This window comes from Tachypleus tridentatus, chromosome 4 (genome assembly GCF_004210375.1).
Source record: "Tachypleus tridentatus isolate NWPU-2018 chromosome 4, ASM421037v1, whole genome shotgun sequence".
Classification (NCBI taxonomy): Eukaryota; Metazoa; Arthropoda; class Merostomata; order Xiphosura; family Limulidae; genus Tachypleus; species Tachypleus tridentatus.
The window spans coordinates 116,159,962-116,232,050 of record NC_134828.1 but is presented as its reverse complement, the minus strand read 5'-3'; the positions used below and the strand labels follow the sequence as shown (position 1 = coordinate 116,232,050).

Sequence of the window (72,089 nt, the reverse complement as noted above, 5' to 3'; positions counted from 1 at the left end):
CGTTAGAATACAAGGGTTGTCTAGACAAACAATTAGATCTAGATTTCAGGTCTAACGTACCGGCATAGACAGGTGGTTAGAGTACTTAACCTGTAATCTGAAGAAAACGAGTCGAAACCCTGTTACAACAAGCATGCTCGCGTTTCTAGTCGGAGAGGGGGGGGGCGTTATAATGTGACTCAATCCCAGTACTCGTCGGTAAAATAGTAGCCCAAACGTTGGCGGTGGCTGCCTTCCCTCTATTCTTAAACTACTAAATTAGGGACGGCTAGCTCAGATAGGCTTTGTGTAGCTTTGCGCGAAATTTCAAAAACAAACGATATAGATCTCACACTAATAGATGTGGTAAACGTTATCCAACAACCTAACAAACAAGTTGACTTCCTTTAGATAAAGAAAAATATTACCCATCAGCACACATGAAATACTGCTAAGTAAGTAAAGGTGATTATATAGAACACATCTGGGTCCAGTTTAACAATTTTTGTGCCACTTCTTTACTTTCGACTACATTACCGAAATGAACGAATCTGATACTGTACACCCAGCCTATTACAAGACATCTAAACTTTTTACACCTTCAATATGAGGCAATGAACCCTAAGTAACTGAAAACATCTAGGTATTCTGTGTGTGGAATGTCCATAACTGTGTCTCTGTGAACGGCAGCTAAGTCTGTGGTTATTGTTGCAAGATTGAAATAGGTGTTCGTCATAGACATTCCAAATTACTAACATTTTACCTTATGTAAACCATCAGTCAAAACTGTAAACAGAAGGTTTTCCTGTATGCAATAAACGTTACAGAAACTCGTCATATTTACACACAAAATGTCAGATAGTAAAACTAGCTCCGCTTTCAGTTACCTCTACAAGTGTCACTGTGACTTCTGAGACATCAACATGGGAGTCACTGTGACTGAAGCGAAGCTGTTATTGGTGTGAATATCGTACAAATGGTATTATTACAGTAGCTTATAGTAAACACCCACTTCAACGAAACTATATCGAAATAAAAGTGGAATATATCCCTTAAAGAATAAAGTATATCAGTGATATTGTGTTAATTGGTTTGGTGTAGCTTGAACTTTGCTCAAAGTCACACGAGAGTTATCTCCGCTAGCCGTTCCTAATTTAGCAGTGAAAGACTGCGAACTCTTCAGCTGGTCTTTTAGTCATGAAAAGTGGGATTGACCGTCACTTTATAAGGCCTAAATGTCTTAGTGACATCAAAATACCAAATAATGTTACTACTGTACCACTGGAACCTTATATTCAAGATGTTGATTTGGTTATTCAACATTATTTTAATATAACATTCTGAACCCTGTCCATCCTACTAAAAAATATAAAATGTATTAAATCATCATACACGAACAATTTTAATATTTCAGTAAATATAGAAATGTTTTCTTGATCAGTTTCTGTTAAATAATAATTTAGTATTGAATGAATCAGGTAGGATAGAACATGTTATGAAGATTTTAAAAACTTGTTTGTTAGAATCTTTTAAACAAGCCTATCTAATAATAGTAGAACTATACAAATATACGATAAAATGTAAATTAGTTAGTACTTTGTATTTTCAGTACATGGTTGTATTGAAATTAACAAATGTAAAGACATTCATCTTGTTGGTCAAGAACAATTGTAATGAAAATATGTCTGACAAACTCTCTGTTCACTGTTTAAAGAATTCAGACTTTAGTTGTTGTTTTTTATAATTTTATTTATACAGCATACCTACAGTTTTGATAAAATTTTATTGTAAAAACATATACATGATTTCAATTATTCGTATCAATAAATAATCTGAACATGTGGATATAATATCTTTGAATCTCTTCTGAGTAAAATGTTTCAACTATATCCTTTCCATAACTGATTTTTTGGACTACATAGAATCAGATATTACTGTTATATCATTTAAATGTGTTATTATATATGTAATCTGCCTTTACAGGTTAAACATACTGATAAGTTATGATGGTAAGTGTTTTGTGTAAAGAAAGCCAAATAATTCTACTTTTGAACTTACAAACAGAAGGACCAATAGATAAGTTTATCTACAATTATTTATATATACACTAGATCATACACAGAAAATTTGAATACAATTTTGGTAATGTCGATTTTCAGCTTTGCTTTACGTCTGTAATGTCTATATTTTTAAAATAAAAAATTATAGTGCGTTGATTGTGAATTTATGAACATTTAATATTTTCATACACCGTAAATATATTTCAGATAGATACAACTTCTCATAAGATGGCTTTACTGTTTAGTTTCTGCCGACACTAGTTCCACCTACCCAAGGTTTCAACAGGAACGTGACTACTTCTAGTGTCGCAGCTGCTTCCAAGAAAAGAAGCACCAGAAGTGTGAGTCGAGGTATCAGTGTAAGAAATTATTACGATATCTTACCTAAACTCACATTGACTTGGTTGAGGAAACAGTGTATAATTTACTTAGATGAGCACCCTTCGGAAAGTGTCCATATTCATCTCTATGGAGTGTGACATCTCAACTTAGAGGAAAACACATGTGAGAGAACGCTCATAACCAGGTACAGTTTTCGCCCATTTTGACAGCATGTTTCACTAAACTGGGTGTTAAAAAGAGAATGACATCCTTAATTGTAGATATGATGGTTGGTCCACCTTTCCCATGATAATGTGTGATATCCTAACCAACACAGTACATCTAGACTAGTCTGTCTCCTTTCTATACCAGACCACCTGGGAATCAACCTTTTGAAGAAGATATGACAGAGGTTTCTTAACCAACTAATATTATTTGGTTGTTCCAGTACTTTTTTAAAACCAGTTTTACCCCAAAATAACCAGCAGGAGATTGTACCCGGCAGTTATAACGTTCTCTAGTATACCACAAATGAAAAATGATACATGGAAATGAAAAGTAAATAAGCTATATGTATAGTTAGTCCAAAAGACACATTTGAAACCGGAGAGTGGTGGTAGTGGGATGATAATTTGACACCGAGTCTGATGAATGAGTGATATTTAAGGGGAAGTACTAAAAGGGGTATTTTCTGAAAAAGGATAAGAACTGGAAATTAAGTTTGAGCTGGACATAAAGGTGTTATTAAAAACGAAAAGAAAAAAATTCGGACCGATTGAGAAATGTGTTGAAAAATACTCCCAGGTGAAAAGGGTATGAAAAGTAATATAAAATTTAAGATTTGTGTTTAAATGGAGTGAATTTTGAAACTACAGTTACTTAATAACTGTACAAAATAAACAGTAACAAGCAGCATGAAAAACGTTAAAGTAAAAACAGGAAGGAAAAATTTTAACATATCGTAAAACTATTGTGTCAAATGTAGAGATGAAAAATGGAACCCTCATTCTACAGGGTGGCCCGTAAGTCCCTACCCATCCATATGTTATTATGTTATATTCAATTACGTATGTATGATAAACTTGTTTGTTTTTTAAAAGAAATATGGCCGATGTAAGCCCATTTACACTTGAAGAGCGCATTGTGACAAGTACGTGGGTACATGAGGGCAAGAATACTGGTGACACCCAGGATACAATAACTGTGAAACTTAGAAAAGGATTCAATAAGGATCCACCAACATGAAAAACGATGTCAAACTGGGAGCGCAAATTGTTTGAAACTGGCAACATTAAGGATGCACCTCGTTCAGGAAGACCAGTTAAACGTAGAGAGTCATGTGCTGCTGTGGAAGAGTCACCATTAAAGTCGACTAGGAAAAGATCAGCTGAACTTGGTATCCCGCGAGCAACCATGCAGACCTTTATGAAAAAGGACATGGGAGTTAAAGCATGGCCACCCATATTTCTGAATGAACTAAGTGATGCTGATAGAGAAAATAGGAAACTGACGTGTGATGAGTTACTGCGAATCTTCAGTTCGATCCCTTTTCGAGGAAAGGTGATGTTTACGGACGAGTGCCCAGAAGTAAACATTTCGTGCAAAGGAGAACCCTCATTATTATGAAGAAATTGAATACAACATTCCACATGTCAGGACGTGGGCAGCACTTAATGCGCGTCATGTTATTGGACCATACTTCATTGACGGGCCAGTAAACCATACCTCATATCTAAACTGTTAAGAATAGTGAGATAAATGCTGCCACCTGTAGTTAGGAATATTTTTTTCTCTGTACATCTGCACTCAATGAATAAACACGTGTCAACAGGTTATGGGCCCAGGAATGCTCTAATAGTGCTTAAACAGATGAAACTGTTTAAAATTGTTAGTACAAATAATCCAGGATAAACTGAGGATTACTGTAGAACAGTTTTGGATGACAATTTTTTGTTGAATGGCACTGGATTTACATGGATACTTTATCACAAGTGCTGGGTGATTCGTTTCCTTTGTCTGGAAGCCATTGTGAAATACCAAGATAAACTGTAAAATATTGATTGACATTCTATTTTCTCAAGTCATATAAAGAGAGAAATAGATCTAAATCAAAGAAAGCAATATTACAGTTATGGTTGAAATAGTTTGACAATGGAAGATAAAATATCAATTTATAAGTTGGGGGAAAATAATTGAGCCACATGGAAATTTCGAATGGAATATTTATTGAGAGAAAAAGGCCTATGTGGCCATGTGACTGAAACAGATGTATTGGCAAAGATAGCCAATGATGAAACAAGGGCAGATTTCAACAGGAAAAGGGAAAGAACATTTTCAACAAATGTTCTGAATATTCAAGGTGCACAACTCTATCTTGTCACCTCATGCACAACTCCTAAGGAAGCATGGAATGTACTGCGTGCTCACTTTGATAGGAACACACTAGCCAATAAACTATTCCTGAAAAAAGATGTACTTTGATGTGAGATGACGGTCCAGGAACATTTGAAACACATGAAGGAGTTAATGGCTCAGCTTGCTGCGGTTGGGGCGGAACTAGCAGAAGAAAATCAGATTGTTACCTAACTTGGTAGTCTGCCAGCTAGCTATGATACAATTGTAACACTCCTGAAAAACAAAACTGATGATATTTCATTAGAATTTGTGAAACAAGCACTGATTAATAAAGAACAATAGAAAAAAAGACCACATCAAATGAAACATCATCAACTGCATTAGCCACTCGTAGCAACTTCAAACCACATGGAACACAAGAAACAAAGAAAAGGGGTAACAGCTTCAAGTGTTACAAGTGTAGCAGACAGGGACATATAAAACGCAATTGTCCAACACTGAAGGAAATACTCCACAAAGTTAACAATGTGGATATTAATGTGGCGGAAGCTTATACTGATGGAAACAATGGTGTTGCCTTTGTAACAAACCAGGATAAAGGAATAGAAGATGGGGAATGGTTGGTGGATTCTTGTGCGTCTAGGCATATGACACACCAGAGGAACATATTATCAAATTATCACAAGTTTAGCACACCTCAGCAAGTTAGGATTCGTGATGGAAGAACTGTTGAAGCTCTTTGAGTTGGAAACTGTAAACTAGAAATGACATTTAAAGTCAGTAATTCAAATCATGTCACAATGCAGAGTGTCCTTCATATACCAAAATTAGCTAACAATCTATTTTCAGTAGGAGTTGCTATTGAAAAAGGAAATATTGTGCAGTTTGGAGTTAATCGCTGTTACATCCGAGGTAAATCAGGACAACTCCATGACATGGGTGCAAGAAAGGATGAGGGTCTATACCAACTGAACTGTAAGATCAGTGATATTTAGAATGCCACAGTAGCCTCAAACAGTAGCATGAATGGCTTGGATATATGGCATCAACGACTAGGGCATGTCAGTGTTTCACAGATACAGAAGCTTGTCAGGAGTGGAAATGTAAGTGGAATGAAATTCCTGAAGTCTGATGAAGCCAGTTTCTGTGAGGGATGCACTGAAGGTAAAATGCACAGGAAGCCATTTAAGACAGTGGGAGAAATCAGATCAAAGGGAAGACTGCAACTGGCACACAGTGATGTCTGTGGTTCTATGCAAGCTCCAACTATTGGAGGTAGCAAGTACTTTGTTACATTTATTGATGATTACTCAAGATGCTGCAGAGTGTATTTCTTGAAACAGACGTCAGAAGTCTTTGAGAAATTCAAGGAATTTGAGAAGTTGTACACAAATGAATCTGGAGAGCACATAAAAATCCTGCACACAAACAATGGCGGAAAATTAGTTGCAGCAATATTTGAAGTTAAGAGGCATTCATCATGAGATGTAAGTAGCATATTGTCCAGAACAAAATGTTGTTGCTGAGAGAAGAACAGAACTCTTGTGGAATCAGCAAGAAGCATGTTGTCACATGCTAAGTTACCAAAAATGTACTGGGCGGAAGCTGTAGATACTGCAGCGTATGTGGGTAACAGAGTATCCACATCGGCAATAAAAGATGGTAGTACACCATATGAGAGATGGTATGGGAAGAAACCAGATGTAGAACACATGAAAGTGTTTGAATGTCTTGCATATGCACATGTGCCAGATGCGTCAAGACAGAAATTAGATATGAAGTCTATGAAGGTACGTTTCATTGGATATGATAACTGCACCAAGGGATATCGACTGTATGATGAAAAATCCATGAAGATTTTCATACGGCGAGATGTTATCTGTAACGAAACATAATTTGGTCAAGAGCCTGTGACAAATGACTATATCTCATCAAGTGAACAGGTAGTGAACCAAGAAACAGAAGTTAAAGCCAAAGATAAAGCTGAACGACCAGCAAGAAACAGGAAACCCCATCTGCTATGGATATGATGAGTATGCTGATAGGTTGTAAGTGGGTATTCAAAGTTAAGTATGGAAATACTGGAAATGTAGAGAGGTTCAAGAGTAGGCTGGTGGCCAAAGGTTACTCGCAGAATTATGGTCTTGATTACGAGGAAACCTTCTCCCCATTGGTGCACTGTGTATCAATTCGCTCCTTGATTGCATTTGCTGTGCTGAACAACTTGAAAAATCACCAGATGGATGCCATAACTTCATTTCTGAATGGAAATCTGGATGTAGAGATATACATGGAACAACCGAAAGGCTATAGAGATATACATGGAACAACCGGAAGGCTATAGAGATATACATGAAACAACCGGAAGGCTATAGAGATATACATGGAACAACCGAAAGGCTACGCTGTTCTAGGGAAGGAAAATCTTGTGTGTAAACTGAAAATATCACTGTATGGATTAAACCAGTCAGTACGCTGTTGGAACAAATCATTTCATGAACAGATGATGAAACTGGAATTTGTTCAAAGTTCAGCAGATCCATGTGTTTACATACAGAAGGGTGAAAATCTAGCAACAGTTGCAGTGTATGTGAATGATATTATTTTGGTTGCTGATAGTGATGATGAAATAATCACTATAAAGGAAGCACTGAAGGAAAATTTCCGCATGAAACACCTGGGAAAGCTCCATTATATCCTTGGACTTAGTGTTGTTCAGAAAGAAAAGAATGGCTGTATATGGTTAAATCATTGACAATAATTGTAAGTTTGTGTAAAACTTAAATTTAAATGGGAGTGTTAAGAATATTGAGACAAGTGCTGCCACCTGTAGTTAGGAATATGTTTTTTTCTGTACATGTGCACTAAATCAATAAACACGTATCAACATAAACATGTTACAACAATATTTTATACCGAAACTCGATAAACTTGGAATCAGAGAGGAGGTTTGCTTTTTCAACAAGATGGAGCTCTGGTTCATTATGCCCTCACTGTGTGAGATTATCCTAATGACACATTTCCAGACAAATGGTAGGTCGTAGTTCTGTAACATCTCAGACACCCTTGAAATGGCCCGCAAGAAGTCCGGACTTCACAACATGTGATAACTCTCTTTGGGGATACATAAAGGACATTGTGTCTAAACAACGTTATAATAGTTATGATGAGTTGAAGGCAGCTGTTACCACGGCATTTTTAACAATAACCCCTACTATGTTGAGGAAAATGTCTCACAGAACATGGCGTCGCATGATATTATACATCGAGAATGAGGAACAGCACACAGATATATTGAATACATACGTTATATGGATGGGTAGGGACTTACGGGCCACCCTGTATTATCTCCTACTGGTTAGTTCAGAAAACATCTGGTTTTAGAAAAAGTTAACATTTTCTTACATGAAAATGTGTTTCCATTAGATACTTACCATTTCACACAGAGATTATATCTTCTGTGATCATCTGCCTTGAGTATCTGCATGACACTAGTTTTTAGGCAACTTCAACCTAAACTCACGTGATTCTTATTAATGGATAATGCTGTTATTGTTTACTAGCTTCCTCTATACTGCTCCACTCATGAAATGTCATTATTGAAGAGGAAATAAGTCGTAATTACCCAAATGAACACATACGCATCAGAAAACTTGTGATTGAAGCGACTATTTGATAGGCAGATCATGATACAGATGATCTGTTTTCAAGTTCATCGCTTCATATACACAAGAATCTATACAGCAAATCCATTGAATAGATGCCGAATCATGACGGTTGAGTTCTGTTTTAAAACAGAATCAAAGATCGGATACCTGCTCTATGATTGATGTAAAACATTACCATAAAATTATGATAATGGATCATAACCAAACAATTTACAAGCAGTGGTAAGGAATACAAACATGTCCAATGAACAGAACAGAAGTTGGGCACATTGATGTGGAGGAATTGCTTATGCTGGTACATGTTTAAGGTGAGATTGTTGTTCAATGATGTATCCGAACCAGTAAACATTAACATTTCCAAAGAAGTGTGGGTTTGGTACGATTCAAAGTGAGGGAACCAAAACAGTGGTAGTGGATTATCTAGCTACAACATGAGTTTCTCGAGCACAGTAGGGAACAGGGAAAATGATTTGGTGAAGAGGATAAAGTATTGGGTGGAAGTGAGTAAGGATTTGAACATTTTGTCAATTCTCCCAAAATGGGTTTCCACCATCAAAATAATGAAGATATGACTGGAGGACTCTTTCCATGAGTATGAAAACAGAAGACTATCTTGCATGTAATAACGAACCTATAGACCAAGTCATTGGAGATGTGGAGCAAACGCTTTGACCACCTAAACTGAAATTATAGAAGACAATGTAGTGTTTGAAACAATAAAATATAGCACCATTAGATGGAGAAAAGGAAGCATCTACAGAACTCTGCGATGTCAATAGGAAGAAAGACATTTGTAATATAGACCTGAATATGGAGTAATGGTCCAATGAACTGAAGATAACTTTTCTAAATGAAAACGTTGGACAGATAAATAACTAAATCCCCTCCATCTCTTTTTAGGGACACCAAGTAAAACCTTGTAAGAGGGTTGGTAAATTTCTTTACACCCAAAGAGGACAGAACCGATTCTAAAGAGGATGAAACTGAACAGGTTGAGAACTGATAGGAAGGTAGAAAAGAACTGGAGAGAAATCCTATGTGTAAGAATGGTTGTAATCCATCCGTTCTTTGACTTGTGGGACCAGAGGAGGAAACATTGTATAGAACAAGCCACAGCAGAAAATATGATGGAACAAGAATCATTCCAAAGGAAACAGCATCTCGATGAAGTACTTCTAACATGAGACGAAGATGTAAAGTGCAAGGAGGCAAACAAAGAAGGTTCAGGAAAAGACAGGGTAATTGTGTACTGGATAGTTGAACTCAACTAAATGGGTTAGCTTTTCAAAAATTAAAAATGTATACCACAGTTTTGGAATCTAGATAGTGCATGTAAAAATAACCATAATTCTTAATATAGGAATCAGTAAGATTATGAGGACCAGACATATGGTCCTGGAAATGTAGTTGGTCTGAAAAGAAATCAGTATGTATTCAAATGTAAGTGAATGATGAGAAACAAGTAGTGCATCAGGATTAGATTTATACAAACGGGATTGTGAAAGAGGGAAAAGACCTGGAATGGAATATACATGAGAGATTAAGCCCACATAAGGAGAAGATGATCGAATAATGTCCTCAATGGGAAGTTCACAAAGCCTTAGAAGTAGATGAACGTAAACAAACAAGCTGACCTCCTGCTTAGTTTCCAATTGAAACCGAAGGGATGAAAGAGAGTCAAATAGATATGAATGAAGTTGCAGGCTACATAATGGTGTTCACTAATATATGAAAAGTGGCTGTCACGTCATCAACACGTAACTTTCACCTCCTCGCCACTGTTGAAATTTCACTTATGTGAAGAAATTCTTGTCTCACAAATAGTAATATTGACTTCTAAGTTACTAAATGAAAAAACTGTGATTCGAAAAACAAAACAAATCTCTGTTATTAAAATCTAGTAAATTTACAAAACAATTTTTAACTACTATAGAGAGAACTAGAAAATAGGAAGTTGGTGTTTCTATGATTGTTGGAAGACATATGCTGAATTATAAGAAATCTCATAAGTTAAGATGGCAACTGCCTGAAGAGCAAATCTCTAAGACAAACGAACAGAAAAGACATCTTAACTGTGTTAAAAGGTTTATCTTGTTTCAGAAGGAGTTGTAACAAGCAAAGAACATACCAGTCGGCTGAGAAACTCCATTCATACCATCTCATGCAGGCTGGTTCTTTGGAGATCTGATATGGAAAGAGGGTGGACCCGTTTAGATGTATTGTGTTGGTAAGAATGGTCCCCACCCTATCCTGGGAAAGAAGGTGGACACGTTTAGATGTATTGTGTTCGCAAGGATGTTCCCCACTCTATCATGGGAAAGAAGGTGGACCCGTTTAGATGTATTGTGTTCGCAAGGATGTTCCCCACTCTATCATGGGAAAGAAGGTGGACCCGTTTAGATGTATTGTGTCGGCAAAGATGTTCCCCACCCTATCATAGGAAAGAAGGTGGACCCGTTTCGATGTACTATGTTGGCAAGGATATTCCCCACTCTATCATAGGAAAGAAGGTGGACCCGTTTAGATGTATTGCGTTGTCAAGGATGCTCCCCACCCTATCCTGGGACTAAAGGTGGACTAAATTATATGTATTGTGTTTTTTAACATGTCCCTCTCCACACCATGGGAAAGAAGGTGGGCCAGCCAGGATATATACAGTTAAAATGTTATTTTTACACCCAACGTAGTGACCCGTGCTTTCAAGACGGGAAGTGAGTGTACCTAGTTTGTGCGTTATCTCACTCGTGTGTTCCTCTAAGAAGAGAAGTCACACTCCAACGATATCTTGTGGACACTTTATATCAAGTACAAAATATCTCAATAAAAATATTAATAAATAATTTGTTGAAAAGTATATTGTGAAATAAACATTGTTGTAAGTATAACATCAAATAAAATTAAATTATATTATGTGTGTGTTATTTCTGTAGTAAAGCCATATCTGGCTATCTGTTGTGTTAACTGAGAATAATTTAAACCCTGATTTTAACGTTGTAACTCTGTACAATAAGTGTTGCACCATATGGGGACTGAATTATATTAAAAGATATAAAGCATGGTACTTGTTATATAATGGTAACCAAATCCTAGGATTAAATGTGTTCAAATTATTTGTATGTTACTGGAACCTAAAGTTGGTAAACATCTCAGATAGAATACCAAACAGAATTTTTCAAACAATCCGTGTTAAAGTTCTCTTTATCTCTTTGTGTGTAGTGTTTCAACAAATGACTTTAAAGTCCTTAAATATAAAATTAATTATTCATTAGACAAACTTCAATATAAATTTGAATGACTGGTATATTTTGCTGTTATTAATCAAATATTTTAAGCCTATATTCCTTACCTACTTTCTTACCATAGAGAAACATTCATATCTCATAACGTGAAAAGTTTAAGTTAATGTTACAATTTAAATTATTTATATTATTATTTATGTTTCACTCAGACACAAACCTATTTATTCCAACAACTACAAGAAGTAATGACTGAGTGTTTCAGTCATGTTAAGATCCACTGAATAATAACACCGTTGTGTCACATGTTGATATGTTTTATGGCTGTGTTATTTGGTATAAACAGAGGTCAGTTACCTCTTTCTTTCTTTGTGAACCTGACGATGACCGAAGAAGGTCGAAACGTTGTTCGCTCCTCTACGTAAATATTTTCTCAACCCAAACGAGCCGTTTTTTATATGTTTTCTACAAGTGGGTTTTCTCGACATCATTGAACAAAAATAGACAAAATATATATATGCAAGTCAACAAAATCTTAATCAAATTTATTTGAAGGAAGTGTCCAATTTCAACTGTTTAGTTTTCTAATGGACTTTCTCATGTGGTTAAAAGAGAACGTCAATTCTACGACCTTTTCATGAAGTTCACTTTCCCCCCTTCATTTTTGCATACAAGTTGATAGAGTTAATATAACTTAACACTTGCGATGAAGTAGGAATTTCTAGTTCCTCACTATCTTTTCCATTTTGTTCATCTCCTGAATCTCTCATACTGTTACCATCTTGAGATTCTATTATAGATTATAAATCAGTTTCATCAGTTTCTGTTAAAACATTCCTTTCAACGTTCACAAAACTTTCCACATTCACAAAATCATCTACATCAATCAGAGTTTGGATTTCACTAGAATCGTCATAACAAACAACTTTTAAAAAATCAGGACATTAAATAAATATTCCCTAAATTTTAAAATTAGGGAAGATAAGAAATTATTTTTTCGTGAGAATTATGTAAATAGTAGGATTTTCCCCTTAAAAGATAAATATATTTCTACAAATCATGAATCTTATTTAACTGCAAAATTAATGTTTTTCATATTTACCTATTATTCATGGTTTTTATAGTTTTCCATCAGTAATTCGAGGGTCAAGGATTCGAATCCCCGTCACATCGACCATGCTCGCCCTTTTACCCGTAGGAGCGTTATAATATGACAGCCAATCCCACTATTCGTTGATAAAAGAGTAGCTCATGAGTTGGCGGTGGGTGATGATGACTAGTTGCCTTCCTCTAGTCTTACACTGGTAAATTAGGGACGGCTAGCGCATGTATCCCTTGTGTAAATTTGACTAAAATTCAAAAACAAATGATCATAAATGAAGGAAGAGGTCAAAGAGCACCCGACCCTCCAGGTTACATGTGATTACCCAAATCCCGATAGAGAGCGACCAAAAGTACAGTCAATCGTTCTTTCGAATAGCAACCTATGGAATAATGACGGCAGAAAAAATAACAGAATATATTTAACTAATACTCACTGTTAATGTCCGAGAATTATTAATTAAATAAGAAATTAGAATTTAATCAAAAACAGTTTTTCTTCCTTACTCAGGTACTAATTCTACTTGTTCATAGATGAGGTAGACGGAATATAGCTTTCCGTCCGCGTTACTCAGGATCAGCCGTATAGAGGGCGTTTTATAAGAGAAATCTCAATATAATGCTGTAATATTTTGATATTTCCGGCTTCGACAGGTTTCCGTCATGCGTAGTTTCCGGCTTAGACAGGTTTTACTGTGTTATATTTTTGTATAATATGAAATAAAAAAATAGAAAGAATCACAAAATGTTTTATGATTAGATTAAAGTATAGTCGAGTGAAAATTTAATTTTTTTCGAACATTTCGACTATTTTACATTATCTCTAAGTTTTTTTTCCTCATCTCTCCACACAATTTCTACTTTTTTCCCATATATCCTTATTTGTGAAAGATGTAGACCTATGTGTATGAGAGTTAAGCCTTGAGTAGCAGTGTTTATTTGTTTGTAACATAAAGCTATACATAATCTGTGTTACCATATGTATCGAAACCAGGTTTCTACGAACTTACAGTGTTGTGTCACATTTTCTGTTATTGTTTATTATCAGTATAACTAAGATTACTTCAAGAATATAATTGTAAGGTTAAAAACTATGTCACCACTAATTTGTTATTACAGCTCAGAAGGTAACGATTATACAAGCACACGCCCACTGTAAATAAATATTTACATCTGTCTTGTAAACTGATAGATAACAAAACACTGGGAAATATAATCATTAGAAGCCTCGAAATCTGCAGGTGATAAAGAATTATAATTATTTTATAGGTTTTTAATACACATACATAAAGCAATTTATTCAAACGTTTCAATTCTGTAAGTCTTGGGCCCAGCCTGGCCAGGTGGTCAAGGTATTCAACTCACAATCTGAGAGTCGTGGGTTCGAATTCCCGGGAAACCAAACGTGGCCGCTCTTTCAGCCGTTGAGGTGTCATTATGTGACCTTCAATAACACTATTCGTTAGTGAAGTTAGTTAGTTCAAGAGGCTTAAGAATTATAGCCAGATAGTTGTGGATATACATACATTGAGATACCAGACAAATGATTAATAAATATTTTGTGAGACAGTTTTCGTTTTTCTGAACAGGAATCAATTTCTAACCATTACAGTCCATCTGAGTTTTACGTCTGTGTGTTGAGGAACAGTACTGTGTTATACCGTAAACATTTCTTCTTAAACTTGTTGTTATTTGTTGTTAAGCTCAAAGCTACACAAGGGGCTATCTGTGCTCTGCTCACCACGGGTATCGAAACCCGGATTTTAACAGTATAAGCCTGCAGACGTACTTCTGTGCCACTGGGAACTCCTCTTAAATTATTTCAAAACGAAGAGTAATACTTTACTGTAAAATTTATTCTCTTACTAGACTGAAAGAGCAAGACTCAGTAAACGTGTCATCAACTTGGATGTGAACTTGTCAAAAATAGGAAAAAGAGTTGGAACATTCCTCTACGGGCTTACATCGTTAAAATAGAGGTTCGATTCCACTCGGTGGATATAGTAAAGAGCTCTATGTGGCTTTGCTCTAAGAAAACACACACACACAGGCGAATAGAACTTGTCTTATACTTACGAACTGCCCCCCCATTGGCACAGAGGTAAGTCTAGGATTTAGAACGCCAAAATCGGGGATTCGATTCCCCTCAGCGGACTCAACAGATAGCCCGATATGGTTTTGCTATAAGAAAACACACACACACAAACTTACGAACTGTATAAGATACAGAAATAATGATAACTGAACGGACCGTAAGGTTTAATATCTAGCACTGTTAAGGACTTGGAAGCGTTGTGAAAATAACAGATTTATGGCCAGTAAGAACCACACCCACATTTTCTGCTTTTCCCGTTCATATAAAATCAGACTTGAAATACTTACTTGGAGGACGACAACAAGGCGTTAGTTACCATGTGCTCCCTCTGTAGGTGAGTATCGTCATGAGGACTGATGCAGAAGATAAGTGATTCCGAGTAAACGGAAAAGAAGCGCAGTAGCTTTGATGACTTTCCTATAAAAACAGTTATTTATTCTCTTCTGACATTTATTTTCCTTTGGAAAGCTGTTTACATTTCTTTACAATAAAATCCCTAATACGTTTCGTGGACTTTTGTTTCTAGTGATTCTGAGGCTACGACTGATTTTTATTTTATAAATTTTGAAAACACCGGTGAATCCTTTAAGCTGTATCTATTTATTTTAATATTTAATCTTATATAACAGTCACAGCCTGACATAAATTTTATTGTAATGAGTTAATGTGTTTTTTTAAGAATACACAGTTCTATAAATCACTCAACATCTGGGAATTCTGATGTATAGGAGTACATTAAAAGGTTATGCTATTGGTTAAAAGAAAACAAAACAAACCTGAAACTGTTTACAGTTTTATCATCAATGTTCAGATGTGAAATATGTTGAGGAGTAGTAATTGAAGTAATCAATAAAAATCTAAACAATGCCAAACAGGACAAACACCAGAACATTTTTGAATTTCTATGTTACTACTTTTAAAAAGATAGAATTACTTATAAAGTAAAAAATACAACAAATACTTCACTAAATATACTGATATTTTCCCATAGTTTTCTAGATACTAATGTGTTTATTTTTCTTCAAATTTCAAAATAGTTTCTACCATCGCTGAGCTTGTTATTAAATCAGACAACCACTAATATCTACCTGACATGCGCAGTTTCTGAGGAATTGTCCATACGTAGCTTTGTCATAAATATTCGTACAACGTTGACTGAGAAGACAGTGTTTACCTACAAAAACAATACCAACAACATCTCTATTTAAATTTCCGTCCGTCTACATCTATGTACATACGTATATATGTGTATATATAAATACATTTATCGTAGTAAATGGAGCGAGAAAGTGTATGAGAACCTACGTAAATTAATTATATATACACCAACTTATAGTGATTTCAGTCGAGGAACCTAATGATGATCCATGTTTGTATATGTTGAGCAATACACAAGCAAATGGTACAAAAGTCCGCTGTACTTCTCCACGCCACACCAAATATAATTGACCTTTTAGCCATATGGACATTATAATGTGAAGGTCAATCCAACTATTCGACGATAAAATAGTAGATCAAGACTTGGCGGTGGGTAGCGATGACTACTTGCCTTCCATCTGGTCTTTCTGCTACATTAGGGACGACGAGCACAAATAGCCCACGTGTAGCAGTGATTGAAGACAAATTGTAAGATTGTATAATAATGTAGAGTAAGTGTGTTAAATGAGTTTTGTTTTTCCATGTTTTATGTTCCATGTTTGTGTAGTAAGTGTTCTGCTAAGAACAATTTAACAATAACAAACCGTTATGTTTAAATTCTGATACATAGTGTTATTACTTCATAACAAGTTAGTGTAGAATATCCTGTTTGTTGTCAACATTATTCATACCTGTTCTACTGTTATTTAAATAGTTAGTGTTGAACTTTGACTTCATCCGTAGCTCTTCACACTCAACATGAGAAGTGAAGCCGTCATAAACAGACGACAGATGAACTGATGAACAGATACCACAGTTCACAGTATGTATAAAACAAGTAGTAAATAATGTTCTCTGTCCAATCAAATATTGTCTGCAGCTGCTTTCAAAGGGTAAGATAAAAAGTCTGTAAAAAGTAAACCACTAAGAACGTTGTACGAAAGACGATGCTTTAGTATTTAATATGTCAAGAAATGAGAATTATTTAACAAATATAATAATAGGATTTGAGATTAGGAGTTTAAAACAATAGGTAAATTGTCTATTGTTAAAAATACGTCCTTAGGCTCTGGAATTAAGGATTAAAAACAACAGGTAAATTGTCTATTGTTAAAAATATGTCCATAGGCTCTGGGATTAAGGGTTAAAAACAACAGGTAAATTGTCTATTGTTAAAAATACGTCCATAGGCTCTGGGATTAAGGGTTAAAAAACAACAGGTAAATTGTCTATTGTTAAAAATACGTCCATAGGCTCTGGGATTAAGGGTTAAAAACAACAGGTAAATTGTCTATTGTTAAAAATACGTCCATAGGCTCTGGGATTAAGGGTTAAAAACAACAGGTAAATTGTCTATTGTTAAAAATACGTCCATAGGCTCTGGGATTAAGGGTTGAAAACAACAGGTAAATTGTCTATTGTTAAAAATACGTCCATAGGCTCTGGGATTAAGGGTTAAAAACAACAGGTAAATTGTCTATTCTTAAAAATATGTCCATAGGCTCTGGGATTAAGGGTTAAAAACAACAGGTAAATTGTCTATTGTTAAAAATATGTCCATAGGCTCTGGGATTAAGGGTTAAAAACAACAGGTAAATTGTCTATTGTTAAAAATACGTCCATAGGCTCTGAGATTAATGGTTAAAAACAACAGGTAAATTGTATACTGGGGAGTCTCGTCAGACTTCACACATAAACAAACATGAAGGTCTCGATTGGTTTATCATATCTTTGTGACTTACACTCAATAAATCTTACAAAATTATAAAGTCTAAAGTATATTTCAGTAAAACTGTTCGTACAGATTTATAACTGTTATTTTTATTTAAAGTTGTATGTTGTTCAGAGGTATCAGTAAAGTAGTGAAATAGGCATGTATGTTGTACAGATGAACATGTAAAGTTGTCAACCAGGAATGTACGTTGTTCAGATGTATAGATAAATTAGTGAACCAGGCATGTATGGTGTTCAGAGGTATTAGTAACATACACAACCAGGCATGTATGTTGTCCAGAGGTATTAGTAACATACACAACCAGGCATATATGTTGTTCAGAGGTATTAGTAACATACACAACCAGGCATGTATGTTGTCCAGAGGTGTCTGTGAAGCAGCCATCATGGCACGTATGGTCTTCAGAGGTATCAGTAAAGTAGTGAAAAAGGTATGTATGTTGTTCATAGGTATCAGTAAAGTAGTGAACAAGGTATGTTGTTCATAGGTATCAGTAAAGTAGTGAACAAGATATGTATGTTGTTCATAGGTATCAGTAAAGTAGTGAACAAGGTATGTATGTTGTTCATAGGTATCAGTAAAGTAGTGAACAAGGTATGTATGTTGTTCATAGGTATCAGTAAAGTTGTGAACAAGGTATGTATGTTGTTCATAGGTATCAGTAAAGTAGTGAACAAGGTATGTATGTTGTTCAGAGGTTTCAGTAAAGTAGTGAAACAGGTATGTGTGTTGTTCATAGGTATCAGTAATGCCTAGTCGCACGGTTGAGTGCCCCAAGTGAAAATTACGGTTTACCTGCCAGGGTGTAAATTCGGCCTTTCTTCCAGCTATAGGTTAGCCAAAATTGGGGGGAAGACCTTCTCGTGGTTTATGACGCTTCCATACACGACACTGCAGACAGCTGTTTACCCTTGTTTTGACAGTACAATAAGCATGTTTTGTTTCATCAATGGTTGAATAACTTTCCTTGTCTGTTTCTGTATTTAATTAATTCAAACACTAAATATTAAAAAATGTGTTGGTAAAGAGTAACATACGAGTACTTACCATAAAGAACTCGAGAGGACTGTATCGATACGACTTGTGTATCTGTATGAAATTTGGCAAACTTTCAGTACACAGAATATATATTTGTGTTGACATTTAGTGATTCAATAAAGAGGAACATTGAGTAGTACATGTTGTCTTCATTTGTTTGATAAACATGTTACCTGCAAAGTAAAACTTACTTTGTATGTAATACTATTAAACAACATAACAAATTAACAATGACAGAATGAACAGACAAATATTACGACTGTGGTTTTGAAGCGTGTGTCGTGGACACCTGTGAACATCGATCAAGCAAGTTCCTTTTGGCTATGATCTGTCCAGCAGTGTCTTGTAAGCACAAGCAATACATTCCCGATGCTTAGTCACATGGTTGAGTGTCCCAGGTAAAAATTTCAGTCTGCTCATGGTATAAATTCGATTTTTCTGCTAGCTATAGATTAACTAAAATTGGGGGGGGAAGACCTTCTCATGGTTTATGACGCTTCCATACACGACACTGCGGATAGTAGTTTGCCATTGTTTTGACAGTAAAATAACCACGTTTTATTTCATCAATGTTGAATAACTTTCCGTATCTGTTTATATCCTCGTCCCTAAGACATGTGTCCGGCAATGGTCACTTACAAACTCTCTTTCTTAACCTGAAGATGACCTAGGAAGGTCGAAACGTTTATCTCTCCTTCTCAATAAAAGTGTTAATACCCATACCAGCCATTTTTATGTACATTTTTATTTGAAGTGGGTTTCTCGTCACCAAGAATTGTTTTTTTATATTTTGCTTTAAACACTGAAGATAGAATCTGTAAAATATTAAAAACTTTATATCTGTTCCCTTCTATTATATGAATCTATTTCTTCTTCATTTTTAAAGTAGTTATACTATTAATTGTCAAGCATCGTTTTCCTTCGAGTACACCGATTGCAAATGTCTTGATATGACCATATGTAAATGAACTGCTACCTGTATGCTGTGACGCTGAAAAATGGGACTTAAAAGTTAAAAAGTCAACCTTGAAATTTGCTTTCTTTCAGAATGCATTATTCGACACGTGAATCCAAAGTTTCCGCACTTTAAAGAACCAAACCGAAACATGTAGTGTGTTATTTCACTTCATTGTTTTATTTGTTTAGTAAATAGCTACAGAATGGTCTATGAGGAGCTGTATCCGTCAAAATACTCGAACCCAACATTCAAGAATTACAATCTTCAAATCACTCAGGTGGGTTCTTGGAGGAGCTTTATATTGATTTGTCTATTTCTCATTGGAGTGATAATTTTGTGCTTTGATTATATGGAAAAGAATGTTGAACTAACGGAATTTTAAATAAAAATAACAATTAATCTGGATTTACGTAATTCTATAAACTACTGAAAATTGTCATAAAATTTCATAGGCGAGTATTAAGCTTCTGGTGTTTGCACACCTGTTAGAACTGTATCTCAAGTTGTTATGGGTATTACAACTTTTACTAAAATAAAATAGAGGACAACGTTTTGACATTCTAAAACAGTTGTTGTTGTTTTATACCCGTACCCGCCGTTGTGAGATACATTTTTACTTCAAATGAGTTTCTCGTCATCACGGATCTATCAGAAGTAATAGATAAAATACACGACCAAGGTCGTGGACGAATTTGTGTTGAAGAACATTCTGGTATTAACAAAAGTTAAACGAGCTTGCCCTACCCAGTACTGACTACAGTTCAACGTATGTTAATTTAAAGTGAGGTTTTACTGTGTACGTGAATGAGTTAAATTCTTTGACCTCCGAGCTCAAGTTGTTTGATGTGTTACTCACTCAACGGTTTATATACAAGGTTTCTAAATCTATTTGTAGAAACAGTATACTGATATAGCTGTGCTGAGAGTCGACACAATTCTATTTATTCTATTTGTTATTTATTTTCTATTATATGTTTTATTTGCTATCATCTACGTTGTGGCTACTTTTTCATGTTAATGTTTTTAATACATGTAAAATGTTTTCGTACATCAATCATAAGCAATCAGTGTTTCTACATCAATATAATTCATGTCAATACATACTCTGGTAAACTAGTTTAAGTTTGTTTTAATTCACCAGTTCAGGCACAAAAGGAGCCCGGGCTCGGCATGGCAGGTGGCTTAAGGCGTTCGACTTCAGGAATCTTCACTTTTTTTGCAATTTTCGGCAGTAATCTCAATAAAGCCTTACAAAGTTCGTCCAACTCTAGAAGTTTAGGTCAACCCTAAAATCATATATTATGCTAACTATGAATTTCGCACAAAGCTACTTGAGAGCTATCTGTGCTGGCCGTCCCTAAGTAAGACTAGAGGGAAGGCAGCTAGTCATCACCACCCACGGCCAACTCTTAAACTACTATTTTTACCAACGAATAATGGGCCTGACGGTCACATTGTAACGCTCCCACAGCTGAAAAGGCTAACATGTTTGGCGCGACGGGGTTGCGAACGCGCAACCTTCAGATTACGAGTCGCACGCCTTAACACGCTTGACCATGCCGGGCCATAGGTCAAAAAATGAAATAATATAAACACAAGTTACAGTTTGAGTAATTTTATTTGGATAAAGTTTAACTTTCTTCTCCAACGTTAATTTTGTTACAACTAGGGGTTAAAATGTTTAATATGTTTATATATATATCCGTATTACGTCACTTTTTTCATACGTACCGTATAATATATGTTTTTAAAATTAGAAAAAATTTTCATAGTTAGCATAATATATGATTTTAGGGTTGACCTAAACTTCTAGAGTTGGACGAATTTTGTAAGGCTTTATTGAGATCACTGCCAAAAATTTCAAAAAAAGTGAAGATCCCCAACAGATAAATCAACATATTCTGATTATTATAAGTTTATTTATTTTAAGTAACATTGGTAGTTGAGTACACAATATAATGTTCCATTATTCTACCATCATGAAAGAAAATCAGTATTGTAAGTTTACAAACTTCTCACTGTATTATATTTATAGTAATTCACTAACACTGCTAAATATCGGAGACTCATCGGTAATCTTGAGGGTTTAAAACACCAACATTTTGGGTTTAATCCTCACAGTAGGTACAGCGTTGCTAGCATGTTATCCAGTGTTGTACTTAGAACAAAAAAACAGTTGCACTTCAAATAACTTTTATTTTACAAACACCCTTCAAGTTTTTCATTACATAAATTAATTAGCGTTTCAATCTTCACTTCTAAGACCTTCATCGTGAGTTCCAGGTTTGAAACACTTTGATTACTGATACTAAGAAACTTCTTGATGATATTTTCTGCATCTGTGTACCGCTTCCTGGTAAGAAGCCATCTTGGAGATTCGGGCAGAAACCTAAAATATTAATACACAGCTATGGTCAAAGATTTTATTAAATGTGTTAATACACTCCTTATACACACTAATATTAACACATAATTAGTTTGGTTTTGATGTATAACTCTTTATTCACGACCAATAAATAAAATACTTTAAGTGTTTGGATAACTGGTGACATACTGACATCGTTACAATTAATTATAATATTATTCAGTTGAATATAAAGTTCAGATCATGTAACACTAGCTATTTAATTTAAGGGTTTTAGTAAATGTACTTGTGAAACATTAAAATATAAAGTTCAGATCATGTAACACTAGCTATTTAATTTAAGGGTTTTAGTAAATGTACTTGTGAAACATTAAAGTCATGGTGTAACGATAAATAGCTTATGTTTCACGAGATGACAAAAGATATTCTCTAACTCATCACCAGGCGACCACCATCGGTAGCCACCCGCATATGTTTACAGCTTGAAAATACTGACAGTTCTTGATTATCCAAACAACGCCAAGAAGAACAATTAATCCTGAAGTCCAGCTAAATGATTGTTTGTTTTGTTTCTTTTTGAATTTCGCACAAAGCTACTCGAGGGCTATCTACGCTACCCGTCCCTAATTTAGCAGTGTAAGACTAGAGAGAAGGCAGCTAGTCATCACCACCCACCGCCAACTCTTGGGCTACTCTTTTTACCAACGAATAGTGAGATTGACCGTCACATTATAACACCCCCACGGCTGAAAGGGCGGGCATGTTTGGTGCGACCCTCGGATTACGATTCGAACGTCTTAACCCACCTGGCCATGTAGGACCACCTAGCTGAATGAAACCGCTAACCAAAGTCGACAATGTGGAGTGATCATTTTCATCAGTACGAAAAAAACCAGAAAAAACCTGCACTACATAGTTATCTACATATATTTTATGTTACCACACAAGTTAAGAGGGACTTACAATTAAATAATTATTGCTTCAAATTGCTTTGACTCTCTCAAGGGAACGTACCTATTATCTCAAGAAAATAAATCAAGAAAGTATTTTCGTAATATAAGATGTATGTATTTCTTTATATAAACAAATGGGCGAAATGAGGGTGTGTGAGTAATTATAAACTATTAACTTGGTGGTTAGGAAGCTCGACTTGTAATCTGAGGGTCTCGGGTTTCATTGTGAGTAATTATAAACTATTAACTTGGTGGTTAGGAAGCTCGACTTGTAATCTGAGGTTCGCGGGTTTGATTCCGTATCACACCAAACATGCTCGTCCTTTTAGCAGGCAGTCATTATAACGTGGTAGTGAATTCCACTATTCATTAGTAAAAGAACAGCCCAAGACTTTGCAGTGGGTATTGATGACCAGCTACCTTCCCTTTAGTTTTTCCCTGTTAAATTAGGAACGATTATCGCAAACAGTTTTCGAATAAATTATATATCGTCATCATGAATTATTAGTTCTCGAGTAGTTTTGCGCGAAATTGAAAAAAACGAACTTCTCAGAAATAATTAAAATTAAATTTATTTTTCCCATATGTATCTTGTGATGGGAACATTAACAAAACTATGATTTTGATAGCACTGCAGAAACGCCGTTTCGTATCCAATCATTTAAAATTTTTGTGATAATCATAACTACACTTTGTGTGTGTGTATTTTTATAGCGTAATTATGAATTACCAAATTAGAACTTCATTAGGGCGATCTTTCTTTAGCTATTATAAATAAATGAAAGTGTTGGTATCTCAAAATATGGCCAAGTGTGTTCAGGCATTCGACTCGTAATCCGAGGGTCGCGGATTCAAATCCCGGCCGCACCAAACATGCTCGCCCTTTCAGCCGTGGGGGCGTTATAATTTGACAGTCAATTCTACTATTCGTTGGTAAAAGAATAGCCTAAGAGTTGGTGGTGGGTGGTGATGACTAGCTGCCTTCCCTCTAGTCTTACACTGCTAAATTAGGGACGGCTAGCGCAGATAGCCCTCGAGTAACTTTGCGTGAAATTCAAAACAAACAAACAATGTCTCTTGTATCAGTATCAAAATACTGAATATTCTGCGAATTCAGTGACAATTGAGGCGGTAATTCTATCTTAATTATAGCAAATCATAGATGAATAACAAAGTTCGTTATTTTACCTTTCCTTATATTTACCGTCCATGTGTATAAAAAATCATTGTAATATTCTGTGACGTAGCTAACATGCTTACCAAAATAGAGATACTTAGGGGGTTTGCTACAATACTGTGTTTATCTAGTATTTATACAGGGAAGAATACCAATACATCCTCTATTAAGTCTCATTGTATCTTTTATGTGCCAGGCTTAACACCTTAGATAGGTTTTGCTTTTCCTTTAAATATGATCGACCTTTCAGCCATGGGAGGAGGGTTATAATTTCATGATGAGTTGTTAGTGCACGTGTAAGCAGAGAGCGGTGGTCGGGTGATATTGATTAGTTGTTTTCCCTCCAATATATCACCTGGTAAATTAGTATTGGTAAGTACAGCTAGACCTCTAGTAGCTTTGCTCGAAATTAAAAACATTAGCTACTTAGTTAGGACTTTTAATAATAGAAGTATGTTTCATTTTCAATTAAATATTTAGAATATATATTCTGTCAATTCAGGTTTTCCATTTCTCTTCCATTTCTTGTTCTGACCCGACTTTACCTTTCCATTTCTATCTGTATTTTTCACGAACGGTAGCAGTATATATCTTTCTGTTTTAGAATAAAATAGATATTTGCACCTGTGAAAGATTCGTGTTCATACCTCCAGGTGTAACTGAATAATCTAATCCAATGTGAGCGTGTTCGGTGACATAACTTATGTGTTCCTAAGTTAACTGTTCACCTTCACAGTTTTTTCTCTCATTTCCTACTTCTTCCTGCATTGTCTCTTCATTTTTAGGCTTAGTTCGGTGATATAACTTATGTGTTCCTAAGTTAACTGTTCACCTCCACAGTTTTTTCTCTCATTTCCTACTTCTTCCTGCATTGTCTCTTCATTTTTAGGCTTAGTTCGGTGATATAACTTATGTGTTCCTAAGTTAACTGTACACCTCCACAGTTTTTTCTCTCATTTCCTACTTCTTCCTTCATTGTCTCTTCATTTTGAGTTTAACTGGTTGATTCTTGTCACTCATGTTTTCAAAGCTTTATTTTTTCGCCACGTGTTTGGATCGATGTTCACATAAGTCATGTATGTCTTGTCGGTATTTTTTAAACGCAGTTTGGGGTATCCTGTTAATATTTTTCCTGTAGCTAGATCACCACATAAAAGACCTTAAGGAAAACATCCATCGTTTATCCGTGCACTTATTGTGGAAATCCTCAGTTATTCACGCATTAAGATCCCTCTTTCGACTTGATTGGTTTCACCAAAGGAAAGGATAAGTTTAGTACGTTTTGAACCGGAAACAGAAAAATATTCATCTGTCCGCCTGCCGGACTCTACTCCGAGACCGACTGCCTTCCAAGACTATAGGGTTCTGTTCACTTCGCTTCTTCTTTATGGGTATTTGGGTATGTTGAAAATTTTATACCCAGGAATGTCAGGTGCAAAAAGGCCTCTTCCTCCATCCCTAACTTCAATTCTCAGCTACTACTATGTTGAAGTTGTAGTGCTTGAGGACCAGAGTAACGAACTCAGGCCATTTTCAGGACAATGTCCATATATCGTCAACAATCCTTTTTTCTAAATCGATTTATATAAAGTTATTTATAAGCTATGTTTATGATAACAAATATAAACGTCCAACATGCTCGCCCTTTCAGCAGTGAGGGCGTTATAATGTGACGGTCAATCCCACTATTCGTTGGTAAAAGAGTAGCCCAAGAGTTGGCGGTGGGTGGTGATGACTATCTGCCTTCCCTCTCGTCTTACACTACTAAATTAGGGACGGCTAGCACAGATAGCCATCGAATAGATTTGTGCGAAATTAAAAAACAAACAAACAAACTATGTTTACATACTTGTGTATTATTGTTGATGAAGTATTGTGCTGTACTTTATATACTGTTGTGATGATTGAATTTTGTATTTTCTGCAGTTTGTAAAGTTGTTTTTGTAATATGTTTAACCACGTTGGACATGCGCATTCTATAATGTGTCTAATGTGTATGTTGTATATTTTTATTATATTATCAGGAGAAATGCCTTGATTTTTACCCGATAGGCTTCTTACATAATATGCTCTTTTCCAGATTCTAGCCAGTATATTGTTATTATGCTATATCCACGTTAACTTGGTATCCTAGGTTAATCCTAAAAATTTTGCCGAAGTAGCAGTCTGTAGTAGTGATCTGTTCATGTATAACTTTGGTGGATATTTTTTAAATGTATTTAATCTGGTGATTAGTATTACTTGGTTTGTTTTTATTCTATATTTCTGGCAGTATTCTTCTATATTATTCAGGACTAACTGGTTGGAAGTTTGATGCTGCTTTTGAAGGAATGGGGGCAATCTTCCAGACCGCTACATTGTCAGTAAATTGTGATGTAAAACTTAAGTTCAGATTCGACAGTGGCATATTACTCACATACATGATAAATAATATAGGGCTAACTACCCCTCCTTGTAGGACACCTGCTTCAGGTGAAAAAAGACTTTGAGTAGGCTCAATTAACATCGACTTTACATGTTCTATTATCCAGAAAGTTAGATAGCCAACGGATAGTTCCCTGAGGTATATTCATTTCCGTTAAGCGACATTGTAATCCGTGATGCCAGACAATATTGAATGCTTTCTCAATGTCGAGAAAGCAAGCTACGGTGCATTCGTTCTTGTTAAAACTATTGGTAATTGTTTCCGTTAATTTGATCAGGTGGTTTGTAGTTTTTCTAGATTTCCTAAAGCCGTATTGAACTTGCTTCTAAGTTTTTAGATCAGTGGTTCTTAACCTTGTTGGAGGTACTGAGCCCCGGAAGTTTCGTACTTGCATTCACGGAACCCTTCGTAATTGGAAAAATAATATATGATCTTTTCAAATTCAAAACATAAGTAGATATTTTATTAGTGAACAAAATGAACCATGCATCAGTTGCACACAATATCACTGTGTTCAAAGAACAAAACATGAATTTCACACACAAACATAACTCAATGAATATTTACTACAAATTAATGTGACTTTTGCTGTTGCCTTTCAGAGACAAGTTCAGAAATGCGCGGCTTCACCTTGGCAAGTGCCACTCTCATATCATTTTAACAACAAAGTCTTTTCCTTTTCTTCGTTTTTATGTCTACCATCCTCGAAAAGGATTGCTCGCAAAGATACGTTGTAACAAACGGTATGACTATCTCAAGGGCTTTCTTAGCAATAAGAGGGTACGTTACAATTTGGTGACACCAAAACGTTGAGAGCGTTGTTGTTCTGAAAAGTTGCTGTTAAACTTGGCTCTGCTGAAGTTCAATGGTTTTGTCGAGGTATTCATCATTGACATCTGCTGTTGCAACACTAAACGTGAACGGCTGTCTCACCCATGCTGAATATGACTCTCTGGTGGGGAAGTATCCGTCGAGAGACTTTGCAAGTTCATCTAAGTGCATGGCAATTGTTTGCTTCAGTTCCTCGGGTACAGGAATGTCTCTGTTATTTTTTACTAGCTTCCTCTATACTGCTCCACTCATGAAATGTCATTATTGAAGAGGAAATAAGTCGTAATTACCCAAATGAACACATACGCATCAGAAAACTTGTGATTGAAGCGACTATTTGATAGGCAGATCATGATACAGATGATCTGTTTTCAAGTTCATCGCTTCATATACACAAGAATCTATACAGCAAATCCATTGAATAGATGCCGAATCATGACGGTTGAGTTCTGTTTTAAAACAGAATCAAAGATCGGATACCTGCTCTATGATTGATGTAAAACATTACCATAAAATTATGATAATGGATCATAACCAAACAATTTACAAGCAGTGGTAAGGAATACAAACATGTCCAATGAACAGAACAGAAGTTGGGCACATTGATGTGGAGGAATTGCTTATGCTGGTACATGTTTAAGGTGAGATTGTTGTTCAATGATGTATCCGAACCAGTAAACATTAACATTTCCAAAGAAGTGTGGGTTTGGTACGATTCAAAGTGAGGGAACCAAAACAGTGGTAGTGGATTATCTAGCTACAACATGAGTTTCTCGAGCACAGTAGGGAACAGGGAAAATGATTTGGTGAAGAGGATAAAGTATTGGGTGGAAGTGAGTAAGGATTTGAACATTTTGTCAATTCTCCCAAAATGGGTTTCCACCATCAAAATAATGAAGATATGACTGGAGGACTCTTTCCATGAGTATGAAAACAGAAGACTATCTTGCATGTAATAACGAACCTATAGACCAAGTCATTGGAGATGTGGAGCAAACGCTTTGACCACCTAACTGAAATTATAGAAGACAATGTAGTGTTTGAAACAATAAAATATAGCACCATTAGATGGAGAAAAGGAAGCATCTACAGAACTCTGCGATGTCAATAGGAAGAAAGACATTTGTAATATAGACCTGAATATGGAGTAATGGTCCAATGAACTGAAGATAACTTTTCTAAATGAAAACGTTGGACAGATAAATAACTAAATCCCCTCCATCTCTTTTTAGGGACACCAAGTAAAACCTTGTAAGAGGGTTGGTAAATTTCTTTACACCCAAAGAGGACAGAACCGATTCTAAAGAGGATGAAACTGAACAGGTTGAGAACTGATAGGAAGGTAGAAAAGAACTGGAGAGAAATCCTATGTGTAAGAATGGTTGTAATCCATCCGTTCTTTGACTTGTGGGACCAGAGGAGGAAACATTGTATAGAACAAGCCACAGCAGAAAATATGATGGAACAAGAATCATTCCAAAGGAAACAGCATCTCGATGAAGTACTTCTAACATGAGACGAAGATGTAAAGTGCAAGGAGGCAAACAAAGAAGGTTCAGGAAAAGACAGGGTAATTGTGTACTGGATAGTTGAACTCAACTAAATGGGTTAGCTTTTCAAAAATTAAAAATGTATACCACAGTTTTGGAATCTAGATAGTGCATGTAAAAAATAACCATAATTCTTAATATAGGAATCAGTAAGATTATGAGGACCAGACATATGGTCCTGGAAATGTAGTTGGTCTGAAAAGAAATCAGTATGTATTCAAATGTAAGTGAATGATGAGAAACAAGTAGTGCATCAGGATTAGATTTATACAAACGGGATTGTGAAAGAGGGAAAAAGACCTGGAATGGAATATACATGAGAGATTAAGCCCACATAAGGAGAAGATGATCGAATAATGTCCTCAATGGGAAGTTCACAAAGCCTTAGAAGTAGATGAACGTAAACAAACAAGCTGACCTCCTGCTTAGTTTCCAATTGAAACCGAAGGGATGAAAGAGAGTCAAATAGATATGAATGAAGTTGCAGGCTACATAATGGTGTTCACTAATATATGAAAAGTGGCTGTCACGTCATCAACACGTAACTTTCACCTCCTCGCCACTGTTGAAATTTCACTTATGTGAAGAAATTCTTGTCTCACAAATAGTAATATTGACTTCTAAGTTACTAAATGAAAAAAACTGTGATTCGAAAAACAAAACAAATCTCTGTTATTAAAATCTAGTAAATTTACAAAACAATTTTTTAACTACTATAGAGAGAACTAGAAAATAGGAAGTTGGTGTTTCTATGATTGTTGGAAGACATATGCTGAATTATAAGAAATCTCATAAGTTAAGATGGCAACTGCCTGAAGAGCAAATCTCTAAGACAAACGAACAGAAAAGACATCTTAACTGTGTTAAAAGGTTTATCTTGTTTCAGAAGGAGTTGTAACAAGCAAAGAACATACCAGTCGGCTGAGAAACTCCATTCATACCATCTCATGCAGGCTGGTTCTTTGGAGATCTGGTATGGAAAGAGGGTGGACCCGTTTAGATGTATTGTGTTGGGAAGAATGGTCCCCACCCTATCCTGGGAAAGAAGGTGGACACGTTTAGATGTATTGTGTTCGCAAGGATGTTCCCCACTCTATCATGGGAAAGAAGGTGGACCCGTTTAGATGTATTGTGTTCGCAAGGATGTTCCCCACCCTATCATGGGAAAGAAGGTGGACCCGTTTAGATGTATTGTGTTGGCAAGGATGTTCCCCACTCTATCATGGGAAAGAAGGTGGACCCGTTTAGATGTATTGTGTCGGCAAAGATGTTCCCCACCCTATCATAGGAAAGAAGGTGGACCCGTTTCGATGTACTATGTTGGCAAGGATATTCCCCACTCTATCATAGGAAAGAAGGTGGACCCGTTTAGATGTATTGCGTTGTCAAGGATGCTCCCCACCCTATCCTGGGACTAAAGGTGGACTAAATTATATGTATTGTGTTTTTTAACATGTCCCTCTCCACACCATGGGAAAGAAGGTGGGCCAGCCAGGATATATACAGTTAAAAATGTTATTTTTACACCCAACGTAGTGACCCGTGCTTTCAAGACGGGAAGTGAGTGTACCTAGTTTGTGCGTTATCTCACTCGTGTGTTCCTCTAAGAAGAGAAGTCACACTCCAACGATATCTTGTGGACACTTTATATCAAGTACAAAATATCTCAATAAAAATATTAATAAATAATTTGTTGAAAAGTATATTGTGAAATAAACATTGTTGTAAGTATAACATCAAATAAAATTAAATTATATTATGTGTGTGTTATTTCTGTAGTAAAGCCATATCTGGCTATCTGTTGTGTTAACTGAGAATAATTTAAACCCTGATTTTAACGTTGTAACTCTGTACAATAAGTGTTGCACCATATGGGGACTGAATTATATTAAAAGATATAAAGCATGGTACTTGTTATATAATGGTAACCAAATCCTAGGATTAAATGTGTTCAAATTATTTGTATGTTACTGGAACCTAAAGTTGGTAAACATCTCAGATAGAATACCAAACAGAATTTTTCAAACAATCCGTGTTAAAGTTCTCTTTATCTCTTTGTGTGTAGTGTTTCAACAAATGACTTTAAAGTCCTTAAATATAAAATTAATTATTCATTAGACAAACTTCAATATAAATTTGAATGACTGGTATATTTTGCTGTTATTAATCAAATATTTTAAGCCTATATTCCTTACCTACTTTCTTACCATAGAGAAACATTCATATCTCATAACGTGAAAAGTTTAAGTTAATGTTACAATTTAAATTATTTATATTATTATTTATGTTTCACTCAGACACAAACCTATTTATTCCAACAACTACAAGAAGTAATGACTGAGTGTTTCAGTCATGTTAAGATCCACTGAATAATAACACCGTTGTGTCACATGTTGATATGTTTTATGGCTGTGTTATTTGGTATAAACAGAGGTCAGTTACCTCTTTCTTTCTTTGTGAACCTGACGATGACCGAAGAAGGTCGAAACGTTGTTCGCTCCTCTACGTAAATATTTTCTCAACCCAAACGAGCCGTTTTTATATGTTTTCTACAAGTGGGTTTTCTCGACATCATTGAACAAAATAGACAAAATATATATATGCAAGTCAACAAAATCTTAATCAAATTTATTTGAAGGAAGTGTCCAATTTCAACTGTTTAGTTTTCTAATGGACTTTCTCATGTGGTTAAAAGAGAACGTCAATTCTACGACCTTTTCATGAAGTTCACTTTCCCCCTTCATTTTTGCATACAAGTTGATAGAGTTAATATAACTTAACACTTGCGATGAAGTAGGAATTTCTAGTTCCTCACTATCTTTTCCATTTTGTTCATCTCCTGAATCTCTCATACTGTTACCATCTTGAGATTCTATTATAGATTATAAATCAGTTTCATCAGTTTCTGTTAAAACATTCCTTTCAACGTTCACAAAACTTTCCACATTCACAAAATCATCTACATCAATCAGAGTTTGGATTTCACTAGAATCGTCATAACAAACAACTTTTAAAAAATCAGGACATTAAATAAATATTCCCTAAATTTTAAAATTAGGGAAGATAAGAAATTATTTTTTCGTGAGAATTATGTAAATAGTAGGATTTTCCCCTTAAAAGATAAATATATTTCTACAAATCATGAATCTTATTTAACTGCAAAATTAATGTTTTTCATATTTACCTATTATTCATGGTTTTTATAGTTTTCCATCAGTAATTCGAGGGTCAAGGATTCGAATCCCCGTCACATCGACCATGCTCGCCCTTTTACCCGTAGGAGCGTTATAATATGACAGCCAATCCCACTATTCGTTGATAAAAGAGTAGCTCATGAGTTGGCGGTGGGTGATGATGACTAGTTGCCTTCCCTCTAGTCTTACACTGGTAAATTAGGGACGGCTAGCGCATGTATCCCTTGTGTAAATTTGACTAAAATTCAAAAACAAATGATCATAAATGAAGGAAGAGGTCAAAGAGCACCCGACCCTCCAGGTTACATGTGATTACCCAAATCCCGATAGAGAGCGACCAAAAGTACAGTCAATCGTTCTTTCGAATAGCAACCTATGGAATAATGACGGCAGAAAAAATAACAGAATATATTTAACTAATACTCACTGTTAATGTCCGAGAATTATTAATTAAATAAGAAATTAGAATTTAATCAAAAACAGTTTTTCTTCCTTACTCAGGTACTAATTCTACTTGTTCATAGATGAGGTAGACGGAATATAGCTTTCCGTCCGCGTTACTCAGGATCAGCCGTATAGAGGGCGTTTTATAAGAGAAATCTCAATATAATGCTGTAATATTTTGATATTTCCGGCTTCGACAGGTTTCCGTCATGCGTAGTTTCCGGCTTAGACAGGTTTTACTGTGTTATATTTTTGTATAATATGAAATAAAAAAATAGAAAGAATCACAAAATGTTTTATGATTAGATTAAAGTATAGTCGAGTGAAAATTTAATTTTTTCGAACATTTCGACTATTTTACATTATCTCTAAGTTTTTTTTCCTCATCTCTCCACACAATTTCTACTTTTTTCCCATATATCCTTATTTGTGAAAGATGTAGACCTATGTGTATGAGAGTTAAGCCTTGAGTAGCAGTGTTTATTTGTTTGTAACATAAAGCTATACATAATCTGTGTTACCATATGTATCGAAACCAGGTTTCTACGAACTTACAGTGTTGTGTCACATTTTCTGTTATTGTTTATTATCAGTATAACTGAGATTACTTCAAGAATATAATTGTAAGGTTAAAAACTATGTCACCACTAATTTGTTATTACAGCTCAGAAGGTAACGATTATACAAGCACACGCCCACTGTAAATAAATATTTACATCTGTCTTGTAAACTGATAGATAACAAAACACTGGGAAATATAATCATTAGAAGCCTCGAAATCTGCAGGTGATAAAGAATTATAATTATTTTATAGGTTTTTAATACACATACATAAAGCAATTTATTCAAACGTTTCAATTCTGTAAGTCTTGGGCCCAGCCTGGCCAGGTGGTCAAGGTATTCAACTCACAATCTGAGAGTCGTGGGTTCGAATTCCCGGAAACCAAACGTGGCCGCTCTTTCAGCCGTTGAGGTGTCATTATGTGACCTTCAATAACACTATTCGTTAGTGAAGTTAGTTAGTTCAAGAGGCTTAAGAATTATAGCCAGATAGTTGTGGTTATACATACATTGAGATACCAGACAAATGATTAATAAATATTTTGTGAGACAGTTTTCGTTTTTCTGAACAGGAATCAATTTCTAACCATTACAGTCCATCTGAGTTTTACGTCTGTGTGTTGAGGAACAGTACTGTGTTATACCGTAAACATTTCTTCTTAAACTTGTTGTTATTTGTTGTTAAGCTCAAAGCTACACAAGGGGCTATCTGTGCTCTGCTCACCACGGGTATCGAAACCCGGATTTTAACAGTATAAGCCTGCAGACGTACTTCTGTGCCACTGGGAACTCCTCTTAAATTATTTCAAAACGAAGAGTAATACTTTACTGTAAAATTTATTCTCTTACTAGACTGAAAGAGCAAGACTCAGTAAACGTGTCATCAACTTGGATGTGAACTTGTCAAAAATAGGAAAAGAGTTGGAACATTCCTCTACGGGCTTACATCGTTAAAATAGAGGTTCGATTCCACTCGGTGGATATAGTAAAGAGCTCTATGTGGCTTTGCTCTAAGAAAACACACACACACAGGCGAATAGAACTTGTCTTATACTTACGAACTGCCCCCCCATTGGCACAGAGGTAAGTCTAGGATTTAGAACGCCAAAATCGGGGATTCGATTCCCCTCAGCGGACTCAACAGATAGCCCGATATGGTTTTGCTATAAGAAAACACACACACAAACTTACGAACTGTGTAAGATACAGAAATAATAGTAACTGGACGGACCGTAAGGTTTAATATCCAGCACTGTCAAGGACTTGGAAGCGATGTGAAAATAACAGATTTATGGCCAGTAAGAACCACACCCACATTTTTTGCTTTCCCCGTTCATATTAAATCAGACTTGAAATACTTACTTGGAGGACGGCAACAAGGCGTTAGTTACCATGTGCTCCCTCTGTAGGTGAGTATCGTCATGAGGACTGATGCAGAAGATAAGTGATTCCGAGTAAACGGAAAAGAAGCGCAGTAGCTTTGATGACTTTCCTATAAAAACAGTTATTTATTCTCTTCTGACATTTATTTTCCTTTGGAAAGCTGTTTACATTTCTTTACAATAAAATCCTAATACGTTTCGTGGACTTTTGTTTCTAGTGATTCTGAGGCTACGACTGATTTTTATTTTATAAATTTTGAAAACACCGGTGAATCCTTTAAGCTGTATCTATTTATTTTAATATTTAATCTTATATAACAGTCACAGCCTGACATAAATTTTATTGTAATGAGTTAATGTGTTTTTTTAAGAATACACAGTTCTATAAATCACTCAACATCTGGGAATTCTGATGTATAGGAGTACATTAAAAGGTTATGCTATTGGTTAAAAGAAAACAAAACAAACCTGAAACTGTTTACAGTTTTATCATCAATGTTCAGATGTGAAATATGTTGAGGAGTAGTAATTGAAGTAATCAATAAAAATCTAAACAATGCCAAACAGGACAAACACCAGAACATTTTTGAATTTCTATGTTACTACTTTTAAAAAGATAGAATTACTTATAAAGTAAAAAATACAACAAATACTTCACTAAATATACTGATATTTTCCCATAGTTTTCTAGATACTAATGTGTTTATTTTTCTTCAAATTTCAAAATAGTTTCTACCATCGCTGAGCTTGTTATTAAATCAGACAACCACTAATATCTACCTGACATGCGCAGTTTCTGAGGAATTGTCCATACGTAGCTTTGTCATAAATATTCGTACAACGTTGACTGAGAAGACAGTGTTTACCTACAAAAACAATACCAACAACATCTCTATTTAAATTTCCGTCCGTCTACATCTATGTACATACGTATATATGTGTATATATAAATACATTTATCGTAGTAAATGGAGCGAGAAAGTGTATGAGAACCTACGTAAATTAATTATATATACACCAACTTATAGTGATTTCAGTCGAGGAACCTAATGATGATCCATGTTTGTATATGTTGAGCAATACACAAGCAAATGGTACAAAAGTCCGCTGTACTTCTCCACGCCACACCAAATATAATTGACCTTTTAGCCATATGGACATTATAATGTGAAGGTCAATCCAACTATTCGACGATAAAATAGTAGATCAAGACTTGGCGGTGGGTAGCGATGACTACTTGCCTTCCATCTGGTCTTTCTGCTACATTAGGGACGACGAGCACAAATAGCCCACGTGTAGCAGTGATTGAAGACAAATTGTAAGATTGTATAATAATGTAGAGTAAGTGTGTTAAATGAGTTTTGTTTTTCCATGTTTTATGTTCCATGTTTGTGTAGTAAGTGTTCTGCTAAGAACAATTTAACAATAACAAACCGTTATGTTTAAATTCTGATACATAGTGTTATTACTTCATAACAAGTTAGTGTAGAATATCCTGTTTGTTGTCAACATTATTCATACCTGTTCTACTGTTATTTAAATAGTTAGTGTTGAACTTTGACTTCATCCGTAGCTCTTCACACTCAACATGAGAAGTGAAGCCGTCATAAACAGACGACAGATGAACTGATGAACAGATACCACAGTTCACAGTATGTATAAAACAAGTAGTAAATAATGTTCTCTGTCCAATCAAATATTGTCTGCAGCTGCTTTCAAAGGGTAAGATAAAAAGTCTGTAAAAAGTAAACCACTAAGAACGTTGTACGAAAGACGATGCTTTAGTATTTAATATGTCAAGAAATGAGAATTATTTAACAAATATAATAATAGGATTTGAGATTAGGAGTTTAAAACAATAGGTAAATTGTCTATTGTTAAAAATACGTCCTTAGGCTCTGGAATTAAGGATTAAAAACAACAGGTAAATTGTCTATTGTTAAAAATATGTCCATAGGCTCTGGGATTAAGGGTTAAAAACAACAGGTAAATTGTCTATTGTTAAAAATACGTCCATAGGCTCTGAGATTAATGGTTAAAAACAACAGGTAAATTGTATACTGGGGAGTCTCGTCAGACTTCACACATAAACAAACATGAAGGTCTCGATTGGTTTATCATATCTTTGTGACTTACACTCAATAAATCTTACAAAATTATAAAGTCTAAAGTATATTTCAGTAAAACTGTTCGTACAGATTTATAACTGTTATTTTTATTTAAAGTTGTATGTTGTTCAGAGGTATCAGTAAAGTAGTGAAATAGGCATGTATGTTGTACAGATGAACATGTAAAGTTGTCAACCAGGAATGTACGTTGTTCAGATGTATAGATAAATTAGTGAACCAGGCATGTATGGTGTTCAGAGGTATTAGTAACATACACAACCAGGCATGTATGTTGTCCAGAGGTATTAGTAACATACACAACCAGGCATATATGTTGTTCAGAGGTATTAGTAACATACACAACCAGGCATGTATGTTGTCCAGAGGTGTCTGTGAAGCAGCCATCATGGCACGTATGGTCTTCAGAGGTATCAGTAAAGTAGTGAAAAAGGTATGTATGTTGTTCATAGGTATCAGTAAAGTAGTGAACAAGGTATGTTGTTCATAGGTATCAGTAAAGTAGTGAACAAGATATGTATGTTGTTCATAGGTATCAGTAAAGTAGTGAACAAGGTATGTATGTTGTTCATAGGTATCAGTAAAGTAGTGAACAAGATATGTATGTTGTTCATAGGTATCAGTAAAGTAGTGAACAAGGTATGTATGTTGTTCATAGGTATCAGTAAAGTAGTGAACAAGGTATGTATGTTGTTCAGAGGTTTCAGTAAAGTAGTGAAACAGGTATGTGTGTTGTTCATAGGTATCAGTAATGCCTAGTCGCACGGTTGAGTGCCCCAAGTGAAAATTACGGTTTACCTGCCAGGGTGTAAATTCGGCCTTTCTTCCAGCTATAGGTTAGCCAAAATTGGGGGGAAGACCTTCTCGTGGTTTATGACGCTTCCATACACGACACTGCAGACAGCTGTTTACCCTTGTTTTGACAGTACAATAAGCATGTTTTGTTTCATCAATGGTTGAATAACTTTCCTTGTCTGTTTCTGTATTTAATTAATTCAAACACTAAATATTAAAAATGTGTTGGTAAAAGAGTAACATACGAGTACTTACCATAAAGAACTCGAGAGGACTGTATCGATACGACTTGTGTATCTGTATGAAATTTGGCAAACTTTCAGTACACAGAATATATATTTGTGTTGACATTTAGTGATTCAATAAAGAGGAACATTGAGTAGTACATGTTGTCTTCATTTGTTTGATAAACATGTTACCTGCAAAGTAAAACTTACTTTGTATGTAATACTATTAAACAACATAACAAATTAACAATGACAGAATGAACAGACAAATATTACGACTGTGGTTTTGAAGCGTGTGTCGTGGACACCTGTGAACATCGATCAAGCAAGTTCCTTTTGGCTATGATCTGTCCAGCAGTGTCTTGTAAGCACAAGCAATACATTCCCGATGCTTAGTCACATGGTTGAGTGTCCCAGGTAAAAATTTCAGTCTGCTCATGGTATAAATTCGATTTTTCTGCTAGCTATAGATTAACTAAAATTGGGGGGAAGACCTTCTCATGGTTTATGACGCTTCCATACACGACACTGCGGATAGTAGTTTGCCATTGTTTTGACAGTAAAATAACCACGTTTTATTTCATCAATGTTGAATAACTTTCCGTATCTGTTTATATCCTCGTCCCTAAGACATGTGTCCGGCAATGGTCACTTACAAACTCTCTTTCTTAACCTGAAGATGACCTAGGAAGGTCGAAACGTTTATCTCTCCTTCTCAATAAAAGTGTTAATACCCATACCAGCCATTTTTATGTACATTTTTATTTGAAGTGGGTTTCTCGTCACCAAGAATTGTTTTTTATATTTTGCTTTAAACACTGAAGATAGAATCTGTAAAATATTAAAAACTTTATATCTGTTCCCTTCTATTATATGAATCTATTTCTTCTTCATTTTTAAAGTAGTTATACTATTAATTGTCAAGCATCGTTTTCCTTCGAGTACACCGATTGCAAATGTCTTGATATGACCATATGTAAATGAACTGCTACCTGTATGCTGTGACGCTGAAAAATGGGACTTAAAAGTTAAAAGTCAACCTTGAAATTTGCTTTCTTTCAGAATGCATTATTCGACACGTGAATCCAAAGTTTCCGCACTTTAAAGAACCAAACCGAAACATGTAGTGTGTTATTTCACTTCATTGTTTTATTTGTTTAGTAAATAGCTACAGAATGGTCTATGAGGAGCTGTATCCGTCAAAATACTCGAACCCAACATTCAAGAATTACAATCTTCAAATCACTCAGGTGGGTTCTTGGAGGAGCTTTATATTGATTTGTCTATTTCTCATTGGAGTGATAATTTTGTGCTTTGATTATATGGAAAAGAATGTTGAACTAACGGAATTTTAAATAAAAATAACAATTAATCTGGATTTACGTAATTCTATAAACTACTGAAAATTGTCATAAAATTTCATAGGCGAGTATTAAGCTTCTGGTGTTTGCACACCTGTTAGAACTGTATCTCAAGTTGTTATGGGTATTACAACTTTTACTAAAATAAAATAGAGGACAACGTTTTGACATTCTAAAACAGTTGTTGTTGTTTTATACCCGTACCCGCCGTTGTGAGATACATTTTTACTTCAAATGAGTTTCTCGTCATCACGGATCTATCAGAAGTAATAGATAAAATACACGACCAAGGTCGTGGACGAATTTGTGTTGAAGAACATTCTGGTATTAACAAAAGTTAAACGAGCTTGCCCTACCCAGTACTGACTACAGTTCAACGTATGTTAATTTAAAGTGAGGTTTTACTGTGTACGTGAATGAGTTAAATTCTTTGACCTCCGAGCTCAAGTTGTTTGATGTGTTACTCACTCAACGGTTTATATACAAGGTTTCTAAATCTATTTGTAGAAACAGTATACTGATATAGCTGTGCTGAGAGTCGACACAATTCTATTTATTCTATTTGTTATTTATTTTCTATTATATGTTTTATTTGCTATCATCTACGTTGTGGCTACTTTTTCATGTTAATGTTTTTAATACATGTAAAATGTTTTCGTACATCAATCATAAGCAATCAGTGTTTCTACATCAATATAATTCATGTCAATACATACTCTGGTAAACTAGTTTAAGTTTGTTTTAATTCACCAGTTCAGGCACAAAAGGAGCCCGGGCTCGGCATGGCAGGTGGCTTAAGGCGTTCGACTTCAGGAATCTTCACTTTTTTTGCAATTTTCGGCAGTAATCTCAATAAAGCCTTACAAAGTTCGTCCAACTCTAGAAGTTTAGGTCAACCCTAAAATCATATATTATGCTAACTATGAATTTCGCACAAAGCTACTTGAGAGCTATCTGTGCTGGCCGTCCCTAAGTAAGACTAGAGGGAAGGCAGCTAGTCATCACCACCCACGGCCAACTCTTAAACTACTATTTTACCAACGAATAATGGGCCTGACGGTCACATTGTAACGCTCCCACAGCTGAAAAGGCTAACATGTTTGGCGCGACGGGGTTGCGAACGCGCAACCTTCAGATTACGAGTCGCACGCCTTAACACGCTTGACCATGCCGGGCCATAGGTCAAAAAATGAAATAATATAAACACAAGTTACAGTTTGAGTAATTTTATTTGGATAAAGTTTAACTTTCTTCTCCAACGTTAATTTTGTTACAACTAGGGGTTAAAATGTTTAATATGTTTATATATATATCCGTATTACGTCACTTTTTTCATACGTACCGTATAATATATGTTTTTAAAATTAGAAAAAATTTTCATAGTTAGCATAATATATGATTTTAGGGTTGACCTAAACTTCTAGAGTTGGACGAATTTTGTAAGGCTTTATTGAGATCACTGCCAAAAATTTCAAAAAAAGTGAAGATCCCCAACAGATAAATCAACATATTCTGATTATTATAAGTTTATTTATTTTAAGTAACATTGGTAGTTGAGTACACAATATAATGTTCCATTATTCTACCATCATGAAAGAAAATCAGTATTGTAAGTTTACAAACTTCTCACTGTATTATATTTATAGTAATTCACTAACACTGCTAAATATCGGAGACTCATCGGTAATCTTGAGGGTTTAAAACACCAACATTTTGGGTTTAATCCTCACAGTAGGTACAGCGTTGCTAGCATGTTATCCAGTGTTGTACTTAGAACAAAAAAACAGTTGCACTTCAAATAACTTTTATTTTACAAACACCCTTCAAGTTTTTCATTACATAAATTAATTAGCGTTTCAATCTTCACTTCTAAGACCTTCATCGTGAGTTCCAGGTTTGAAACACTTTGATTACTGATACTAAGAAACTTCTTGATGATATTTTCTGCATCTGTGTACCGCTTCCTGGTAAGAAGCCATCTTGGAGATTCGGGCAGAAACCTAAAATATTAATACACAGCTATGGTCAAAGATTTTATTAAATGTGTTAATACACTCCTTATACACACTAATATTAACACATAATTAGTTTGGTTTTGATGTATAACTCTTTATTCACGACCAATAAATAAAATACTTTAAGTGTTTGGATAACTGGTGACATACTGACATCGTTACAATTAATTATAATATTATTCAGTTGAATATAAAGTTCAGATCATGTAACACTAGCTATTTAATTTAAGGGTTTTAGTAAATGTACTTGTGAAACATTAAAATATAAAGTTCAGATCATGTAACACTAGCTATTTAATTTAAGGGTTTTAGTAAATGTACTTGTGAAACATTAAAGTCATGGTGTAACGATAAATAGCTTATGTTTCACGAGATGACAAAAGATATTCTCTAACTCATCACCAGGCGACCACCATCGGTAGCCACCCGCATATGTTTACAGCTTGAAAATACTGACAGTTCTTGATTATCCAAACAACGCCAAGAAGAACAATTAATCCTGAAGTCCAGCTAAATGATTGTTTGTTTTGTTTCTTTTTGAATTTCGCGCAAAGCTACTCGAGGGCTATCAGCGCTAGCCGTTTCTAATTTAGCAGTGTAAGACTAGAGAGAAGGCAGCTAGTCATCACCACCCACCGCCAATTCTTGGGCTACTCTTTCACCAACGAATAGTGAGATTGACCGTCACATTATAACGCCCCCACGGCTGAAAGGGCGAGCTTGTTTGATACGACAGGGAATCGAACCCGCGACCCTCAGATTACGAGTCGAAAGCCTTAAACTACCTGGCCATGTAGTCTTGGAAGGCAGTCGGTCTCGGAGTAGAGTCCGGCAGGCGGACAGATGAATATTTTTCTGTTTCCGGTTCAAAACGTACTAAACTTATCCTTTCCTTTGGTGAAACCAATCAAGTCGAAAGAGGGATCTTAATGCGTGAATAACTGAGGATTTCCACAATAAGTGCACGGATAAACGATGGATGTTTTCCTTAAGGTCTTTTATGTGGTGATCTAGCTACAGGAAAAATATTAACAGGATACCCCAAACTGCGTTTAAAAAATACCGACAAGACATACATGACTTATGTGAACATCGATCCAAACACGTGGCGAAAAAATAAAGCTTTGAAAACATGAGTGACAAGAATCAACCAGTTAAACTCAAAATGAAGAGACAATGAAGGAAGAAGTAGGAAATGAGAGAAAAAACTGTGGAGGTGTACAGTTAACTTAGGAACACATAAGTTATATCACCGAACTAAGCCTAAAAATGAAGAGACAATGCAGGAAGAAGTAGGAAATGAGAGAAAAAACTGTGGAGGTGAACAGTTAACTTAGGAACACATAAGTTATATCACCGAACTAAGCCTAAAAATGAAGAGACAATGCAGGAAGAAGTAGGAAATGAGAGAAAAAACTGTGAAGGTGAACAGTTAACTTAGGAACACATAAGTTATGTCACCGAACACGCTCACATTGGATTAGATTATTCAGTTACACCTGGAGGTATGAACACGAATCTTTCACAGGTGCAAATATCTATTTTATTCTAAAACAGAAAGATATATACTGCTACCGTTCGTGAAAAATACAGATAGAAATGGAAAGGTAAAGTCGGGTCAGAACAAGAAATGGAAGAGAAATGGAAAACCTGAATTGACAGAATATATATTCTAAATATTTAATTGAAAATGAAACATACTTCTATTATTAAAAGTCCTAACTAAGTAGCTAATGTTTTTAATTTCGAGCAAAGCTACTAGAGGTCTAGCTGTACTTACCAATACTAATTTACCAGGTGATATATTGGAGGGAAAACAACTAATCAATATCACCCGACCACCGCTCTCTGCTTACACGTGCACTAACAACTCATCATGAAATTATAACCCTCCTCCCATGGCTGAAAGGTCGATCATATTTAAAGGAAAAGCAAAACCTATCTAAGGTGTTAAGCCTGGCACATAAAAGATACAATGAGACTTAATAGAGGATGTATTGGTATTCTTCCCTGTATAAATACTAGATAAACACAGTATTGTAGCAAACCCCCTAAGTATCTCTATTTTGGTAAGCATGTTAGCTACGTCACAGAATATTACAATGATTTTATACACATGGACGGTAAATATAAGGAAAGGTAAAATAACGAACTTTGTTATTCATCTATGATTTGCTATAATTAAGATAGAATTACCGCCTCAATTGTCACTGAATTCGCAGAATATTCAGTATTTTGATACTGATACAAGAGACATTGTTTGTTTGTTTTGAATTTCACGCAAAGTTACTCGAGGGCTATCTGCGCTAGCCGTCCCTAATTTAGCAGTGTAAGACTAGAGGGAAGGCAGCTAGTCATCACCACCCACCACCAACTCTTAGGCTATTCTTTTACCAACGAATAGTAGAATTGACTGTCAAATTATAACGCCCCCACGGCTGAAAGGGCGAGCATGTTTGGTGCGGCCGGGATTTGAATCCGCGACCCTCGGATTACGAGTCGAATGCCTGAACACACTTGGCCATATTTTGAGATACCAACACTTTCATTTATTTATAATAGCTAAAGAAAGATCGCCCTAATGAAGTTCTAATTTGGTAATTCATAATTACGCTATAAAAATACACACACACAAAGTGTAGTTATGATTATCACAAAAATTTTAAATGATTGGATACGAAACGGCGTTTCTGCAGTGCTATCAAAATCATAGTTTTGTTAATGTTCCCATCACAAGATACATATGGGAAAAATAAATTTAATTTTAATTATTTCTGAGAAGTTCGTTTTTCAATTTCGCGCAAAACTACTGAGAACTAATAATTCATGATGACGATATATAATTTATTCGAAAACTGTTTGCGATAATCGTTCCTAATTTAACAGGGAAAACTAAAGGGAAGGTAGCTGGTCATCAATACCCACTGCAAAGTCTTGGGCTGTTCTTTTACTAATGAATAGTGGAATTCACTACCACGTTATAATGACTGCCTGCTAAAAGGACGAGCATGTTTGGTGTGATACGGAATCAAACCCGCGAACCTCAGATTACAAGTCGAGCTTCCTAACCACCAAGTTAATAGTTTATAATTACTCACAATGAAACCCGAGACCCTCAGATTACAAGTCGAGCTTCCTAACCACCAAGTTAATAGTTTATAATTACTCACACACCCTCATTTCGCCCATTTGTTTATATAAAGAAATACATACATCTTATATTACGAAAATACTTTCTTGATTTATTTTCTTGAGATAATAGGTACGTTCCCTTGAGAGAGTCAAAGCAATTTGAAGCAATAATTATTTAATTGTAAGTCCCTCTTAACTTGTGTGGTAACATAAAATATATGTAGATAACTATGTAGTGCAGGTTTTTTTCTGGTTTTTTTCGTACTGATGAAAATGATCACTCCACATTGTCGACTTTGGTTAGCGGTTTCATTCAGCTAGGTGGTCCTACATGGCCAGGTGGGTTAAGACGTTCGAATCGTAATCCGAGGGTCGCACCAAACATGCCCGCCCTTTCAGCCGTGGGGGTGTTATAATGTGACGGTCAATCTCACTATTCGTTGGTAAAAAAGAGTAGCCCAAGAGTTGGCGGTGGGTGGTGATGACTAGCTGCCTTCTCTCTAGTCTTACACTGCTAAATTAGAAACGGCTAGCGCTGATAGCCCTCGAGTAGCTTTGTGCGAAATTCACAAAATAAAACAAACAATCTATTTTACTAACAATAAGGATCAATAAAATTTGATGTTTCATCTGTTATTTACCCTATTTTAAAGTAGCTTGAAATATAATTTTTAACTTTGTACTAATAGTTTTGCATTGTATTGTACATTCAATCATTAAGTAGGTAATATATCATGATTTTATACCATATTTTTATTAAATTAATAGTTTATTTTAGCTAAACAGTAAACTCGTTCATTATTTTGAAGGTGGCGCCCTTTATTTTGTTTCAATATGAAAATTCCAGATTGACATAACTGTGGTGCTGTAGTAGTAAGACTAGTAATACATATAAGTTTAAATTTGTGATATTATGTGCAAATAACATTTGTGTTTATTTTAAACTTTTATAATTAACATCAGATGCTTTAACAAAACTAACATTGAGTTTTACTGAAAAGAAAGTATTATTATTATTATTGATTATTTTATTACAATTACATTACAGCTTATAAGCCCTAGTAGTATTAGTGGAAGTAATAACATACATTTAGTAGAAGTGTTTTCATGTACTTATGATAATCTGTGAGTGTAACTGAAGCTTAATTATTTTATTTGTATCAAATCTTAGTAATAAATTCCTTTAAAATTACTTGGTTTCTATAATTATCTTCATTTGATTAGTATTGTCAATACTTGTATAACTCAAATACCACCTCTGTTAGGAAATAGTAGTCATACTTCTGATAAATAAATGTTTAAAAAAAAATCATATCATTAGAGTGGAGGTGAATGTGTGGGGACAGTACTAAAGAACCAGGAATAATTTGAGATATTGAAATGGTCTTGCCTGTGAAAGTCTGAAGGAATTTAATTAATCAAAAAATAATTGGTTTTACCACACAAACCTTTTTATAAAATTGTAAATAAATATTTAGTGAAAATCTTGTAATTGCTAATCTGCTGTATAAATTAGTATTAAGTGTTACTGAACCTGTGAAGATTTTTTTGTTCATTGAGGAAGTGGGTTGAAATTGAATGTTTTCTATTAATTTTCAACTGGTGAAACTGGAAAAGATATGTTTGATTTATTATCAACTGATGAAACATATCAATAACTGATGGAATTACACATTTCAGATTTTTTAATGTAGACAATGACGTTCAGTATGTTGAATTGTATCACGTCTCTTGACAAAATTCTGAGTGAGGAGTTGAATTCTACAGATCAGAGGTGAGAAAACTTTATTAATGACACAAATAAGTTTAAACTGAATTCTAATTCAATAAAACTGATTAGCTTAGCATAAAAAGGAAAGGCTCACCCTTTGAAAGCATTTATGTTTTCAGGTTTCTTGTATCAAAATTTATTTACTTTATTGGTCGTAAATATTTTCTACATAGTGAGTGATAAGCAGCTGTTAAGCAGTAAGAACTCATAGGTAAACTAAAGTCATGTTCTGTTTAGTTGTGTGACAAAATAAAAGTAATCTTCCAAGTAATATAATGAATTTTATATGGAATGTAGAATGCACTAGTAAACAATCTTTTATTAGATGAGGAACATTTTTAAAGTGTTGGAAACACTGGGATAAGAATTTCCATAGAAATATAACCTTTCAAACACTTCTCTACCCTACAGATTTAACAATAATATGCCAACTTTCATTCATTTCATACATTTAATGGGTTATCACAGAGAAGATAAGTGCCATTGGTTTGTGATATGTTTCCTTTTTGGTTAATAATCCTTATGTTAATTTTGGCATGAGAGTTATTACTTCTGGGACATTAGATTTTGAACAGTTTTATCTTTATATGTGTGTGTGTTTTTTGCTGGAAAGAAGATAAAGAATGTCAATATGGGGAAATAATTTTCTCATTCATGAGAAGTCTTAACAAATTATTTTTCTCATATAATTGTTTATTTATTATCAGGTTTATTTCTGTTGCACATTTAGTATTGAAGCTTGTTTAAAAGAAATTGAAGAGGTACTAGAAGGAATTGGAAGCAGGTGTGAAAATGGAAAAGGAGAGAATATTTCTGATGGGAAGAGTAAAAATGAAACAGTGAAGAAAGATGTTCAGTCAAAACGTCAAAGAAGCTGTCTTAGTAAAGTTGTAAGATATATTTACATAATATTTGGAAGTTAAAAGAAAACATTACACATACACAATAAAAGTCGTTATGCAAGTGGTTCTGTTATGACTACTTCTCAGCAGTATTGTTTTCACACATGGCATCAAATTAAAAAAAATGTTTATTGAAATTCATGATGACAAGAAACCCACTTGAAGTGAAAATGTGTTCTCAAGATGGCTGGTATGAGTATTAAAACTTTAATTAAAATATAGAACAATATTTGACCTTTGTTAACCTGGAGATGAACTAACAAGGTCAAAACATTGTTCTGTACTTTATTTTAATTAAAGTTTTAACACCAGTATTTGCTGTCTTGAGAATACATGTTTATTGAAATACTTTCAAAAGTACTTAATAAGAAGAGAGTAAGTATAGCTGTGCAATATTTTGTACAAACACTCAATTATACAGTTGTTCCAATTGTGTTTTGAAAATACGTTTTAAGTTCAGGAAAATGTTAACTTTTGATGAGAACAATCTTAACAGTGTTATGTAATAAAATAATGTTGGTGTTATGGTTGTTCTCATAAGTCATTCAAGATGGGTCGTTACTTGTGGTACAGAAATATTTAATACAAGTCTTAAGAGATTATAATTCTATTGTTTAGGTCATTGCTCAGGCCATATTTGAAGTATTGAGTGTCTTAGTAAGAAATTGAATTGTTGGAAAGGGTTCACAGAAAAACAAATACTAAGATGACACTTGGAATGGAAAGGTAGTGATACAAGAACAGATTTTTCTCTGTAATGAGAGTATTTCTGATTGAAGATTGCAAAGAGAATTGTAGTGTTATTGCATCATTCTTTGTGGTGAAAACTATGGAACTCAGCTACACAGATATAAATTTTGGGAGGTTTGGAGTCACCTTCAGATAATACAGTTTTATTTTTGGTAAATTAATTTAATGGTAATTGTATCACCTTCCTATATAATACCTGCTACTGTGTGATGTTTTAGATAAATTAATGTAATGGTAATTGTATCACCTTCCTATATAATTCCTGCTACTGTGTGATGTTTTAGATAAATTAATTTAATGGTAATTGTATCACCTTCCTATATAATACCTGCTACTGTGTGATGTTTTAGATAAATTAATTTAATGGTAATTGTATCACCTTCCTATATAATACCTGCTACTGTGTGATGTTTTAGATAAATTAATTTAATGGTAATTGTATCACCTTCCTATATAATACCTGCTACTGTGTGATGTTTTAGATAAATTAATTTAATGGTAATTGTATCACCTTCCTATATAATACCTGCTACTGTGTGTATCTCTTAAAAACCATTAAAGATCTATACAACAGCATAGTAGAGTGGTGAATGGGAAATAATCTAATAATTAGAGTTAGGCTTAGTGTAGCAATATCCTAATATCTGTTTGACCAAACATCATACTGAGACTGTAATGCTAACTTAAAGGATATCTTTACTGTCTCTCTCATTGATGTAGTATTTTCTATTTCTTGCTGCTTTATGTTTTAGTTGTAACTTTTTATTTTATCTTTTGTAATTTTTCTCTTTATTGTGACCAATAACCTTCACATAACTGGCTTCTGACAGTAAAAAATGGTAAATAAATGGGACAGTGTGAGCTAAGTCACTCTATTCTGCTCAAAGTTTTTTTTTGTTTTACTCATGTGAGGCCCTGAGAGTTGAGGTTAAATTGGAAGGAGGGTTTTCCCCCAACACAATTTGGGTCTTCCACCAGTATCTTAACAAACCAGAACACATTGTATAATGATCCATCTTATGATTTGTATCCTGATCTTGGATATTTCTATTGTGGCTGCAATTTTTATTTCTTTATTCTCTTTCTTATGAACTTGCATTTCATTACATCACTTCCAAGGTTTTGATGTGCTGCCATGCTGTTCTTCCTTTCTGTTTTTAATCTTTTTAAATGTATATACATTTAGTTATAAAAATAGTTTAAATCATAATATTTTTTGCTTTTGATATTTGGGTGGAAGCAAATTTATTATGACTTGATATTTATGGAAATTATTAAAAATTAATGTTGTGTTGTTTTAATTATTAAAAAGTTAGTGTTGTGTTGTTTTAATTATTAAAAAGTTAGTGTTGTGTTGTTTTAATTATTAAAAAGTTAGTGTTGTGTTGTTTTTCCCTTTCCACTCAGCCATGAGTTGTAAAATTTTTAAACATTTTATTACATTAGAAACGGTTGTTTATTCTGCTTAAACCTTATTTCTTGTCCTATCTAGTATTTAACAAGAAAATATCACTAGTAGTTATTTTTTATATTTTTTACAGGTTGCCTGTATACATTACGATGTGGGATGTCTTGAGCAGCTGTTAAGCCACTTGGAAGAATTGAGAAGACAGTGTGGGCTTGAACTGATTACGTCAACATGTCTGTGTTGTTCATTTTGTTCTGAAAGAGTCAGTTCAGATATTCCTAGCCTTAGTGCTGAGAAAGCAACAGAAGCTCTTTGGAACTGTATTTGCTTTCATGTGGAAAGTTACATTAATAGCCACCTGCAGTCTGTTTTGATAGGAGACAGTGGTTGCAGTCGTTTAGTGAAAAAAGCTGCTTTTAGATACTATTTAAAGATAATTTGTTCTGTTCTAGATGCTACTTCAGTTTGGGATTTTCATAGGAGATTACGCAGGAAGCAACTAAAACTTTTCAAATGTCCTTGTATAGAAGCTTCTGAGGAGCTCTCATGTTGCTTATTTTGCTTACTGTCTTTCTGTCTGCACTGTATTATAGAAGACCTAGAGATGGTATGCATTGGTTACTTTCAACCTCTTGTGGTGACCTGGACTGAAGTCCAGAAAAATTACACTGAATTCATTGCAGATCATGTCTCAAGTGTTCTGAGAGTTTTAGATGGGTTGAGACAAGAACAGAAAACCTGGCCAGACATAGTGAAATTAATTTTTTGTTTAAAAGAGAAAAACCAGTGTTTCATGAACCATAGTCAGGAACAACAATGTGATTCTGCCATTTCAGAAGAATATTTGGAGACATTGATATTTGAGGAAAAAGGTGTATTTGTTGACATAGTAGAACAGGACAGACTATCTGTTGAGGTTCACCCTGGGTCTGGTAAATCTCGTTCAGACAGATGGAATGGTAAAAGCTTTAAGAGCACAAAAAGTAAAGGGTCACTGGTGTCAAAAGGTTCTTTAAGTGTCATTATGAATGACACTTACCTTGATACAAGAAAATCTTCTTTAACAGTAGAATGTGGGAAAAACTGGACAACAAAATTTAATGAGAATAAAGAGAAAGAACATATGGCAATTTGTCAACTCACAGATATTATCTTGAATATGGTTGAAGCATTTCTGAAGTTTGAGGAACAAATTAATTCACTCCATACAGGAGGTCCTGTATGCGATGACTCAAACTTTGCTGCTCAAAGTATTTGCTTCCAACTCCTAGGAGGTGAGACAAATAATAATAAAAACAATGGTTTTTGGAGTAAATATATTACTTTATGACTGAAAGCTGAAAGCAAATTTTATTTGTATGGTGAATTGTGTGGTGCTATGTGTAGTGTTTCTTTGCTAAAGTCAAAAGGAAATAAAGGTTTTAAAGCTTCCTTTACATATAATAGAGATATTAATGAAATTAGTTTTTATAAGTGTTTCAGAGCTATTCTGTTTGTAGAAAAGTGGAACTTGTAGCTTTATTGTTTTTGTGCATCAAAAGAGATTTTTAGGACATTCCAAATATAATTTTTTAATGTTTTATCATTTTTCAGAAAGTAATGTTTTTTAATTATGTATTATTACTTACAGATATTAATTTTCAGTAATTTAAAAGGAGATAATGGTTGATTTAATATAGTATATTATTGTACTCTTGTTGGTTTGTAAATGTTTTAATGAACTATAGTATTATGATAGTAAAATATTTTTGAATTTAGAAAAATTATAAAGAAACCATTGAACATTATTGAAAATATATGTTCAAAATTTAGCATTTCTCAACAGTTAAGATATGCTTGGGGTTTTTTAGGTGTAAACAGCTCATTTCCAGATGAAAGCCCTAAACAGTCACCCTTTCACCAGACCAAGACTGCTTCCTATGGAAGTGAAAACTGTGCCTCTTTGTCCTGGGATTGGAGGTATGTTTGTGTGAAATACTTAAACCTTGGTTTCTGTTGCTGATGTTGTGTTGTAGTGGTATGTTGATGTCCTTCCAGTATTATTAGCATTTCCTTCATAGACAAATATTATGGATTTTACACAAAATTTGTTTAAGAACAGTTGTCCAGATTTATCTGTTATGAGCTACAACTAAACTCTGACCTCATGTTGAATAAGTGAAAGTACTTGATAAAGTGTTTAGAATCATTATTTAACAATAACAAGTCAGAAATTCTTTGTGAAATACTACATAGAAACCAAAGGTCTATTGTCTTAGCTGTTTGATAAGGTGTTTAGAATCATTATTTAACAATAACAAGTCAGAAATTCTTTGTGAAATACTGCATAGAAACCAAAGGTCTATTGTCTTAGCTGTTTCAAGGCAGGGTTAGTTGTCAAATATGCAGATAAACAAAACTTATGATGCAAAGAAGAATGTCAAATAATAGTATGTAATGAAATTTATATTTGACTACAGTTATTTTGTACAATAACGGATAGTGGTAGAGAAAATTAGATGACTAATTGAAAGGATTTTAGTCATAAAAACATTTTCACAACAAACAGTCATTATTAATTTGTACACTCCCATCTTTCTTCTTGTTCCCGTAAAGATGAGAGTTTAGTATCCAATCTTCCTTCTATTTCACTCAACCCAATTCTAGTCTTTCATTGGTTTCTAGTAGTTGTTTGTAGTCCACAATTCATGGTGATTGATAACCTCGTCCATGGTTGCAGATATGGTGATTGATAACCTCGTCCATGGTTGCAGACATGGTGATTGATAACCTTGTCCATGGTTCCAGACATGGTGATTGATAACCTCGTCCATGGTTCCAGACACTTTTTCAACACCCTAATTTGCTTCTTTTAGTTATCCACAATGATAGACCTCATGGTTCTCAGTCCTTTCCTGCTTGATGTTGGTTACAAATCTGCTTGTTTGTATTGGGTTCAGTAAAATTTTTCTCAAGAGTTACTTTCCTGGGACTTTGTTTCACTATTAAATAGACACTTAGCGGCTAAGTTAGCCTCTAGTTCCCTGTTTTACTGTTGCTTTTGTCTATTACAACCTTTCTTTTTAATTGTCTTGCTCATGATGGCTGGCTCAGTTCTTCAATTCAGTCTTAACTGCCACAAGTCAAGAGTAAAAAGTGGAAGACCCATTTAAGTACTTTATTTCTTGTTTTTGATGTGTATTTTTTATTATTATAAAGTTAACTAATACATAAAAATTGAAAACTTTTTAAGGTAAATAAAACCACTCTTATTAGTGACAATCACACATGTAGAATCTTTCTGCTATTGGGCTCGCTTTATGCTAGCAGTTATTTCTGTTATTTCATATTTATCTCTTTCCTCACTTCCATTTTCAAGGGAATAAATTTGTGTTTGAGGCAGTAAGCAAATGCAGGAAGTAATCTGGACATAGTCCAATCACCAAGACAACACCTCAAGGAAATGCTAATATAGAGGAAAATGGACCCCAAGAACAAAAATCATTGGTTTGTAAATGCATAGTTGGAGACACATCAGTGCTGGACCCAAAGAAATGAAAGGTTCTGAGGAAACCAGAGTCCTCAAAAGCAAATTAACCTCTCATATAGGAGAATGAGAATTGTAAAACTTGGTTAGTCGTGTCACAGGTCAGAGGCAAAAAAGTTGGCTTAACTTGGTTGAGACAAGAAGAATGGGTGTCAGAAAGAATGTAGATCCCAGGATAAGTACCCCACTCCCAATCAAGTAGCCATAGAAAAGAAAGGAAGAGAAAATATCTAAGAATGGAGTAATAGAAGGTAATAGTTCAGGAATGGAAAGTCCAGCCCCAGGCCTTAAATATGGGAGGCAAAGACCCACACAATGTCAGAAAATATAAGAGGAGCAAATGTTAAGTCAAAAAGTGAAACAAGGAACAGGAAAATGAAAAAAATGGAGTATAGACTACAAAGGGAGGACAACTTAAGATAGATGTGTAGGAAAGTGTTTGACACATCAACCATTATCAGAGAAGCCTTTCTCAACCGCCAACATCTTGTATCAATATTCTTTGACATAGAGAAGGCTTACGACACAACATGGAGGTATGGCATTTTGCGAGACCTCCATACATATGGGTTACGTGGCCATCTACCCATGTTTATTAAAAATTTTTTAATGGACAGGAGATTCCAAGTTCGTGTGGGTTCGACACTTTCCCGTTCTTTTGTACAGGAACTTGGAGTCCCTCAAGGCTGTGTATTGAGTGTTACACTCTTCAGTATAAAGATAAATGCCATCACTGAACAACTCCCTCTCACTGTTGTGAATGGGCTGTATGTCGACGACTTTCACATCTCGTGTCAGTTGTCAAACATGAGATATATTGAGCGGCAACTACAAACCGCCCTCAATTGTGTACAGAAGTGGACTCTGGCGAACGGCTTTAATTTCTCTCTCTCCAAAACTGTATGCCTGCACTTTTGCCGTCAACGGGTATTCACCCTGATCCTGAACTTCATATCGGTGAAGTTTTGCTGCCAGTGGTCCCGGAGACCAAGTTCTTGGGGCTTATCTTTGATCGTAAACTGACCTTTATACCACACTTAAAGCAGCTTTGGGTCAAATGCATAAGAGCACTGAACATCCTCCGTGTTCTCTCTTCTACCAGTTGGGGGGCAGATTGCTGTTCAATGTTAAAGGTATATCGTGCTCTTATTAGATCGAAACTCGATTATGGATCAATGGTCTATGGCTCTGCCAGAGCCTCGGCCTTAAAGATGCTGGACCCCGTTCATCACCAAGGACTTCGACTCTGCACTGGGGCTTTCCGTACCTCTCCAGTTCAAAGTATATACATTGAATCTCATGAACCTTCTCTACACCTTCGCCATTTGCAACTATCTTTACAATATACTTCGAAACTTCATTCCTTACCAAAGCATCCCACCTGGAAATGTGTTTTCCTTCCTCGGTGGGCAGTACTTTTTCAGAACAGACGATCTGTCATTGCTCCGTTTGGCCTTCGCATCCGGGAGTAATTGGATGAATTGGGTCTGTCCTTGGATAACATTGCAGATTCCACAGGTCAGCCCATCCCACCATGGCTTATTACAGCCCCCAAATGTGACCTTTTTTTCAGTCACCTAAAAAAGGCAGATACTCCAGATTGGAAGTACCGTCTTTTATTCAATGAATATCTTTCAAACAATCATTCAGTTCCCATTTATACAGATGGTTCCAAATCAGGTAATTCAGTGGGCTCTGCTATGGTTTGCTATGGGTCAGCAGTTGCGCGCAGAATCCCTTCTACAGCTTCTGTGTTCACTGCTGAACTGTATGCCATATCTCTTGCCCTGGATCATATTGCAGCTGAGCAGTACTCCAACTGCACTATTTATACTGATTCGCTTAGTTCTATACTTGCCTTGGAATCGCTACACGTTAGCTCACATCCTATTCTCACTGATATTCGAAACCGACTGGCCCATTTCTCATTAGTAGCTACTTCAATCCAGTTTTTCTGGATATCAGGCCATGTTGGTATTCGCGGGAACAAGCTTGCAGACATGGCAGCTAAATATGTCTGCTTCAGCACCATCACTCCTATGCCTATTCCGTACATGGACTATGGTGTTGTCTTCAAGGCTCGGCTCCGTGCCAGCTGGCAGTCCACTTGGAATGAGCAACGTGACAACAAACTTTTTCAAATCAAACCCAAAATTGGACTTTGGCCATCTAGCTTCCGTAAAGTTCGGAAGGAGGAAGTTGTTCTCACTAGGCTACGCATTGGTCACAGTTTTTTAACTCATCATTTTCTTTTATCTGGAACTGATGCACCAATGTGTAGTTTGTGTAACACTCAAATCACTATCAGCCAGGTTTTACTTTTTTGCCATCGTTACAATTCTCAACGACGGCAATATTTTAAACATATTTTTTCCCAGGGTCAATCTGTAACATTGGACAGAGTTATTGGTGATGGTGACTCTGTCCACCTTGATAATGTTTTTAATTTTTTTAATGGCCATTAACCTTTTTTAATCTCATTTAAGTGTTGCATATTTATTCATTACACCTTTTTAATTGTGGTTCCTTTTTTACAGTTTTAATCTCTCTCCTTCAATTTGACATTGGACAATGGCCAGAACATTAAATAACTCGACACCAGGACTGGAAAGGCCAACTTCAGGTGACTAACGCTCCTGTTTAAACTACTCGTTAGTCATCCTGGCGAGTTGTTATTATACTTTTGCTGCATATCATTTCACACTTTTACTACTTAACTTTTTAGTACTGGCCATATTGACTCATAACCCGGAACCAGGACTGGAAAGACCAACTTCAGGTGACTGACGGTGGTTTTTATACTTACCTGTTAGTCTTCCTGGCGGGTTACGATCATTCCAATTCTGCTACAGGTAGTTCTTTACAACTTTGTTGACTGGATGTCAACATTGGTTTTTACACCATTTTCTGTTTTAATTGCTGTTTTGTTTTTACCTTCATTTACTTTTACAAATTTTACTCCATTTACTTGACTTTATCTTTTTACTGGACATTTGGCTACTCATTATTACGATTTTGTGGAGTGTCTTTTAAAACTTTTATTCTTTTACATTTTGATAATAGCTGCTATGACACATAACCCGGAACCAGGACTGGAAAGGCCAACTTCAGGTGATTGACGGTGGTTCTTGAACTTACCTGTTAATCTTCCATGGTTATGATCATTACCTTTTTGCTAGAGTAAATACCTTACAACTTCTTATACTCTGCCTTTTATCTTAACATTGTAGACTAGGTGTCAACATTGGTTTTATACTTTTTTGTTTTACCTTCATTTCCATTTATGTCTATTACTACATTTATTTATTTATTTTTATTTTTTTTTTTACATTTTTACCGAATGTCTGGCGCAGATAGCCTCGCTGCTTTGTGCCATAAAACACTAAATCAATCAATCAATCAATCACATCAACCATGGACTTGGTGAAAAATAATGTAGATTCATATAGAGGGAAGTGAATAGATATAAATGTGGAGAAATGGAAATGACTGTCAGCAGAAAGTGAGACCATCACCAGAAGAAAAGTACCCAGATATTTGTACATTGTGGTGGTCACTGCTGAGAGTGTTAAACTAAAGACCACTGATCAAGAAAAGATGAGAAAAACAGGAAGACTTTAAATCAAGAGTGAGAACATGTTTAGGAGGAGGAACTAGTACTTTTGAGGTACATTTCTTTTATGTTCCCATTCCCACTTCTACCTCTGTATCGCTTGGTGATATTTCACTCTGTCTCTTTCATGATAATTTCTTCCACCAACAGCTCGTGAGGCTCCTGTTTCATATTTCTTTGCAATTGATATCAATTTTTGAGCCCATTCACATCAGGTTTATATTGCCTATCATTTGCTGAGAGCTGTATCTTGAGGGACCACCTCTCCTGGGCAATATTGGTGAGAAATGGGCTATCTCTTTATCCTGGCATGTTTCTTCTCATCAGTGTCTCATTTCACAAGATCATTTTTTTTTCAACTGCTGCATAGTTGGAACTACCTGATCATAACATACAAGATTAAAGTATGTGATGGAGAGGTAATACTCAATTAAATGGATCCCAAGTACAGCAGAACAAACAAGAAACACAGTTAGAAATTCTAAAAAGTCCACAATACAGGCAGGTGTGTCAGTGATTTTATCATACCAGTCGGGAAAGCTTTTAACTTCTGCTTCATGATACAAGTATCACAAATTATGAACTGTGGCATCTGTTTCCTGGAATGTAAATTTTTAAAGAATATTTGTCGCTTTAATGTCACTAAACAACAAGAGTGTTCAGAACAGTTAACTTAAAGTTTTGCAAGGTTGGAGCAACTCTCACTTGCAATAGGTAATGTTAGAAAAGGCCTGTACTTGCCATCAATGGTAACATCTTGAACAGAGAGTCCATCAGCATTCCTGCCTTTTTGATCCATCACTGTGATATGTAATGACTACATCCTCAGATTTCATTACTTCAACAATGCATGTAAGAGCACCTTAGGCTTTGCTAGAGTCTCGGATATTTTACACGTTGTGCAGTGTCGAGATGAACACATTGTTCATTTTGGTCATTGTATTTGTAGCTCCTTCCAAATAGGCCACTGGCAACTTCATTTAGAGCTGCAGCTGCTAAAGTATTAGAACAGTGGAATTTTCTTTTAAGCTTGTCAAATACCCAGTAGAACTTAGACTAATTTTTCCTGACTATTTCTCAGATATACTAAAATTAATATAGCATATTATATGTAGAACTAGAAGACTAAGTAGTAACAAGTACATGAACTTTTTCTGGGTTCCTCCTTTCACTTTATCTACTTCCATCTGTAGTTCATATTCATCATCGTCTTTCCTATTGCAGTTTTCCTCATCATTATTAGCACTATCTGCCCTCAGGTCTGCTTCATTTTAACTAACTCTTGTCTACATCTTCCTTTTTCTTAAATTCTTTCAACATTATCCTATGTTCTTCACGTTATGATGTTCTCTGGATATTTGTGATTGGTGATCCACCAACTCTTCTTGGTCCTCTCATATCCTGCAAGAAGTCCAATTCCATCTGACTCATCATAAAACCATGTTGTTTTTCAAGTTTAGTCCATCTCTCATCCTCACAAAATGTGTCAAACAGTTACATCATTTCTTCATTGTAAACTTTCATTTCGGTCTTCTAAATATCATTCAGTCTAACTTACTGAACATTCTTCTTGAACTCTCTGTAAAGTTTATCAGTATGTTTGGCTACATTCTTAGGGTAGAGGATGTAAACATTACAATATTCCCAGTGTGCAGTCACTGCATAGGCCAGGAGATCCACTTCATCAGAAGTTGACCTCTGTTGCATGCTGGCCCTGTTCTTCTGCATGAGAGACATCATACACTCCACAACATTTCTTCTTTATTAGAAGAATACCAGGTGCTAATATAAATTTCTTTATACACAGTTCCACGTGTTTCTGTACCTTAGTTCTTGTTTTTCATGAAGCCATTTTTCACTAACAGATTCTACATTAATGAAAGTGTCTGTGTTATGATCTGTCAACTGCAAAAACATTAGAAATTATTATATACAAAAAATTTTTAAAACCCAGTGTGATTTACTTTATTAAGTAAATATATATATTTTACTACACAGTTTTACAACAAAGATTCTGTGGAAACATGAGTAAGTAAAAAGTATCAGAAACGTACAAGTGAAAATGATGGAACTGAAGTGGTATAGGAGTAGCTGGTCAGACAATTGAAACAAAACATAATTTGTTAATTTAAAAAAAACTATAATTTTTAGGAGCTAAAATTCACTGATTTATGTCAATAGACGTGTGATACAATATAGAAAACTATAACACATTACAGAACCATATATATTGAACAAGTAACATTTTCAAATGCCATGTCGATATCGACCTTTGGAATAAAATTGCAAATATTTTACACCATATTCTTTGCAGATGTTCGTATAGGGAGGGTCAGCCTGCAGATTTCAACTTTATCACCTGCCTTTATCAGGAGGCCTTGTACATTTGTACATGGCCTTTCTCCTCTCTCTCAGTACCACAAAGTGTTTGCTATCCCTGAATTCTCTCCTTCCTCTTCATTTTGCTTCCTAACTCAGATTTTAATTTGATTTGCTCTATTTTGTACATTGGTTTCCTGCTTTTAGGGCCATCCCTTTATTCTGGCATCTTCTTCCTTTTCGTCTACTATTGCAGCTGTTTGGTTGTTTATCCTATGGTTGCTTTTTGCACATTTCTCTATCATGCTTCTATATCCCTCTCCATAATCCAATTTCTCCTTCCTTAGTCTTTTAACAGCTTGGTAGATTGCCCACACTTCTTTCCCATCTCTATCCTATTGGATCCAGGTTGATTCCCATGTCCTGTTGGGTGGTTCAGTGTGTCCATTACCTCCTTTGTTTGTCATGAGTTGGGGATTCTTGCAGACTTCCACATTTTTTTTGCATTTGATTTGTCACCTTTTTCCTTCTCGTACATTTTTCTTTGGCATCCCTAGGACAAGCCTCTGTAGACAAGCATCTGGTTGTTCTCCATAAATTAATCTCCCCTAAACTTTTTTGATTGTTTAATCTACTGATAGTTTTTGGCTTCTGCATGTAAGTATTCTTCTCTCATTATACTGTCTGTAAGAAGAATACATACTATTTCTCTTTCAGAGCCCCTTTCACATTTATCTATCCTATCAGGTGGCTGATGGTGCCTCCCAGGGTATACTTATTTTCCAAAATCTTCCTTGAGCCAGGTTAATGGAAATAACTCGTACCTTCTGCCATGATACCTTATGTGCCTACTTTGAGATGGTATTTTGTTCAAGACCACTTGATATATTCTTGAGGTATGTCTATGTGTATTTACCTTTTGTTCAGTCAATACCATACCTATTCTGCAGGTGTGTTTTGTCTTTTTCCCTGGCTCACTTTTGAAAATAGAATTTCATGGTCATCCATTCCACTGTCTCTGGTAAGAGATCTTTTCAGACTGAAGGACCAATAAGAGTATGGGTATTTTTGCAGGTCCTCCCACTGTCAATATTCATCAAATGGGGCATGGGAGAATCTAGCCACGAGGGTGTTGGTGTACAGAGAACTCTCACTGATAGGGCTGGGATGATATACAGTTGAGTACCAATAAGGTAAGTGGGGGTGACACTTTCAGTGTGTCTCTAGTCAGTGCCCCTCATTGTGGATTGCTGTGCATGGTGAGGGGACCTCCCAGAGAAGGTAAACTGAAACAACAGAACTTTCCCTGTTTGCTGTGCATGGTGACTTGTAAAGAGAGAGGAGGTTCAACCCGAACACATCACTTTGGTCTTGAATTCCTGTAGATGGGCAGCCTTGTGGTGGCCCCCCTAGGGTCAGTTAGCTGGTCCACTTAGGATAGGGTCGATCAAGTATCCGTGTTGGATGTTTTTAACAGGTGTTGTGGACATTGTATCTGATCTTAGTGTTTGGGTATAGTGTGCACAAAACCCTGGTGTTGCTGCAGTGTCCTTGTTTGATATTGTAGTGTGTCTCCTCATAGGGCTCCATGGTGGGTGGGGTCAGTGGGCACAGAAATATTCTTTTTTTTTATGGATCCTCCAAATAAAACCTTGAATAAAATAGTGAAAAAACAGTACATAGGTAAATGATCACGTCTTGAAGGTTCTGAGCAGCAATTTTCAACATGCATAACATCTGTACCTTATTTCCTTATACTACATTCTCTTACAGACAAACCTTTAGGGCAAATGTCTCCCTTTTTCATTTGGAAGGGACTAGAGGGACTTGCTGGCTCTCCAAAGTCAGTAAAGAAGCTTCACTCTCATAACACATTGGTGGAAACATCCACATCTCAACACAGTGAACTCCTCTTGCATTCAAAGGCAATTGGGAATATACCTGTTGAGGTTATGCCTCATGCTACTTTACATTTGTCACGAGGAGTTACTGTTGAGAAGGATTTGAAGAGCATTCCCGAGTCAGAGATCCTCACTGGTTTCTCCACCCAAGGAGTTTCTGAAGTGAGGCGATCTCAACTCACAAAGATGGAATTATGATGCCAACCATTGTCCTCATTCTGATATTTACATCACAGCATCCACCTGCTACCATCAAGGCAGGTTATCTTAATTGCAAGGTACAGACATACATTCTAAACCCTCTCAGATGTTTGCAGTATCAGCGGTACAGTCACTCAAATACATCATCTTGTGGTTCCTTGATGTGTGCTTGTTGCAGTGGCAAAGACCACAATGCTTATGATGGGAAACGGACCCTCAGTGTGTCAGTTGCAATGGCTGTCACTCATCCTACTTTCATTCTTGTCCTGAATGGTTTGGAGAAAAAGAGGTGCAGCGTTTGAAAACAATTCAAAACATTATTTACCCTGAGGCTCGAAAGTTGCTGCACTTCATTCCACATCTACAGTGGGAGTGCAGATAGATCTCACTATGCCTCCAAAAGAATCATTCTCAAACCAGATGAAGTCTTTTGAACTCCATGTTTAAAAAAGTTGATGAATCAACTTCTACACCTATCTCTGTCCCTCATATACATTCCACCAAACCCCAAGATCCACATCCTTTGGTTCCAGGTACAAGCATTTCCTCAGATCCATCTTTCTCTCTCATCCCAAGATGCAAAACAATCATTCGTTCACATCCTCGGTCACTAGAATTTTCTTCCAACAACAAAGACCTGCCCAATCAACCCAGGGCAGAATCTATGGAGATCAACAGACCTACCTCGAATAGAGAAAATAAAGAAAAGAAGATGTGGTCATAAATACAAGGGCTCTCCACCCAATTCACCTACACATAAATAAAAATGGCCACCTTGATGCAATGGAACTTTCGATGTTTGTATTTTAATCTGGATGACATCAAATCACTGATTGCTTCCTACCATCCTGTATGTCTTTCCTTACAGGAAACATTTCTGAAACTTGCCGATACATTCACCTTTCAGCAGTTTTCTTTGTAGGGAAATGACAGGTTGTGTGATGGACGAGTACATGGAGGGATTGCACTGTCGGTTGATCAACATGTGCCCACCCTGTCTTTGCCACTCGACACACCCTTGGAAGCCGTAGCCATCCATGTTTCCTTGGGTCATACCATCACTGTTTGCTCTCTCTACCTGTCACCTGGAGAGACATATAATCAATCAGACCTTGATGCTCTCATTTGAACAGTTGCTGTCTCCGTTTTTCATCCTGGGGGACTTTAATGGACATCATCCCCTCTGGGGAAGTGCTGATATTGATAGGAGCGGTCACTCTGTAGAGTGTATGCTCTCTGACCACAACCTTTTTCTTTTCAATACTGGTTCTTCTACTTATTTCCATGCACCTAGTCAGTCCTTTACTGCTATTGATCTCTCAATTTGTTCCCCTTCATTATTCTCCCATTTTTCATGGAGGGTTGACAATAATACATGAGGCAGTGATCATTTTCCTACAATTTCAAGAGAGACTAGCTGTGGTCAATGGCACCCGACCATTGTGCCCACGTGGAGGCTGGATCAGGCAAACTGGCCCTCTTTCACTGCTCTCGCAGTATTTGATCCTGTCATTGTCTGTAAGCCATCAATAGATGACTGTGTGGCAGCCGTAACTAACTATATTATACAAGCATCTGCTCAATTTTTACCTAAAACCTCAACACGTTTTCCATTATATTCTTGTCCATGGTGGAATCCTGCCTGCCACATGGCACAGAAGGCTCAAAAATGGGCCTAAGATACTTTCCTTAGATATCACACACTCTAGAACCGCATTGCTTTGCAGTGGGCTCGTGCACACACTAGGTGGATACGAGGTCAAAGCCAGATGGAATCTTGGATTAAGTTCACAATCGGCATATCCTCTACCACCAATTCCAAAGTCATGTGGGACAAGATATGAAAGGTCAGTGGGCAATACAATTCTGTCTTCCTCTCGATCTTGCTCTCTGATGACCAGGAAGTAGCTGATACCTGAAGCATCACCAATACTCTAGGTGAAACCTTTTGCCAGTTATCTAGCACTTCTGCTTCTTCCTTCACCTTCTTGGCTATTACGTCTCGGACAAAGCGATCACCTCTTTCCTTTCAAGCGGATTGTCTCTATGACTGTAATCGTCCCTTTACACTGGTGGAACTCAAACCGGGCCCTTCATCGGTCTGGCAGTATATTAGTTGGACCTGACGATATACACTAACTGGCTGCATCATGTATCTCCTGCTTCTCTTGCTATTCTTATGATTGTTTTTAACCGAATCTGGCAGGAGAATGTTTTTTTCTGATGCCTGGTGGCAGGCTATTATCCTATCTTTCTCTAAGCCTGGGAAGGATCCCAAGATTTCTTCAAACTACCGTCCAATTTCTTTGATGAGCTGTCTCTGTAAGATCTTAGAGAGGATGGTTAATGCTCGTCCTGTTTGGTTCCTCACATCAAACAATCTCCTCTTGCCCACCCAGTGTTGGTTCCGACTACAAAGCTCCGCCATGGACCACATAAATCGACTTGAAACATCAATCAGAGAAGCCTTTCTCAATTACAACATCTTGTATCAATATTCTTTGACATTGAGAAGGCTTGTGATACAACATGGAGATATGGAATTTTACAATTCTTATATATATATCCTTATATATATATGGGTTGCGTGGCCATTTGCCAATTTTTTAAAAAAATTTTTTAATGGACAGAAGATTCCAAGTTTGTGTGGGTTCAACACTTTCTCGTTCTTTTCTACAGGAACTTGGAGTCTCTCAGGGCTGTGTTTTGAGTGTCACACTTTACAGTATAAAAATTAATGCCATCACTGAACAACTCCTTCTCACTGTTGCAAATGGGCTCTATGTCAATGGCTTTTACATCTCATGTCATTCGTTGAATGTGACATATTGAGCAGCAGCTTCAGACTGCCCTCAATCATTTACTGAAGTGGATCACAGCAAACGGTTTTAATTTTTCTCTCTCTAAAACCATTTGCATGCACTTTTGCTGCCAATGGAATATTCACTCTGATCCTGAACTCCGTATCAGTGAAGTTGTGCTTCCTGTGGTCCCTAAGACAAAGTTCTTAGGACTCTACTTTGACCATAAGCTAACCCTTATACCACACATCAAGCAGATACGGGTCAAATGTACAAGAGCACTGAACATCCTCCATGTCCTCTCTACCACCACTTGGAGAGTGAATCAGTGTTCTATGCTAAAGATATATCGTGCTCTTTTTCAATCAAAACTTAACTATGGATCACTGGTCTATGGGTTTGCCCCCATTCATCATCAAGGACTTCGGCTCTGCACTGGGGCTTTCTGTGCTTCCCCAATTCAGAGCTTATACATAGTCTCATGAACCTTCTTTGCACCTCCATCGTTTGCAACTGTCTTTACTATATGCTTCCAAACTTCGTTCCTTACCAAAGCATCCCACCTGGGGTTGTGTTTTCCTTCCTCGATGGGCCATACTTTTTCAGAACAGATGGTCTGCCAATGCTCCTTTGGCCTTCGTATCCAGGTGCAGTTGGATGAATTGGGTCTGTCCTTGGATAACATTGCTTTATCCACTAGTCAGCCCATCCCACCATGGCTTATTACAATCCCCAAATGTGACCTTTCTTTAAGTCATCTGAGAAAAGCAGATACTCCTGATTCAAAGTACTGTCTTTTATTTGCTGAACATCTTTCGAACCATCTTTCCATTCCTATTTATGAAGATGGTTCAAAATCAGGTGAGTGTGTGGGCTCTGCCATGGTTTGTTGGGGTTTGGTGGTTGTGTGCAGAATCCCCTCTACAGCTTCTGTGTTCACTGCTGAACTGCATGATATTTCTCTTGCCCTGGATCACACAGAAGCTAAGCAGTACTCAAACTGCACTATTTATACTGACTTGATTAGTTCTCTACTGGCCCTGGAATTGCTTCACGTTGGTTCACATCCTTTTCTCGCTGATATTCAAAACCAACTAACCCATTTCTCATTAACATCTACTTCAATCCAGTTTTTCTGGATATCGGGCCACATTGGTATTCACAGGAATGAGCTGCAGCTAAATCTATCTGCTCTGGCATTATCAGCTCTGTGCCTGTTCCATACATAGACTATGGTCCTGTATTCAAGACACAGCTCAGTGCCAGCTGGCAGTCGACTTGGAGTGAGCAATGCGAAAACAAGCTTTTCCAAATAAAACCCTATATTGGACTTTTGTCATCTTGCTTCCATAAGGATCAGAAAGAGGAAGTTGTTCTAACTAGACCACAAATTTGTCGCAGTTTTTAACTCAACGTTTTCTTTTATCTGGGATTGATGCACCAATGTGTAGTCTGTGTAACACTCAGATCACAATAATCCAAATTTTACTTTCTTGCCATCATTACGACTCTCAATGATGGGACCATTTTAAACATGTTCTGTCCCAAAGTTTGTCCATAATGTTAGATAATGTTATTGGTGATGGTGACACTGTCCACCTTGGTAAAGTTTTCAGTTTTTTAAAGCCCATTAATCTTTCTAATTCCATTTAAGTTTTTTAATTTATATATTAAACCTTTTTTAATGTGGATCCCTTTTTAAGAATCACAGTCTCGCTACTTTGATTTGAAATTAGAAAATGGCCGTAACATTAAATAACTCGACACCAGGACTGGAAAGGCCAACTTCAGGTGACTAACGCTGCTGTTTGAACTATCCATTTGAACTACCTGTTACTCATCCTGGCGAGTTATTATTAAAATTTTGCTACACATCTTTTAAAACTTTTTTTACTTTACTTTTTAAAAATGGCCATAACGTCAAATAACTTGGAACCAGGACTGGTAAGGCCAACTTCAGGTAACTAACGCTGCTGTTTGAACTATCCGTTTTAACTACCTGTTACTCATCTTGGTGAGTTATTATTAAAATTTTGCTACACATCTTTTAAAACTTTTTATACTTTACTTTTTAAAAATGGCCATAATGTCAAATAACTCTGAACCAGGACTGTTAAGGCCAACTTCAGGTGACTGATGGTTTTTGTACTTACCTGTTAGTCTTCCTGGTGAGTTATGATAATTACAGTTATGCTACAGAAAGTCCTTTATGACTTCTATTACTGTAGTGTTTCTCTTAATGTTGTAGACTAGATTAAACATTAGTTTTATGCTATTTATATATTTTTTAAACTTTGTTTTACCTTAATTTCCTTTTATGAATTTTACAAAATTTACTTTTACCTTTTTACCGGATGTTTGGTGCAGATAGCCTAGCTGCTTTGTGTCAGAAAACAGTGAGTCATCCAACCAATCAACCAACCAGGTGTAGCACTTCGTGGGACTTCTTCAGACACTTTTTTACAAGAAGCTCATCTCTCACTGGCCCCTCCACCATTTTAGTGTGGGATTCTAACTGAACAGTGTGTAGAGGTGTGGTGTTGTCTTGGAAGTTAACATAATCTGAAGATATATTTCTGATGGTTGTCTCTTTACCCATCCTCACTTCTGGTGCACCTTTGTACTCTCTTCCTCATCAAAGAATGACATTCTCAAGTGCAAGTGCACAGTGGGCTTTGCTCTGCATAGAGGTATATCACCCTCATATTGGTGGAGGGCTTTTGCTGCAAAATGATATCATTGTACAGTAATGCAATTCACAAGAAATCTTATGAGATTGGATGGGAGTTTGCTGAAGACAAGTGGTATGCACATCCCTGAGGCAGATGTACAAGAATTATAGCTGAACTATGTATGTGTTGGGGTGAATATCTATCAGAAATACATTTTCATGTAAGGAAAACATCAACTTTAAATTGATCATTTCTACAAAATTATGGAATAATACTGATTTCTTTTCACTCCTGCAAATGCGCTTTTCAATTTTCTTCTGTTTTTGTTGTCAGTTGGAATGGCAGTTAAAAGTATAATAATCTAGAATCATCCTGAGTTTGTGTGTAAACAAATGTCAGAATAGTAAAGGACAGAACTGAAATTTAATTATGAATAAGATTCCTGTGATCAAATTCACGTGTATGATATAGTAGCCGATAGTGACTTGTAATAAGATGTGTGAAACTTGTTAAAATATTGCATGAAGCTAAATGAAAATGTAGGGACAAAAACTGTTTCATCTTACTTCTGAGAAAATTAATATTAGATACAATAAAATACAATAATATGAATGAAATGTTTTTTGGCTTCCTTTGGAATTTTGTACAAAGCTACCTGAGGGCTATCTGCACTAGCTGTCCCTAATTTAGCAGTGTAAGACTAGAGGGAAGGCAGCTAGTCATCACCATCCACTGCCAACTCTTGGGCCTCTTTTTTACTAACGAATAATGGGATTGACTGTCACATTATAATGCCCCCATGGCTGAAATGGCTAGCTTTTTGGTGTGACTGGAATTCGAACCAGTGGCCCTCAGATTACAAGTCAAGTGCCTTAGCCACCTGGTCATGCCAAGCCTGGAATGAAATGTATAATTCAAGAAATTTTTCTAGTTTTTTATACTTCAAAATTAACATGTTATAATTTTTACTTTGTTTATGAGAATTTTTTTCTTTCAGATCATGCCTAGTGGAAAGTGGATATCTTAACATGTTACAGCGTACGCTGCAACATTCCATCCAAGAAATAATTCAGGAAGAAATTCATTTGGAATGGGAAAGGTTTAACAGAGGTGAAGAACTCCCAAAGAGAGAGGTGTACATGAATACATCAGAAGGAATTAAAGACAGAAAAGCAGTTCTTCGTAGTGTATTAAACTTTGTTAAAGAACTACATAAGTACATACCAGCAGTAGAGGCAGCTCAAGGTGTGTTCGTTCCTTTCTGTGCTTCTTTTGTTCATACAGTTCACAGTTACACATCTGATATCCTTCACCACATGGAGCAAATAAGCTTATGGGTTCCTCACGAAACATCTGTGACTACTTTATATGTGCTTCTGAATACAGCAGTGTATTTGGAATTCAATCTTAAAACTTGGAGCAACATCCTAGGTGAAGGAAATAATAACAGGTTGGTTGCTATAGCTAGGTTTGGATGCACAGTAGTAAGGAGTGTTTAGATTAGAAATGCAATAAATAATGTCATAAAGATTTCTATTTAATGATGAATTGTTGAAGGTGTTATATGTACTACAACAGAATGGATAAAGTAATAGATAGCACTTCATAGAATATGTTTGTAATTATGTATAGCTCTCCAGATAAAACATTTATGTAGTTAGATTATAATGGTTTAACAGAAAAAATGTTTTTAATGAAATGCTAGTAGATTAATTTGCTTCATTTAAATTGGTTCAACTCAATAGATAATAAATTTAAATGTATCTCAGAACAGCTGGTATGGGTACTAACACTTTTACTGATAAGGAGAGAACAATGTTTCAACCTTAACCTGAAGATGATCTCTCCTTTGTGGACATGTGTACGACTAGAAGTAATGCTTAGTTTTGTGGGAATATAAAATTGTGTGTAAAAAGGATGACCAGTGATTTAAACAGATTTAATGATGTGATGAAGAAGAATACGTATTTATTAAAAGATTTTATGTTGAAGACATGAGCATTCTAATCTGTAGCTTTAAACCTGGAACATTTCTACATCTTGAAACAATATTTTGACCTATTGATTTTTTGTACTTTGACTTTTACGTTATCACAATAAATTCAAATTTGGCTAACTTTTAAACTCAGGATTCATATGTATGTAATTGATCTGTTATAATGTTAAAATGTACAACAGTCATATTTTATCATATTGCTTTAAATTCAGCTACTGTTCAGATGCACAACTGTTATATTTGATCTGTTGTTATAAACTCGGTCAATATACATAAAAATTCTGGTCTTTTGTTTTAAACACAGCTATCCTGTTGCTATAACTCAGCTGATATTTAAGTTACACAACTGTTATATTTTGGTCTGTTATTTATAAATGCATCTGATGTTTAGATGCACAACTGTTATATGCTGATTTCTTGCTATAAGCTCAGCTAATGTTTAGGTGCACAGCTATTATATTCTGACCTGTTGCTATAAACTGAGCTAATGTGTAGGTGCATAGCTCTTGTGCATTCTGACCTTTTGCTATAAACTCAGCTAATGTTAAGATGCACAACTGTTTTATTCTGATCTATTGCTATAAGCTCAGCTAACATCTAAATGCAGAATTGTTATATTATTATATAAGCTCAAGTAATGTTTAGATGTACAGCTCTTATATGCTTCAGTCTGTTGCTCTGACCTTATTTGTGTGGTTTCTTTGATGCTGGGACCTTATTAGTTATGATACAACTTAATTCAGACCCTATTACCATCATGTTATCTTCAAGGGTTTCAGTATTGCCCCATTTCTGCTGCAATATGTTTTTGGCACTTTCTCTATGTTAATGTAATCATGAGTTTGCATCAGTATAACAAGTCTTTCCTACTTTGTTGCTATTTGTCCAATATGACACCTATTATCATTACCCATCCTTCTCCTCACCAGTCCCTTTTGTGGGTGTTTCATCTAATTGTCTTTGAGATCACATACTTTAACAACAGTATTGGTGACTACCCTGTGGGTTCTGGTCCAGTGGGAGTTCAGCTTGCTGATTTTCTTAATCACTGGCACCCTTTCATCATGGACTTGTGGATTTTTCAAGTTTTCTGAAATATATCTAATATGTTCATCTCCCATTATTTCCACCATATCATGGTTTCTTCTTCATCAGGTTTTCATCTCCCACCTGTGACCGTTTTTCAGTCTTCTGTGCGAGTTTAACTAGGTAAGTTCATATATTTTTTCCTATCTGGGGTCCTTGCTTCATTTCCATATTATATGGATTCTGCTTCATGAGAAGTGGTGCCTGACTGTGTATTCTTCGGTTTAAAATCCACACTACAGCTATGTTGACTTGTGCTTTATCTTCTATGGCTTCACAATACTCACTGTTGAGATGGGGTGTTCCACAAGTTTCACTTATGTGAATAGTCTTGCAATATAATTACCAGAACTTACCCTTTCCAGTCCACATCACCCATAGACTGCATGGATAAAGCAGAAGGGGATAGCTTCCCATCCCTGCCGTGCATTGTATTAAATAAATTGGTATGGTTTGCAGGTGTTCCAGAAGCATTAGAATCTCAAATTTATATTGCCCATTATATTGATCATCTAGTTCCTGTTGATAGGCAAGGCATGACTGCTTGTCATGTGTCCAACTTCTGCTCCTTGAGCTATTAGTGTGCTAAACAGATTCCATCCTTATCTTTGAGGCTTCATTGCCTGGGCTGAATGTTGCCAACAGGTGTTGATGACTATTTTATATGGGTGGGGTCTGTGGGAATGAGGTTACATCATTTTCTGGCCACCTAGAATTCTTTCTCTACAAACCCATGGGTTCAGGTTTTGGCAACAGGTCTGATCATTCATTTCACTTCACCTCCTCCAATATTCTCTCAACTTGTGGTATCTTCACATTTAACAGATCCATCAAGTATGGATTTTCGTTCCAAAGGAATCAGTTCAAGACTCCTATGACCAGTGTATTTTGCCATCGATTAGAACTCTCATCTACAGCTGTTTTGGTCCCCAGTTTCTTAGATTTGGGCTTTAATAATAGATGAATTTAATCAAAATTGGATGGGATTGCATCTCTGTACCTTTATCCCAATTCTTCTGTTACCCAGAGTTCTAGCTATAATTCAGTCCACTACTTCTCAGGTACTATTGGTAGCTTCAACTTGGCCAGCCCAACTATGGTTTTCTCTTCTACACTATCATCAAGATTGTCTACTTCTGCCAGCCTTCATCTGACATCCTACACCTGGGCATTCCCAAACTTAAACTTTATGTATGGAAGTCATGTGGTCCTTTCTGTAACATCAGGGTTTAATGTGTAAAGTCGCCTTGTATTTGTCTCAATCTATTCATAGACCCAAAATGTCCATTTATCAGTGGAAATTACATACTTATCATCAATGGTGTCTCTTGAGGAAATTGAATCCTCTTTACCTAAAAGTGCCCACCATTTTACAATACTTCCTACCTGTTGCAACATACTCCAAAAAAATGAGGTATTCCATAAGATCATCTAAGAATTCACCAGATGTACAGATTCTTGCTGGCCTGCCACTCATGAACAATCGTGAGTATAGCTAAAGGGGATCCTGCTCATCCTTGTCGGTCATCTTAAACATTTAGGAAATTGGCTCACTTATTGCACTGTTTCCAGCACACTCCTCAGGACTCTCCAACATGTATCACCCCTCCCTGGGTTCTACTAGTGAAACTAAAGTCTTTACCACATCCAGTTTCCATTCAGTGGGGTGATGGACAGGTTTTTTTACTCCAGAGTGTTTGAGTGAGTTTCCTCCACTCTTGGAGAAGAGGGCAAAGTTGGAAGTCCCTTTATCCATATCACTGAATGTTTTTTTCAGATGTTGGTAGGAATGGCACCAGCTTGTGTGGAAGTCTACCCATAATACTGGTTCATATTTGATGAAAACCTGTCCTGTTTGGGGCTACTTATTCATTCTTTTTATCAGTTTAGTATATCATTCATGGAAGGATGTCCACAATCTACTCAAAATTCTGAATGCAAAGTGGTCCCATCCTTGTTCTTGGTTGAGCAGAGTGTTCCATATCCTCTTCATTATTCTGGAAGCAAGTTGAATTCTCCTTGTCTATTTGGTTGGAGATTTAGGATGAATGTTTATAAATCCATACTAGATGAATTCTGTTTCTTTGTGTGAACAAGGCATACACAGTCCTAACATTCTAAACCTAGGGTGTTGCCTTTGTACTTCTTCAGGAGGAGGAAAAAGTTTGTCCTCTTCAGTGATGCCCTCTTTTTATCATTATTTTAGTAGTTTGGAGCATTTCATTTCAAGTCTACAGGTTGGGATCCTGTTGCACCTACATATTATCTAACATTTGACTCCCCATCAATGTGGGATACAGAGATCAAAACCTCTTAATTCTGGCCTCAAGTTGAGGAACTTTGGCTGTCTGGTTGTAGCTGGCCTGTGATTATGATTACTCATGTAATATTTCCACATTTTTTGCACAAACTGTGCTCCAGGTGAAGTGCATGTCTGTTCTTGAGGTAGTATGGTTTTCCAACTTGGGAACCATTATATTGGTAGACACTTGCTGTATGTGTAATGCTTTTTGCTGGCCTTCTACACTGTCTCAATTTAGGATTCTAGCTATAGTGTTAGCAACTGGTAAGTATGTAGGTTACATTCTCATAAATGTATTTCCAATAATACTCCCCTCTACTATCCAGTCCTTCCTCCCCACTCTGATCTGGTGTTAGTTACTGGTATTGAGGCACTTGTATACAGTATCACAATAGATAATGCATTGGCATAAGTGATGAGGATATTGCCAAAGGCTGTTGAGTGTGATATAAAAGACTGAGCAAGTGAGAGGAAATCCACTGCTTAGATAGGCAAAGCTGAAACCCTTGAGGTCAAAAAATAACTCTAGTGCCAGCAAAGTTAAGTATTATTGGAAATACATATTTCAATTTATGAAAATGTTAACTTCTGTTTTTTACATTACATAGGTGTTTTTCTGA

General features: G+C 35.8%; 1 protein-coding gene across 3 annotated transcripts; it reads left to right on the top strand.

Moving 5' to 3' along the window:
• The first annotated feature begins 45,039 nt into the window (after positions 1-45,039).
• LOC143249931 (uncharacterized) lies at positions 45,040-67,599 on the top strand. 3 transcript variants are annotated; one of them, XM_076500546.1, is made up of 6 exons: positions 45,040-45,094; positions 45,902-45,995; positions 46,723-46,882; positions 49,186-50,326; positions 50,903-51,011; positions 67,083-67,599. In XM_076500546.1, the coding sequence occupies exons 2-6, from the start codon at positions 45,919-45,921 to the stop codon at positions 67,582-67,584; spliced, it is 1,989 nt and encodes a 662-aa protein (XP_076356661.1). In that variant the 5' UTR covers positions 45,040-45,094; positions 45,902-45,918; the 3' UTR covers positions 67,585-67,599. The 3 variants fall into 3 exon arrangements, with proteins under 3 accessions (XP_076356661.1, XP_076356662.1, XP_076356663.1); XM_076500547.1 differs by having other exon boundaries at positions 45,061-45,083; XM_076500548.1 differs by lacking the exon at positions 45,040-45,094 and adding an exon at positions 45,108-45,346.
• The last annotated feature ends 4,490 nt before the right edge of the window (positions 67,600-72,089 follow it).

Bases quoted from the DNA above. Each gene is read 5' to 3' on its own strand.
- LOC143249931 (XM_076500546.1), top strand. From the start codon at position 45,919: ATGACGTTCAGTATGTTGAATTGTATCACGTCTCTTGACAAAATTCTG. The intron at 45,996-46,722 runs GTGAGAAAACTT...TTGCACATTTAG, and splicing joins TTGAATTCTACAGATCAGAG to TATTGAAGCTTGTTTAAAAG. The intron at 51,012-67,082 runs GTATGTTTGTGT...TTTTTCTTTCAG, and splicing joins TCTTTGTCCTGGGATTGGAG to ATCATGCCTAGTGGAAAGTG.